At 39.3% G+C, this 72089-nt stretch overlaps 1 protein-coding gene across 1 annotated transcript; it reads left to right on the top strand.

Annotated features, from left to right (window-relative positions):
* Window positions 1-24876: 24876 nt before the first annotated feature.
* LOC128740456 (probable G-protein coupled receptor CG31760) lies at window positions 24877-67307 on the top strand. The gene is made up of 11 exons (XM_053835997.1): window positions 24877-25116; window positions 44891-45077; window positions 46389-46587; window positions 46655-46819; window positions 46888-47137; window positions 47246-47481; window positions 53273-53681; window positions 54350-54558; window positions 55635-55884; window positions 56031-56296; window positions 67229-67307. The coding sequence occupies exons 1-11, from the start codon at window positions 24877-24879 to the stop codon at window positions 67305-67307; spliced, it is 2490 nt and encodes an 829-aa protein (XP_053691972.1).
* Window positions 67308-72089: the final 4782 nt, after the last annotated feature.

Below are 72089 nucleotides of genomic sequence, written 5' to 3'. Positions count from 1 at the left end.
TCTTGATATTTTTCTTCGTTCCTTCTTGACTTCGTTTTGATTGCTTCTTAACGTTTTCTTCACTTTCTCTTGATTTAGAACCTGACTCCTTTTTGATTGCTGGACTTCTTCTAAACTTCGTCTTGACTTCTTATAGCCTTCTTTATTAACCTTGCCCTATTGACTTCTTCTTCATTTTTCCTAGATTATCTGCTGACTTCTTGAGTGCTAGTGAGTCTTGACTGCTTGACTTCTTAGCAGCCGGACTACTTCCTGACAACTTTTTAATGTTTCTATTACGCCTTCTTGATTTTTTTTTATTACTTCTTGACAACTTCTTGACTTTTGCTTTACTTCTTATTGACTTCTTGACTATTTCTTGATAATTTCTTGAGCTTCGTGTTACTTCTTCTTGACTTCTTAATATCTTCTTGACTACTTGACTTCTTTATAGCTAGACTTCGACAACCTTTTAACTTTTTTTCATAATTCTCGACTGCTTTTTGACTGTTGCTTGCCTTCTTTTTGACTTCCTCTCGATATCTTCTTGACTTCTACATGATATTTCTTTTGACTTCTTCTTAACTTTTACTTGGCTTCTTTTTGATTTTCTCCTCACTTTTTTTGGCTTCTTGACTACTTCTTGATAATTTCTTCAGTTTCACTTTACTTCTTCTTGAACTCTTTACTTCTTTTTGGTTTCTTCTTAACATCTTCTTGACTTCACCTTGATTTTCGCTTAACCTCTTCTTGATATATTCTAAACTTCTTCTTGGCTGCTTGACTTCTTGACAGCTGCACTTTGTCTTGACAGCTTTTTGAATTTTTGTTCACGACTTCTTTGTGACTTCCTCTCGCTATCTTCTTGACTTCCTCTTGACTTCTTTTTGCCTTCTTGACTTTTCCTGACTTCTTTTTGACTTCTTGTTGGTCTCCTGACTTCTTAACTTCTTTATCTTTTTTATTTCTACTTGACTTCTTCGTGATTTTCTTCCGACTTTTTCGTGACTTCTTCTTGATTTTTTCTTAACTTCGTCTCGCATTCTTTTATAGACATCTTTTTGACTTCTTTTTGGCTTCTTTCTGGTGTTATTTGACTTTTCTTGACTTCTTCTTGGCATCTTCTTGATTTTTTTCGACTTTTTGGTAACTTTTAGACTTCTTAATTTTTTCTTAACTTCTTTTTGAATTCTTCATGAGTTCTTCTTGAATTTTTCATCGCTTCTCATTAACTTCTTTTTGACTTTGTCTTGACTTCTTGATTTCCTCTTGAATTCTTCCTGACTTTCCATTGACTTCTTCTCGATTTTTTACTGACTTCAGGACTTTTTTTTATTTCTACCTGACTACTTTTTGACTTCTTTGTGATTTGCTTATGACATCTTCCTAACCACTTCTTAACGTCGTCTTAAATTCTTCCTTCTGACCTTATTGGACTTATATACAAGGAAAGAAATTTGATTCCGATGCCATGAATGAAATCATGAAATCATGAAATATGAATTCTTGTCTAATCATGACTGAACTGCCATATCAGACAGCGCAAAATCATGAATAATAGTTCATAATTTTGCGTTGTGTTGTACTGCAAGAAGCTCGTGATATCATCATTATAATTGATGGTATATTTTCATAAATCATAAGCTATAAACCTGGAATCATGAGTCATTTTGCTCGTTTTGGAGATCAAATTTCTATCCGTGTATGATTTCTCCCAACTTTTTCTTAACTCCTTGACTGCTTCTTAACATCTTGATTTTCTCTTGACATCTTCTTAGTATCTTCTTGACTACTTGACTGCTTGACTTATTGACAGCGAGTCTTATTCTTGCCAATTCTTTGAGTTATTTTCACTTCTTCTCGGCTTCTTTTTCTATTCTTTGTTCTTCTTACTATTTCTTGAATTCCTCTTGATATCTTCCTAGCTTCCTCTTGGTTTCTTTTTGGCTTTTTGTTGACTTTTTCTGATTTATTCTTGATTTTATCTTGACTTCCTCTTGTGTCCGTCTACAAATTCCGTTACGTGTTAATGTAAGAACCGACAAATCTACCTTTAGTGTACAGGACACAACACTTATAGTGCTTACAGACGTTCGACTTGACTTATGCAGGATTTTAACCTAACTTTTTTTAGACTGTTAAGCTTTTTGACAGCTTGACTGCTTTAACTTTAAGCAGTTTTTCATTTGTTTATGAAGTCTTCTTATCTTTTTCATTGGTTCTTGGCTACTTTTTAACAACTTTTTGACTTTCATTTGCTTCCTCTTGACATCCTTTTGACTTCTTCTTGACGTCTTCTTGACACCCACTTTAATTCTTCTCGACTTATAGACCGCTGCTTGACATTTTGTTGGTTTCTTATTTACTGCTTATTGATTTCGTAACTCCTGTTTCATTTGCTTTCGGCATTTTTATTAGCAAAAAGTGAAGTTCCGGTGATACATTCCGAATCGAAATTTAACGTTCTGATTTGTAGTTCCACAGGCTTTACAGCTTTATCTATTATCTAAAACATCAGAAACTATCCATCTGTGATTTTTGATATTTTATTTATTTACTTTTTTAACTGAGCTTTGAACCGGTAGTTGATTCGCCCCAAATTTTTGACATTTTCTGTAGAACAAATCACAGCTTTCAAGATAAAATATAAAACCTGCGGATGTGTTTTTGATGCGTAAACCTGAGAATCTCATTAAAATATCTTCCGTTTGCTTAGATAGATGTACAACATTGATCTAACCAATCGGTCATTGTATGTTTGCATTCTGACCCGACTCCCTGGAAACACTGTTAGAGTCAGCAGGCAGGTAGCACTATAGTGCTGCCAACTACCGGTTCACAGCGCCGTTAAAAAAATAAATAAATAAAATATCGAAAATCACAGATGTATAATTTCGGATTTTTGAGATACATTATTTTGAATAAAGTTGTGATAATACAATAGAGACACATTGTAAGTACTACGTAAGTTTGCATATATTTTCTGTAAAGAGAAACTGAAAACAACCGGTTCCTTGCATTATTTTTAGAAGAACTATAAGGTTATGACAGAAACGATAAAACCCCTTGAAAAAGACACCAATACGAAACGTCGAAACGTCGGGATTACATCAAATCTTCGTCAGGATAGTTTTTTGTGCACACTATCTGCCGAACATCACTAATTACAAACTATCCAATCGATTAAAAGTACAACCTAATCCAAAAACAGTAGAATCAATTGAAAAAATTTCTTCGTTACTCATATTTAAGATTCTACTAAGCTGCAGGAAAATACCCAGTAAACAATTTGGTTTGTATATTTCGGTTGCAACTGAGCGATACGAAATCATATCCGAAATCATAAAAGTTTTATTTCACACCACATAAGAACATATAAGTACCAAAGTGGGGGCAATATACGTGCAAAAATTTTGATAATTCTATCTTGCATTCTATACAACAATTTTTGGAACACGCAACTTAATAATGCTCAATATACGATTAAGATATAACTAAATGTTACAGTCACCTATACTGCTTTACAATTCACAGCAATAAGTTGTATATGACGACACGCACGACCGCAAAACAACTTATTGTACACTTCGTCTTGACATACTCTAATCATTATGCAATTCCAATGTAAAATTGACATGCATACGACTTAATGTGCACTTTCTATTACGATCTTGTGTTATCTGGGTAACCTTTCTGGAAATTTTGAAAAACCGCCTAAAACGCTAATTACAATCTGCCTATTTTGCATGTGACATGTTAGATATCACACAAACATACATTGACAAATGATGAGTGTCTCAAAGCGCTTTTACTTTTCGTAACGTGACATAGATTGGACAAATTTGTACAATCAGTGGAATAGTCATTTGCTGACTTGTAAGCTTTGTGTGGTTCATTTAGTCTGAAAATAGTTTTCACCATTATTTATCATCATGTTATTGATGTCACGAAAATAGTTTCATTATTCCCTGCTTGATGAAGACTCCAAACGTTGTACTTTGGGATTTATCGCGAGCAACGGAATACTAAAACAGCTAACCATATTGTATTCGAAGAACGTGACCATGCTTCTTGAAAGAAACTAAAATAGGTATGCTTAGAAAGATAAAGACAAATCATGACACCATGCAATTCGAGCAAATCAAATGCTATGGATATCATATTCCGATCCTTTTATCAATCCATAAAAGCAGTTGCACATCCGATTCCATTCGGTTGAAAGAGGGAATTAACTCGATTGAAACAATGGAATGCACCAAGCTGCCACCTGCAATATCTCTTCTAGGCAATTGACCAGTCTTATCACGTTCACAGAATTGTTTGCAATTTTCAACGGTCCGACGAATTCCCAAGGTTGAACGGCAAGAAGAGCACGTGTCGGATGATTGTCACCATTCGAATAGTGAACTGAAACGAAAAATAAAATCTTTCGTTTTCCATAGCCAAATTGAATCACTTTTTTTTCCTTTCTTTTGTCACAATCTATTAAGATCAGTAAACAATTTGGTGCAAATCTATCGATACCCTGATCAAAGACAGGTACAACATCTTTTATGTAAGCTGATATGCTGCTTATCTGGCGAAAATAGCATAAATGACCCTCAGATAATCTGCCAGATGATGGAAACTGCACGAGCTGATAGCCGATGTCAAAGTTAGACGAAGGAACATCGAAGATGAAAACTGAAACATGCTTTATCATATTCATCGTGTGAATCCCAACGGCATCTGTGTCAGACAAATAGAATAGAGCCAAATTCAAGATCAAATCTCTATTCAAGAAAAAAGAAACCAAGATTGGTCGATTCAGCTGCCCTATACGGTTATCTCAATCAAACGTTTATTTATTCTGACACCGTCATTCCACAATCTACGGCTTATCTCTTTGAGCAGAGCAGGACAAAAAACAGAATTCCATCAGTGAGCAAATCTATTCACTGTGCACATTTTCATGGTCCGACCTTAGTTATTGAATTCTGACGCTTGAAATGGGTCAGATGCTACAGTAGGGTAGAAACGTGCCAACATGAAACATTTGTTACAAACATGAAAGGTTCATTCGAAACGAATTTTGACCACTCAATTTACTAATTTTGTGCTAAAAGCCCAGTAGTATAGTCTCTCCAGAAAATCCAGATTTAATATAAATTGACTTACAACAAATCGTCACTCCTCACGCTGTCTGACTCCGTTGAAGACGTTAATAATTTATCCAATTTCCACTGACCGCCTTCATTTTGTGGACGCTCACTCTGAAAGGATCTAGTAAAGTGTGATAATTGAATTGCTGGTTCTGTTCTCCCCGCGTTAAGTACAAATGCAAAGAAAAAGCAGTCACAAATTAAATTCCTCACGCTAAGTAAATTTCCTTCCTTCAGCAGCAGCCATTCGAGACCAAATTACTTTCGCAGAACCGAGACACAGTATAGGATTTTCCTGCCTGAATGAATTCGGAGTGTTTTCCCCCGTTACTTACTTACACCATTATTCGAAGAAGAAAAAATTAGATTATTTACGTTTGACTGATTAAGGTGCATCCATTGTAAGTTCCTATTCGGCACATTTCACTTTTCATTCCGACCGATAGCGTTCAATCAGAAGCTGAAGTTAGCAAAAAAAAACTCATCAGCTTTCAAACGGGATTGCAAAAAGTAGTTTTAATCCACTTAGTGGCGCTTATTCAATTTACTTTTGCATATAACACTTATTTAGCATTTTTATGTTTACGTTTTAGTTGGACACCAGACAGGAAGATAAAATATATTGTCGAAATATCATCTACCCTCAAACAAATCATCATATAAACCTTCAAAAATAATTGAATTAACTAGTTTTAGAAAGAACTGATTTAGAGGTATTTATCAAATGGCAACACAATATCTTCTCGAACAGTTGGGATAGTCCAGCAAAATGTGTGCAGCTTATGGATTGTGCATTATTTAGTTTTGATTGACGTGCTTCGTGCCACAGGTTTTTAATCAATTCGTCGTCGTCGTCGTCGTCGGCTAAAAGCTAAATCACAACATCACAACGGTATTCGATGACATCGTTACCATCACCAGAGCTCTATCTGCCGTTCGAAGGATTCAGTTCGGTTGCACATATGGAACAGAGCAATTCAATTTATCGCTTTCCTGATGTTGTTGCTCCTCCTGTGCTACATCTGTTGCAGTGTGTACCGTTGCACTTTTCCGTGATGAACTTGCTTGACTTTTTCCGTGATGAGCTTTCATTCGCCCAACAGCAAACTTCAATATCCTATGTCACCATCTAGTACAACACCTATTCTAAAGCTATATATAGCGTATAGATTTGCTTGACACTTTCAGTGGATGGTGCACTCACTTCTTCATGGAAAGCAAGTGGAAATAAATAAAATAACAGTAACCATTCGATTAACATGTGACGTTTATTTTATTTGTTTGAATGAAGCCGTAGCGACTGATACATAGAATATATCCTGTACCAGCATTTTTTTTTCAATAAGTTCGTCTCTAGAAGTTGGACAGCAAATACAGCAGACTACAAAAGCTCAAATAATAAGTTGAAATCTAACCTAAAGTAAATAAAGGGTCGTGTCCACCATAAAATTGCATCACACTCAAATCGTTCTAACTTTTGAACCGTTGTAGAAAGCTCAAAGTGCATTGTTTATTCTGTGTGGGTCTTCTTTTTATCTGGTGCGCAAAGATATGAAAAATGGAGTCGAAAGAACAGCTCGTTTGCGAAAAAAAATTCGCACAAACCAAACCAAACTCCAAACCGTTCCAAACCAAACTCCTCCGTTCTAGAGGTAGCAAAAGCATCTGAATCTGAACAAAAGTTTCGTGCAGAAGGCCAAAACTAGAGCTGAATTAAGGGGTGTCCCATATCAAATTGCATCACGGAAGAAACGCTGTAGAAAATTACCTAATTGATCGATCCTTTTCAAACTTTCAGACAATAAAATATAACCCATTAGTAAGCATTTGGCATATTTATTTCATTCAACTTCAATACCATCCCCGTATGCTCGCACCTTACGCTTAACTCCACTCAAAAAGTTTTGTACAACATCTGGCTGCAGCTTTTTCTGTACGGAAACTTCCTTCTTCCTCAGATTTCACCTCCTTGGGATGCTTCCGTAGTGCCTGCTTCATAATAGGCCAGTATTTTTCATTGGGCCTTAGTTTCGGAGCGATGGGGGGTTCATGTTTTAGGGTACGAAAGTAACCCTGTTGGCTTCGTACCACTCCAGGACATCCTTTGAATAGTGGCACGAAGCTAGATCCGGGCAGAAGATCGAAGGACCCTCGTGTTGCTTCAACAGAGGAAGCAGACGCTTCTGTAGACACTCCTTGAGATAGATCTGCCCGTTTCCAGAAGTGCGAAAGATAGATTCAGCTATTTCTTGAGTTACAACATCATTTCTTTGGATGGAACTCAAAGTTAGAGATAAAAAAATTTGTCAGATTTCTTCTATTATAAATAACGTAGTTGCAAATACATTTAACAATATTTTGCTGGTTTACAACAGCTAAACTTAATTATGTTACTATAGTTAGATATAATTAGCGCATCTCAAATCATCATCGTTGACTGCTTACAACCAGGCAGGCGACATTCAGTCCTGGGTTAGTCGTTACTAGTTCCTTGAGCGTCTCGACACTCGCAAGTCAACTTCAATCTACCCGAGCCATCTTTCACGTCAGGCTTCTCTATTCCGAGCGTCGGTCAATCTTCGAGGAGAACAGATTTCGTCGAATCGTTGTACGGCATCCTCGAGACGTGACCAGCTCACGGCAACCTCCCGACTTTCGCCAGCTATATGATGGATATTTCACCAAGGAGTGCGTGTAATCATTTATGCGCCTGCGCAACTCTACCGTTGCCATTTGTACTTACTTACTTACTTAATTGGCCTAACGTCTTATGACAAGGCCTGCGCAGTATAATTTCTCCATCTGTTTCGGTCCATGGCAACTGATCTCCAGTTCCGCGGGCACCCAGTGCTCGCCAGATCTCGCTCCACCTGGTCTTGCCACCTCGCTCGCTGTGCCCCTCTTCGTCTTGTTCCTACCGGATTTGATGCGAAAACCATTTTTGCAGGATAGTTGTCCGGCATTCTAGCAACGTGTCCTGCCCAACGTATCCGTCCAGCTTTAACCACTTTCTGAATACTTGGTTCGCCGTAGAGACGCGCGAGCTCGTGGTTCATTCTTCGCCTCCATACACCGTTCTCTTGCACTCCGCCAAAGATGGTTCTTAGCACCCGCCGTTCGAAAACTCCGAGTGCTCGTAGGTCCTCTTCTAGCAATGTCCACGTTTCGTGCCCGTAGAGGACAACCGGTCTAATTAGCGTTTTGTACAGTGTGCACTTTGTACGGGGGCTCAGATTGTTCGACCGCAAGTGTTTGTGGAGTCCGTAGTAGGCCCGACTTCCGCTGATAATACGTCTTTTAATCTCACGGCTGGTATTGTTGTCCTCTGTTGCCAGCGAGCCAAGGTATACGAACTCGTTGACTACCTCGAACTCATCCCCGTCGATTACCACGGTGCTGCCCAAGCGAGCCCTGTCGCGCTCGGTCCCGCCCGCCAGCATATACTTCGTTTTAGACGTATTTATCTGCAATCCAATCTTCTCTGCTTCGCGTTTCAGTCTGGTGTACTGATCTTCCACCGCCTCAAATGTTCTGCCGACAGCGTCCACGTCGTCAGCAAAGCAGATAAATTGACTGGATTTATTGAAAATCGTGCCCCGCATTTCGATCGCCGCTCGCCTTATAACACCTTCAAGCGCAATGTTGAATAGCAGGCAGGAAAGACCATCTCCTTGTCGAAGTCCCCTGCGAGATTCGAATGGGTCCGACAATCCACCCGAGATTCTCACACAGCACTGGATCCCATCCATCGTAGCCATGATAAGTCTAGTAAGCTTACCCGGAAAGCCGTTTTCGTCCAAAATTTTCCATAGCTCTTGTCGGTTTACGCTATCATATGCGGCTTTGAAATCGATGAACAGGTGGTGCGTGGGGACTCGGAATTCGCGGCACTTCTGGAGGATCTGCCGCAGGGTGAAGATTTGGTCTGTTGTAGACCGACCCTCCATGAAGCCGGCCTGGTAACTTCCCACAAATCTATTGGCTATTGGCGATAGTCGATGAAAGAGGACTTGGGACAGCACTTTGTAGGCGGCATTCAGGATAGTGATGGCTCGGTAGTTCTCACAATCCAGCTTATCACCTTTCTTGTAGATAGGGCAGATAACCCCGTCTTTCCACTCCTCCGGTAGTCGTTCCGTATCCCAAATCTTGACAATCAATTGATGCAGACAGCCGGCCAACTTGTCCGGGCCCATTTTAATAAGTTCCGCTCCAATGCCATCCTTTCCCGCTGCTTTGTTGTTCTTCAGCCGCTGGATGGCTTCTTTAACTTCCCTTATCGATGGGGGTGGCACATCTTCGTCGCTTGCTGCACCAATGTGGTCACTTCCTCCGCTATCATGGTCTTCCGCCTGCACGCCATTCAGGTGTTCATCGTAGTGCTGCTTCCACCTTTCGATCACCGCACGGTCATCAGTCAAGATACCTCCATCTTTATCTCTGCACATTTCGGCCCGCGGCACGAAGCCTTTGCGAGATCCGTTGAGTTTCTGATAGAACTTCCGTGTGTCGTGAAAGCGGTACAGCTGTTCGAGTTCTTCGCACTCCTTCTCCTCTTGGTGGCGCTTCTTTTCCTTGAAGAGTCGGGTTTGCTGCCTCCGCTTCTGTTTGTATCGCTCCACATTCTGACGGGTGGCTCTACGCAGCATTTGTACCCGCGCTGCGTTCTTCTCATCCAATATCTGCTGGCATTCCTCGTCAAACCATTCGTTACGTCGATTCGGTGCCACACTGCCTAGGACGTTCTCCGCTACGCTGTTAATGGCTGTTTTCACGGCATTCCAACAGTCTTCAAGAGGGGCTTCATCCAGCTCACCCTCTTCCGGCAGCGCGGTTTCGAGAGATAACGCGTAGTTTTCGGCGACCTCCGGTTGCTTCAGTCGCGCTAGATTATACCGTGGCGGGCGGCGGTATCGTATGTTGTTCACAACAGATAGTTTTTGACGTATCCTTACCATCACTAGGTAGTGATCCGAATCAATGTTAGCGCCCGGATTGGTTCTGACGTCGATAATGTCTGAAAAGTGCCGACCATCTATCAGAACGTGGTCGATTTGTGATTCTGTCTGGTTGGGTGATCTCCAGGTGTACCGATGGTAGAGGTTATGCTGGAAGAAGGTACTACGTATGGCCATGTTCTTGGAGGCGGCGAAGTCGACAAGTCTTAGGCCGTTTTCGTTCGTTTGCGGGTGAGCGCTGAACCGTCCAATCACCGGTTTGAATTCCTCCTCCTGACCAACCTGAGCATTACAGTCCCCGATGATAATTTTGACATCATGTCTTGGGCAGCGGTCGTATTCACGCTCCAACTGCGCGTAGAATTCGTCTTTGTCATCATCGGTACTTCCGAGGTGAGGGCTGTGCACGTTAATTATGCTTATATTGAAGAATCGGCCCTTGATTCTTAATCTGCACATTCGGGGGTTGATCGGCCACCACCCGATCACCCGCTTCTGCATCTCGCCCATCACTATAAAAGCTGTGCCCAGCTCGTGTGTATTGCCGCAGCTCTGGTAGATGGTATGACCATCTCTATACGTACATACCATCGTTCCTTTCCAGCATACCTCCTGCAGCGCTACGATGTCGAACTTGCGGCTCTTCACTTCTTTAGAAAGCACGTGGGTACTTCCGAGGAAATTTAGAGACCGACAGTTCCACGTTCCTAATTTCCAATCGTTAGTCCGTTTTCGTCGCCTGGGTCTTTGCCGATTGTTCCGATTAGAGTTATTATTATTACTTACGGAGTCCATTGCTTTGGTTTTTTTAGTGGTTCAGGCTTGCAAAGCCCGCAACCAACCCCACAGTATCGCCGGAGGGCCAACGTAGCTCGAAGGAGCCCTCCCCCCCTGTCAGCATACGACCTTGGTTTCCACCGGGGTTGGTTACCCGATCTCCACCCGAGGTTGCTCGTATCCCGGCTGGTACCACGAGGAGGTTGGGGTGGGAGTTGCTAGGTAAGAGGCTGTGAACCACTGTGGGGTCTATTTTATGCCCAGTGCACAAAGCACCGATGGTACGCATTACCAAGCCATTTACCAGCCAACCATGCCATTTGTACTCCACTAAAATTAGTCCGTCATACCTTTCGTTAGAATATGGTAAGTCCTCCGCAAGCAAAGTTACAATCTAAAGTCCCTAAAGCACTGCCGATCTAATTAACGTTTTGAACATCGTCAGTGCGACAGCGCAGTATCCTTGATCGGAACGCCTTGCTGAGCAAAAGTTATTCCTATTATTAACTTGAATTCGTCGTAGAATCTTCTTATATGAGTTAAATATTCGTGTACTTTTCGGACTTAAAAAAAAAATAAACTTCTCTTTCGACTGTCTAATTCGAACTGATTTACTAAGAATTAAATATGTTATCGTACACCCATACCTACACCTACACCTATTGTTGACTCTGTATCGTTCGAAGGTGGCGGCGATCGTCGTTCGTGTCGTTGTATCCATGGCCCGGCTGGTGTTGATTGAGCGTCAGTGAATTCCTTAGGTGGCTCCATAGATAACTCTTGTGAGGTTGTCGACTGCGACCAGAAATCCTGAATACATAAACTCATTTAGTAGCAGTGAAAAAGGAACGTTGTTTTCTTTTGAACCTCTTCCTGTAAAATATTTGGTTTTCGGAACATTGATTTTTATATGTCCAATGCTCCTAACCTCCGTTTTCAATCTGTCAATCGCACGTTCAATCACACCTTCAATTCAGATATTAGATATTAGAAGCGACTCGAGAGCATCCCCAGAAACATGCACGTAGCACATTACTCGCTCTAGGGTAGTTTTGATCACCGCGTCAGTTTGTCCGGACAACCGGTCTCGTGCACAGATCTTCGCGCTCGACTGTATCGTATGCCGCCCTGAAATCCATGAGAATATAATAATATGATTGTCGGAGTGTGAAAATTTGTTCCATAGTAGTATGGGTCCCTTAAAGGCAGCCTTATACTATCCTACCAAATCTATTGCTATTGGGCGTAATGCCGTGGTAATTACAGCAATCGAGCCGGTCACATTTTTGTAGATGGGACAAACAACACCTTCCATTCCTTCGGTAGTTTGTTCTCATTCCAAATCTTAGAAATTAGCCTGTGAAGTACTTCTTACTTCAACCAGTAGAGAACCAGGGTGACTTTTGCCGTATCAAGAACACCATTTTTATATACTCGGTCCTGCGCTACTCGTCACCAATTCGTTTAGCGCGTCTCGACACACGTAAATTGGCTTCAACCTGATCGAACCATTTAAGGAGCCACTTAAGAGAACAGATTTCACTCCACAGTCCAGAATCCTTGCAATGTGGCCGTCCCACCGTAGTCTCACAACTTGCGTTAGGTGTACGAAGGGAAACTCTCCAGCTAATGCCTGCAACTCGTAGTTCATGTGCATACACCGCTCTCCGCTATTCGTTTGTACTCCGTCAAAAAAATCCACAAAATCTTTCTTCCAAATACGGCAAGTGCACGTATGTCTTCCGTAAGCAAAGTTACTGTCTCAAATCCGTAGACGACTACCGGTATGATTAACGTTTTGTACATCATCCGCTTTGTTCGGTGGCTTATGCTCCTTGATCGCAGCGTTTTGCGTAGGGAAAAGTAGGCTCAACTTCCAGCTTAAATGCGTCGTTGAATCTCTTTACTCATATGATCGTAGGCGGTGACCAGAGATCCCAAGTATACAAACTCATCAACAACTTCCAGTTCATCGCAGTCAATAGTCACTGTCCGTGGGAGGCAAACGTTGCTTTCTCTGGAGCCTCTTCCTATCATATATTTGGTTTTTGACGCATTGATTTTTAACCCAATCCTCCTAACTTCCGTTTTTAGTCTGTAAATTGCCTCGGCCGTCCCAGGGTTTTGAGTAATGATGTCGATATCATCTACGAAGGCTAGGAGTTGGCTACTCTTGCTGAAGATAGTACCTCTCGTTTCGATACCCGTTCGCCGGATCATACCTTCAATAGCAATATTGAACAACATGCAGGACATTCCTTCCCCTTACCGCAATCTTCTGCGCGATTCGAAAAGACTCGAGAGTATCCCTGAAACCCGCACGTAGCACATCACTCGCTTCAAGGTAGCTTTGATCAGTCGCGTTAGTTTGTTATGAAAACCGCGCTCGTGCATTATCTGCCATTGCTGTATTCTATGCTGGCCTGAAATCCACGAAAACATGATGCGTGGGCACGTTGAACTCCCGGTATATCTACAGGATTTGACGGAGAGTAAAAATTTGATCCATATTAGCACGGGCTCTCATAAAGCCCGCCTGATAGTGCCCTACGAATTCTCTTGAGGGTGGACGACGTTACAAAATCTGGAAGAACACCTCGTAGGCTACGTTGACCAGCATAATACCGCGGCTATTACAGCAATCTAGCCAGCAATCTTTCTGTAGATAAGACAAAGCACACCTTCCATCCACTTTTCCGACAGTTTCTCCTCCTCCTGAATCCTTGAAATTATCCAGTGAAGTGCCGTTACTAGCGGTTCATGGCCATTTTTGTAGAGTTCTGTCAGGAGACGGTCTTTTCCGATGGCACTATCATTCTTCAGATGATCGATTTCTCGCCAGATTCTTCGGGATCGGGAGCCGGTACGCTGTTTTCATTTGTTGGCACTCTCAGGTTAGTTTCCGTTGCGTCTCCTTCCGCCTCCTTACCCAAGTAACACACAAAACAAGTTAGAAAATAATATTCGTGGAAATTAGTCGCTTAAGCGTACTATAAACGTACTTTGAAAACATATGTCGTTATTATTAAGGTTTTGAGATGTTTTGGGATAACATGAATTTATTTGACAGCTCATATCTAATGTATAATGTTTGTTTTGTCAACATGTCAACATGAAGTTTTTATTACGTCACCATTACTAAATTTAAACTACTGGAAGAACAAGTTGTAGCTTATGCTATAATAACGTTTTAAATTGGTATGAAATAACCTGATACATACTTCTTTCAATTCTTGTTTCATTAGACTTAAGTTTTTTGCGCTTTTCAGGTAATAGAGAAGTTCTGATATATGTAATATTATACTATTCGACAACAAGCTGTGTTGCTTGGGTAGCCAGTGAAGTGCAGGTAGCTTTTTGTAATCGACGGAGGGAACGGTAGAAGAAAGTAATCAACCAAAGGTGTTGATAGTGTCTCTAGGGCGACACAAGACGTGAAGCGACGAGAACGGAAAATTAGGTACGGAAAGGTCATAGCAGCAACGCTTATTAAGTTTGTATAACGTTCCTCTTTATCCAAGCTGAGGTATCCACGGATCTAACCAAGCTATGATGGGAGCCAATTATCACCGGATTCGAACCCAGTTACAATTGACTCCCATTATAGCTTGGACAGGTTGCCAAACGGCTGGATAATACGTACAGTGATTCATATATAGCCTCCAATGGCCGGGATACCAGTAATTTTGGTTAAGGTCGAGTAATCAACCCCGATGGAAACCAAGGTCATGTGCTGATAGGAAAAGGGGTTTTTTTCAAGCTACGTTGGTTCTCTGGCGATACAGTGGGGTTGGTCGCGGACCTTGCATACTAGCACCACAAAAAAAAACAATCAACGAACGACATAAATAGTAATTCGGATCGGAACAATCTACAAATACCCAGGTGACGAAAACGGACTAACGATTGAAAATTTGGAACATGGAAATGGCGGTCTCTAAATTTCCTCGGAAGTACTTATGTGCTTTCTGAAGAAGTGAATGAAGTTCAATATCGTAGCGCTGCAGCAGGTATGCTGCAAAGAAACGATGTCATGTACGTATGGAATGAAGATGCTCATACAATCTACCAGAGCTGCGACTACTCATGAGCTGGGCACAGCTTTTGTGATGGGTGAGATACAGAAACGGGAGGTCGGGTGTTGGCCGATCAACCTTCGAATATGCATATTAAGAATTAAGGGCCGATTCTTTAATATGAGCATAATATATTTACGACAAACAGTGTTTAGAAATCTCATATTCAATTTGTGCTATTGATGCAATATACTGCACATTATTTGCTGTTTCTAGTTCAGATGAAATGAACCCAGCATTGCCAACCTGAAACCAACGATTCAAGCGAATCACTTGCATTTTTGTTCGTGTTGTTCTCTACATTAATTTATTCTCGACAATAATGAATGAAATCAAATGTGAATTATTCATTCATTTTAAATTACCGACAACGGCAAACAAAACTAGAATAAATGTTAGCATTGCTCCGCAGTTTTAATTAATTTTCTTCAACCAGAATTCGGTTGATTTTAAAAAGCAGGTAGTTCCAAATACATAGGCATAAAATATCAGTCAAGAGCAATTGACTGACAGATTAGACGAGCAATCTGCTGAATGAATGAATTGTATTGAAGGATAGAAAACTGAAAAAGATAAACACTGTCAGCAGCTCAGCAGTCATGCCCATGGGTTGGCAGATAAAAGACTACTCCCAGTGGTAAAACTGTGTTTCATACTCCGATTCGTGTAACGCTGTCAATCTTTTCGAGCACTGACGACAAAGTTTACGTGCAGTTCCAGCGCAAATACGACCGCTGCCTAAGATATGATGTCAAAATCATCATCACGGAACTATAACGCTCTGGTTGGTCGGAAGGAGGACTTTAAACCGATGATTGAACGGTTCAGCGTACACCCGTCTAAGGCTTGTCGACTTCGCCTCCTCCAAGAACATGACCATACGTTGTACCTTTTCCAGCATAACCTCCACTATTGGTACACCTGGAGATCTCCCAAGCAGACGAAATCACAAATCGGCCACGTTCTGATTCTGTTAGATGGTCAGCACTTTCCAGACATTAACGACGTCAGAACCTACCGGGGTGCCAACATTGATTCGGACCACTACCTAGTGATGATTAAGATAGGTCAAAAACCTTCTATTGTGAACATAAGATAGTGGCGCCCGCCACGGTATAATTTAATACGACTGAAACAACCAGATGTCGCCGAAAGCTACGCGTTATCGCTCGAAGTCGAGCTGCCGGAAGAGTGTGAGCTGGATTAAACCCTCTTAAAAACTGAAAGGAAAGTAGGAAACCCGAGTCTTCCAGGAAAAAATGCGCCATCTGAAGGGGAAGGAGTGCGAGGAACTCTAACAGCTCTGTACCGATAGTGGAAGTTCTATCAAAGACTCAACGAATCTCGCAAGGGCTTTGTGCCGCGGCCCGACATGTGCAGAAATAAGGATTGAGGTATTTTAAGACGACCGGTGATCGAAAGGTGGAAGCTGAACTATTATAAACACCTGAATGGCGGGCAGGCGGACGACTGCGATAGTGATGGAAATGGTTTCATTGGTGTAGCAAGCAACGTAGATGTGCCACCCCATCGTTTAGCGAAGTTAAAGAAGTCATCCAGCAGCTGAAGAACAACAAAGTAGCAGAAAAGCATGGTAGTGGAACGAAAGATACGAAAATTGGTTTGAACAAGTTGGCCAGCCGTTTGCATCAATGGATGGTCAAGCTTTGGGATATGGAACGACTAGTGGAAAAGTGAAAAGCTATTTGCCTTATCTTCAAGAAAGGCTATCAGGCGGATTGTGAGACCAACCGAGCGATCACTATCTACAAAGTGCTTTCCCTAGTCATCTTCCATCGACTGTCACCAACAGCCAATAGATTCTTGGAAAGTTATTAGGCCAACTTCTGGGAAAATCAGTCTACAATGGGGTAAATCTTCACCCTGCGGTAGATCCTCCAGAAGTAGCCCGAATTCCAAGTCTTCACGCATTATCTGTTCATTAATTTCAAAGCCGCATTTGATAGTGTAAATCGACAAGAGATGTGGAATATTCTGGACGAAAACGGATTTCCGGGGAAGCGTACTAGACTTGTAACGGCTTAAGACTTTTGGATGGATTGTTGGACCCATGCAAATCTCGCAAGGGATTTCAACAAGCAGCTGAACTTTGCTGCCAGTTGTTCAACATTGCGCTTGAAGGTGTTATAAGCCGAGCGGTGACCGACGATTAGGATGAAGATAAATACGTCTAAAACGAAGTTCGTATACTTTGGCTCACTGGCAACAGGGGACAATAATACCAGCCGTGAGATTAAACGGGTGTATTATCAGTGGAAGTCGCTAGAGAAGGACCTGCGATCGTAGTTTTCGTAGAGCGGGTGCTAAGAATAAGAACCGTCTTTGGCGTCTTGCAAGTAAACGGTGTAGAAGACGAAGAATAAACTACGAACTCACGCGTCTCTAAGATGAAAAGTATTTAGAAAGTAGCTAAACCTGGACGGATACGATGAGCAGGACATGTTGCCAGAAGGTCGGACAACTATAGTACAAAAATGGTTTTCGCATCTAATTCGGAAGGAACGAGACGAAGTGGGACACAGCGAGTGAGGTGGCAAGACCAGATGGAACGAGATCTGACGAGTACTGGATGCCCACGGAACTGGAGATCGAGGTAGAGGGGAGAATCACGTTATATAGGCCTTGACGGAAGGCTAACTAAGTAAATAAGTAAAAATCATAATAATTTAATTAAATGTCTCCTACATCCAGATTCACTAAAATTTCTGAAGGTTTGTCAGAAAACTCTATTTAAAGGCAGAACAGCACGGTTATGTATTTTTATACAGATGGATTAAAAATGAACCATCATCATGTCTCACAAATATAAAATTTCCTTCCAGTGAAAAAGAAGCTTTATTCATTCAGTAGGTACCGCTGTCAAATGCAAGATTCAGCAGCCGGAGAAGCAAATCTGGATTTTTTTTCTTCATTCAAACTTATTTCAAAGGAAATATTATGTATTAAAGCGTGCCTACCTTCGTCTTCGTTTGGTTGACACTTCAGAAGTTGTTCACGTTTTTTTGATAAAAAAAAAGCTGATATCAGAAATAAACCTAAAAGTGGTAACGAAGGAGGCTCGCGACGGAAAATCATTTGCTTTACACAATGACACGTGTACGAGTGGGGAATGACATAATAAACTTTTTTCTTTTGTGATAGTACAAATTGATGTGATGGTACATAAACATGGCTGATTTCAACAAGCCTAACTTGTTACAATATCCATGTGTCTATCACATGAGTTTCTGGTGATAATTTATGTATGTACCAATCCCAAGATGTTTATATTATATTTACTCTTATGATGTCCAAATACCAAATAATATAATAAATAATAATAGTCTTCACAGTTTGTGCTTAAAATTTAAATTGAGTAGAAAGGATTAGAATTTTCATACCAATGAACATGTGCAATAATTATTACGCCAAAGAATATTATAAGTGGTAGGTTGAAAGTTATCATTATAGTTATTATAAAGATATCTACCACAATATCATTGACGGAAAAATATAACTACCTAACCCCTATAATTTGGAGAATGTTGAGAAACGCTGGACTTATTAAAAAGGAGTCAATGAAGATTTTAAACTTTCCTAACAAATTATATCCTTTGAACAGCGTTGCGCCTCGTCGTTCGAGGTGCACGAAATCATAATTTTACTTTTCGCTACCATCACCACATGTCCTCAAAGCTTTCTATTCGCAGGCTTTTGCTTTAGCTTTTTTTTTGTCTAGAGGATGGAAAAACTCGAATCCCACATCCGCGAGGGGTGAAAACATCGAGCCAAAAACAAAATATCGCTGATGTCGCCAAAGAGCGAAGCAGGAGCAATGGTTAACGACCGGCATTTTTTGCGCGAGGACGTTACAACTGCTCAAACTTTCGGCACGCTGCATTACTTCGGGAAGAAGAATGACAAAAAAAATGGCGGTAGGACTTATGCTCAAAACAAGCGAATAAATTTGAATTTGGCGGTTGGTGCCGAATTGTACGTTTGGGCAAAAATTGAGCCACGGGACCTGATCCTGCCGGGAGTCGGCAAATCAGGTGCCCCTAAGTCAAGGTCTATCTCCGTGCCGATGACTGAATGGCTGGAGGGGTGAAAACATGCCAGTCGCGAACGGAGTGCTTTGGGCATCTTGCCCCTACTGTGCCATGCGGGGCTCTGGTACGGTCGATCTTTGTTGTCCCTTGCGTTTCGTGGGAACAGCATAGTAGTCCTGCCCAATTTCCCTTATGGGTTTTACGCCAAGTGCGTTCTGGCCAACTTAATTGGCTTCGCTTACAATTTGCTGTCTGATCTGTGTTGGAGATTGTTTGTGCATATACTCCGCTAGTCAAATAGTTAGAGTCGCACAAATAAATCTTCAACACAAACGGGCAGCAAATTTGTATTTATGCGAAAAACTTTTTAATGGCTCTGTCACCATCGCATTGGTCCAGGAGCCATATTTTCGCAAGGGGTACTTTCATTCGACGGATATTGGAAACCAGAACTTTGCTGTTTTCAGCAAAACTGGTATGACAAATCCTCGTTTGATGCCCAGGGCATGCATATTGTTGCATAGGTCAATTAGTGCATGCCTTATCTCTGAGTTGACTACTCGAGATATTTGTGCAGTCACAGTAGAACTCGTCGTGGATGATGTCCATAGGCGCTATGTCTACTGTTCTGCATACTTACCACACGATGAACCGTCTCCCAGCGACGATTTCAGAAATGTGGTGAGATACTGCCAATCTAGTGGGCTTCCGCTCATTGTAGGCAGTGATGCCAATGCCCATCACATCATTTGGGGCAGCTCGGATATCAATCTGAGAGGCTCTAATTTGATGGAATATTTGAGTAGTACCAACCTTGGAATACTCAACATTGGCAATTGTCCAACTTTCATACGAGCTGGTAGAGAGGAAGTGTTAGATATAATACTCTGCTCTAACAGGATCAGTCATGAGTTGGCACAATGGCATGTTTCAAATGAGACACCAATATCTGATCATTGCTTTATATATTTTGATCATTTGGGTGTCTCCTTGAACGCTGCAACATTTCGCAATCCGAGATTTTCTGACTGGGAACTCTTTGAGGAGGAACTGGCGACGAAATTTCAAGGATTCGAACCAACGATTGAGTCATCGATCGACTTGGATGTGGCTGTAGATGTCACAACATCTTTTATTGCGGAAGCTTTTGAAGTAGCTTGCCCACTAAAAACTATTAAAACGACTAGAGGAACACCATGGTGGAACTCTCATCTCGCGGAACTAAAGAAACGATGCAGGAGAGCCTGGAATAGACGTCGGAGGGATGGCGTGGAGCCTTTCAAGCAGGCCCGGAAAGCCTATGCAAAGGCTTTACGATCTTCAGCACGCACGAGCTGGCACAGGTTCTGTAGCAACGTTTCCAGTTTCGGCGAGGCAAGTCGACTTAATAAAATACTGTCAAAATCGAAAGATTATCAGGTTAATAACATTCGAAGTTCGAACGGTGAATACTGTTCGAATGACAATGAAATCCTGGAATGTCTCTTTTATAGTCACTTTCCGGGCTGTGTGGAACCTGAAGTTCGAAACGATCCAGAAATCGTTTTAGGTGGCTTAGACTCATGGGCTTTTGCTCGGAGACTTGTCACAACTGAAGCGATTGAGTGGGCCGTGAACAGCTTCTCTCCATACAAATCTCCTGGAACAGATGGAATATACCCTATTCTACTGCAAAAAGGATTCAAGTACTTCAAACACATTCTGAGAAGGATGTTTGTGTGTAGTATTGCTATTGGGTACATCCCAACTCAATGGCGTGAAATAACCATTAAGTTCATTCCTAAAGGTGGACGCGCGACATACGAGCAAGCAAAAAGTTTTAGACCAATCAGTCTAACGTCATTCTTGCTTAAATCACTTGAGCGGATTGTTGATCACCACATCCGCGAAACAAGCTTAGTAGAAGTTCCTCTTCATTCAGCACTGCATGCTTATCAAAGTGGCAAGTCTACAACCACTTTATTACATGATGTGGTGGATAAAATTGAGGTTGCTTTTTCACAAAAGGAATCTTGCTTAGGAACTTTTTTGGATATTGAAGGCGCGTTTGATAACGTATCTTTCGCTTCCATTTTGGAGGCTGCTCGTTATCATAATGTGCCTTCAATAATCATAAAGTGGATAGAACAAATGCTTAGTAACCGATTGCTTTTTTTCGTCCTTACGGCAAGCAAGCATTTGGAAGCAAAGTGTTTGTGGATGTCCACAAGGTGGCGTTCTCTCGCCTCTTTTATGGAACCTTGTGGCGGACGGCCTATTGAGGAAACTCAATGGTCTAGGCTATCCGTCATATGGTTTTGCGGATGACTATCTCATCCTAGTAGTTGGAAAGTGCATAAGCACATTATTTGACTTAATGCAGCAGGCACTACGTGTCGTAGAAACGTGGTGCCGAGAAACTGCACTTTCGGTAAATCCGAGCAAAACATCTATCGTCTTATTTTCAAGACGTAGAAATACCAATGGAGCTCGCGCTCTGCGCTTTTACGATTCGGATGTTGATGTTGTGAACGAAGTGAAGTACGTGGGGTTGATTCTCAACTCCAAGCTTGACTGGTCCACAAATATTGATTTCCGAATTAAAAAAGCGTGCATGGCCTTTGGGCAATGTAGACGAGCAATTGGCAACTCTTGGGGGCTTAAACCCAAATACATACACTGGTTATACACGGTCGTTGTCAGACCAATATTGGCGTATGGTTGTCTTGTATGGTGGCAGAGAGGGGAAGTTGTGACTGTCTAGACAAAGCTAAACCATCTTCAAAGGATGTGTTTAATGGCAATGTCTGGTGCATTTACTACAACTCCTACTGCCGCCCTAGAAGATATTTTCAATATTAAACCTCTACACTTCCACCTGAAGCAAGAGGCACTAATATGTGCTTATCGACTACACGCGATTGGCCTTTGGCAGTCTGTGGACGGTTCCACTGGTCATACTCGACTGTGGTCGCAAATTGTTGCTGAGGACAAGTTTGCCCTTGCTCCTAGCGATGTAACGCTCATGCGTACTTTCCCGTATAGGACTTTCTCAAGTGACTTTCCTCCTAGAGAGGATTGGATGTCAGGCTACATGGAAAGGAAAATTTCCGACTATGTGGTCTGTTATACCGATGGTTCCTTGTACGAAGGTCGCGCGGGTGCTGGTGTTTACTGCCGTGAGCTAGAATTGGAGGAATCCTATTCGTTGGGTAGTTACTGCACCGTTTTTCAAGCTGAAATCTTTGCAATTATGTGCGGAGCTCAGTTTGCACTTCAGAAAGAACTGATAGGCAAGATTATCTACTTCTGTTCTGACAGTCAAGCCGCTATAAAAGCCCTTTGTGCGGCTAATTCTAAATCTAAAACAGTCATCGCCTGCCACACCCAATTAGAAGAACTAAGCATTCTAAATGCCGTTCATCTGGTTTGGGTTCCTGGCCATTCTGGTATAACCGGAAATGAATAGGCTGATGAACTAGCAAGATCTGGAGCAGAAAAGTCGGTTTTCGGACCGGAACCTGCTTTACCAATTGCGGCATGTTGGATAAAACAAAAGATTCGATCTTGGTTTTCATCTGAACATGTACGTTATTGGGAAAATCTTGAAACTTGTCGTCAAACGAAAAGTTTCATTGTTAAGCCTTGTGAGAAGGTTGCGAAATTTCTTTTGCAACACTCAAAGGTAAATTGCAGTATTCTTGTCAGATCACTGACTGGTCACTGCAGACTAAATTATCATATGGCTACGATTCAGCGAGCTGAATCGTTTCATTGTAATTTATGTGAATGCGACTACGGTACACCATATCACGTAATTTGCAACTGTCCTGCAGTAGCACAATTGCGTCATAGGATCTTTGGATCCTACGTCTTAAATGAATCGGATTTTAGGAAACTAAAATTACGAGACATTTTGATGTTCCTTACCGAAAGCGGTATTGAGCTATAAGCTCTTATTTATCATGAGTATACCCCCCAGGGGGTGTACTTTTGATAAGTTAACTACCAAGGATTGCAGTATCCCCTCGGGGGTACAAAAATCTCTCGGTATATATATGTTTGTGTTTGTCCAAATTCCTCATCCACCCCTTCCTATTCCTCCTGTTTTCCTTCCCGTCCTCATCAGGTAAATGATGACACGGGCAAGATGGGCAAGGCACAAATCTTCCACATGATTGTGAGGAACGTGCTGCTCGAGCCAAAGATGCTGATACCTGATACCTATAGTTACTATATATATAGTTCGGCGGATAGAGAACCAGGCGAATTGGCATCCCTGATTTATGAAATTAAATTTGAAATTATGGTGAAATGTGCAGGTTTTTACGAAAAATAATCACTGGCGGGTGTTGAAAATGACTAGTTCTATGAAAATAAAGTGTATTTTTTTAACATTACTCCTGCATTTTGGATTTTGAAAAGCTTTTGGCTCCGCTTTTGACGTTTATTTGGCTCCCGATTTTCTATCCGCCGAACTATATATATAGTAACTATACTGATACCACAATATCATTGACGGAAAAATATAACTACCTAACCCCTATAATTTGGAGAATGTTGAGAAACGCTGGACTTATTAAAAAGGAGTCAATGAAGATTTTAAACTTTCCTAACAAATTATATCCTTTGAACAGCGTTGCGCCTCGTCGTTCGAGGTGCACGAAATCATAATTTTACTTTTCGCTACCATCACCACATGTCCTCAAAGCTTTCTATTCGCAGGCTTTTGCTTTAGCTTTTTTTTTGTCTAGAGGATGGAAAAACTCGAATCCCACATCCGCGAGGGGTGAAAACATCGAGCCAAAAACAAAATATCGCTGATGTCGCCAAAGAGCGAAGCAGGAGCAATGGTTAACGACCGGCATTTTTTGCGCGAGGACGTTACAACTGCTCAAACTTTCGGCACGCTGCATTACTTCGGGAAGAAGAATGACAAAAAAAATGGCGGTAGGACTTATGCTCAAAACAAGCGAATAAATTTGAATTTTTGCCGGATGGCGCCAAAGAGCGGCTAAAAGAGTGATTATGATCGGCACGAACTTTGGGTCTCTACATCGTTGCCATCAACCCTAAAAAGTTTTGGCTGCCAAGTTCGTCCAAGGAGACGAAATGCGGTAGAATGATTAACATCGGAATAAAAGACAGATTTATTGTTACTGGATGATGTATTATTCTTTAATGTTTACCATCAGGAATGGTTGTAAAATAAATTATTTCTCAGCACAGTATTGATATCAATTGTGCTAATGACAATGCAAGGGATATTCATCCCACATAACATAATTTTCTGTGATAATACTTTGGTTTCTTTTCAGTTTTTACAATGATGAGAACAATTTTAAGTTCAAATTCATGCGTAGCGGAATTGTTTTGTTTATTTCGAAGTGGGATAAATGATATACAATCTGAAAACTGTTCTGAAGTATCCAATTTTCTAGTTGCGTGCATTTAGCGCCGGTTAAAACGGATCTGGAACTGATACATAGATAATTGCTTAGTTGGAACGAAATTGGATTTATGTACATGAACGTATAGAATGAAAATTTTTCACACAGAAAATAATATAAGTCAATTTGAAATGGAAGATTAAACTTTGGACAGTCTTTCTGATGACAATTAGGTTTTTGTGTGAAGATTAATCTTTAAGAATACTTTCATCTCTTTTTACGGTTCCCCGGGGGGTCAAACATTCTTGGCAGTTTGTGTTTATCGAGAGCAAATGCTAACCCTAGCAAGGTGATATTAAAACGGAGCTAAAACTTTCCATAAATTGCTATTTATACGATTCTCTGAAAGTTTTGAAATTATTTTGTGCCGCTTCCAACTTTGACCAGCCGGTTCTTTCTCAGCACACTAACTTTTCCTGCCATATTGCTTTCCATTATTCTATTCACAGGTCACATGACTGGTAGCAATGTGTAAAATCTCATTATGGCCCTGGTTAGCCATAGCATGGAAATGGAGGCTGGTCCTGGCGTTGAGCTTGCTATTTCAGAACTGTTGCGTCAGTCCCGTACAGTTAAGTGGTTCAAGAGCAAGCGATGGAAGTGGCGGCGGCAGCAGCAGCAGCAGTGCTAGTTCTGGAGCGGCAGGAGGCTTGACAGTGGCAACCAGCAGGAACTCTTTTCTTCCAGGCAAAACACAACTGAACGAGGTAAGTTTAAATGTGAAATGGGTGCCAGAGCTAAGAATCAAAGAAGAGGAATGATGTGCATGAATAAAACTTTTTTGCGGTCATATGAAATAGATGCTAACCGTTTTGGGTCACCTAAGAAAAAATAATAGCCAACAAAATTTTCTAATTGGAACAAACAGCAAAATTTTAACCAACCTCAATTGTATTGAAAACGAGAGAAGACAAAACAAGAAAAAACAAACGAGAAATATTAATTTAAATATCATTGTGTTTATCATGAGATTGTAAGTAACACATGGATCAATAAGTTCCGAGACTGACATACAGATGGTGCTGTCAATACTTTATAAGTTAGTTGTTTCCGATTAAAAAAATAAATGAACAATTCATGAGATTCGGCTCAGCAGTTATCAAGATTGAAGGTTGAATGTTTGTATATTTGTTTTGGTCTAATGATGGTTAACAAGTTTCGTAAGTATTTTTAAACACGATTGTTCAGTGTGAAAAATTTGATTCAATCTCAACAATATAGTGCCATCATCAACCCTAGAAAAATATAGTGTCTTCATAAAAATTGTAGAACATACAAAAACAAGTAAGTTATAACTGGCTACCGACATTTGTAAAAAAGCACTTGAAAATCAACTTTGTCAATTACTTTCGCACGATATTTTCAGTGCTTTCAAGTTTTATAACGATAATCAGTATGCTTTAATAATCAGCTTTTCGGAAAACCTAGGATGCATGATTTTTGCTACTTTTTCCCTGTTCTCTTTTTCTATTTATCAAAAACTATCACCCGAGAGTAACCATTTGACTTCGCGACAAAACTTTGGGCTTCTGAATAGCAAAACGTGATACAACAGGGGGAAAACAATCTTTCTTTAAGTAGATATTACTCAAAGTCAACCGGGGGTGGCTATCCAAACACATAATAGAACCAATTAATCAAGTTGAATAATGTTTACCTTATGCATATCTTCACCTTCACATTTTCCAATATCATGGCAAAGCTCTAGACGTAAGCCGAGTACGTTGACATTTCTCTGCTAGCCAGCTTTCATCTTTCCTATTACTATTTTCCACACATTTGGCGAAAATCGGCACCACATGCACAGTGGAGCCCTTTTGGTGAGCATATTTGCAATGTATATGGAGCGACCGACCAGCAACCCTTTGCGCCTCTTTACACATATCTACGAAAACCCAAGCACATACCTACATAGCTATCAAAGTTTCATACAGACCAGACCTTGCAGACGGCCGATGCTATAAATGTTTAAAGTGAGAGCTTGTTAGGATTTCGAGATGGCGTGAAAAGCTGTTTCTGGGAAATGTGTTCCTCACCATATTCGAGAACGGCGAATAGCAGCACATAGGCAGTTGGTTGCCAACTGCAAAATCCCTTGGAGCACTTTCAATCATCCGAGCTGCGGGGAATAATGATAAATTTCTATTGAAAGGAAATGCTAAAAAATTCATTACCGATCTGACAGACGGGCTTTATCCTGCAACTGGAAGCAAACTAGCAGGCAATGTCCGCTTGTACACGACGGACGAGTTGGAATTGGGGCCTTCTCTAGGTGAAGGGTAGTTTACCGTGATGTTTGGTAAGGCAGCATGGAAATGCATGATTTAACTCTTGACTTGATTTTTAAAGGGCATTCAACCTCAAAATTCTATAATGGTTTTAGAAAAAGTCATTTACCTGAACTTTTAGATTCAGGGCATTCGCTGCGCATAATAGTTTAAATAATTTTAATATCCATCCGTACCCGTAATGCATTTTCAAAACTACTTAATAGGTGCACTATAAATATAATAATGTAGAAATTCACCAAACAAATATCAGCATAGCTAAATGACTACGAACCCGAAACAGATAGCAATGTTGCTAAATACAAAAGAAAAATAATTTGAAAAAAAATCTGATTATCAACGGAGCTTAATCCCCTGCTGTTTGAGTATCTCCTCAAATAACCAAAGTTCTTACCAGAAAATCTACATTAATTCTGTATTGGAGTTACATCACGATTATTGATATAATCCAGAAAGAAGGTGAAGTGCCAAACTTTTAATACTATGCGGAAAATCTAGGTCCCGAGGGAAGTAACACTGAAATAAAATTGAGTTGACTAAGTTTTCAGTTTCAGAACTGTGGGCGTCAACGTCGGCAGATGGGATGCAGTCTGGCCTAGGCTTGGGGGAATTATCATATTCCCCCATCGTCCAGACGGATTTTTGCCACGGCTTAAAATAACATAACATCCAGATGTTACAATGGTTGGAATTAGCCATTAAATCAAAATTCTACTTACTTTTGTTTTATTTTATGTCACGAGCCCAATTTATTTAGCCTTCCTTATGAGTTAAAAGAATGCGATGATCTGTCTACCTTAAAAACCTTAGAATGCTCGTTGTCTATCCTCCAGATCACATCTTACCCGCATTCTCCTCACTTCCACATAATGATAGAAAAATATTGCAATCGAAATTTTTCTTGCTCACTCATTTCGTGGTGATTAAGATATTTTTTTAGGATTGCAAAACACAAAAGCAGCAAGTGTGTAGCAACGATACTATCCCATTTCCCACTACATTTGCTCAACTCCTTAACTTTGATTTATTATTGTCCTGACTACTTTTCAGTTTTCTTTTGGTTTTCTTTAAACTTAGTGATTTGGCTGCATTTTCATTTTAGTTCCAAGGTCTAGTTTGCTTCAAATCGTTGAAAATATGAAAAAAAGCTATGTTTTAATCCATCCTCCCAGCGTTGCGAAAACGCAACGCACCCTTCTCTCGATTCTAGAGAAGACTAGGTTTAAGATATCAACTTGGACGTGGACCCTAAGAAAAAAAGAACAATTGGGAAAAAATCTAATCGACCTTTTCTTGCTCACAGCTTAGATGTTACAGATAACAAAATTACAGCCGTGTAAACGTAACAAGTCTTGCTTATTTTCATTCAGCTCAAACTGTGATGGCAAAGGCGAAACCGGTGAAAGCGGGAATGTCAATGACAGTATTTCTGGATTCGAATCTAATGTTCGAGCCTTTCCGGAATAAAAAAGCTAGATGTAAAAATTGCATACCACCCCCAAACCCCCCTGTAGGTCCCTGTGAAAAGATATTATTCACTGGGTATTTACACCTTCCAAACTGACTGTTTACAACTCAGCAGTTAGGAAACAATTTAACAAAACCCAGAAGAAATCTACTGCGGTCCTGTTACCTTACAGAAATCAAGGAAGGTTGTTATTGCCATCGCTTTCCCCGCGTTTAAGGCGTTTCATCAATTCAATCCTATTTTATCAGTAGCACATTGTTGCCAAAACACAATACATTCTCTTTTCGCTACTTTTCTAATAAAATGGCAAACGTGCACATTCATATAGAATTATGTTACAACCGAACACTACAGTACTGTAGTGCACATCCCCAAAAAATTGACCCAGGATTAATCGTCGTACGTAAAAAATTTTCGACCTGTTAGGACGAGGGGACTTATTTTTTTATGTACTTCTCAAGCAGACTTCGTCGTAAAGATTCTTCGAGCTGGGAGGGTGAGATTCTGTCACTTTTTTTTCAAAAATGTTAAAACTTTGATGTCATCTTTTCGGACCAATCCCCAATCGAGAATTCCCAGTGGGACAATGGTTCATTACTTTCACCTTTTCAATAGTGCAACCTCAAGAAGTTTCCTTCATTTAGGTCGACGCGCAGAAGACTTTCTGATCGATTGATGCAAGAATATTGAAAAACGATTAAGAAACCGCTTATTGGCGTTCAAAACCTTCCCGCTTTTTGAGATAGATTTTTTGGAATGACCCCCTATACCAGCTACCTTCCAAAAAGATATATCCTACGTCAAAATTGACCAACCAACCCCACAAGTAGGGCAAATTGATCAGAAAGAAACATAGATCGCAGTGGAACCACGGATAAAAATTGGGTTTGAATCCGGTTATAATTGGCTTCCATTGAAGCTTGGTTCGAACCGCGGATCCCCCAGTTGGGGTAAAGAAGAACGTTATAAAAACTTAACTTGCGTTCTATAACCCACTTTACCTAATGTTCGATTCATTTCCTTTCACGCCTTGCCTTCCCTGATATACTATCAACACCTTTGTTTCATTGTTTCATGATCATGACTTCATAATAAAGGCCAAGACAACAAAACACAAGCTTCGTCTATAAAAAATACACCTTGGCACAAATTATATTTTCGATAGACTCAACCTAACGCTTTTTTGTCTTGACTTATTACGAGGACACCACTTGAACTGCCATACTATCTACTGTATAACGGGCTAATACCGAATGGCCGAATGACAAATAGCCGAATTTCAAATGGCCCAATTTCAACAACTGTCACAGAAGGTCGAAATTATATTCAGCCGAATCGCGAAAGGCCGAACCCCTATTTGAGTACCATAAACCGAGTTTTGAAATTCCTAAAACAATCCAATTTATACGATTCCATTTCAGCAATCATCTTAAAAATGAAAAGTTAAGTTGTTTAGGGTTAAGACTTGTATTGTAAAATGTAAAATTGTAAAAATCTTGCCATTAATGGCCTATATACCCTCAGATGCGCTGATGGCCGACCAATATAAATAAAATTTAAAAAAACACGAATTGGAAATTTGTGAGCATTTACACATTTGGAATAGAGTTTTGTCCCCCCTACTATACGGCTCCTTGAAGGTGATCATTCAAAAAAAAACATCAAATGGATTGGCGTTCAATGGTATATCCGAATTGAAAAACTCGACACTTAAACAAACAATTGGACATTCAAACAAACAAATCAGTTTTGTAGTTGAAAAAACTTCACACTTTCCTAAAATATACAAAAATTGCAATATCCAAAAAAGGATAGATCAAACACTAGGTTATTTTATTAGCATTAGCATTAGCATATGAGGTTGCACACATCGTAGATGGCTATGTCCGAACAACCGCGGGGAAAGTGGGTAGGAATGTTAGTGATAGCATCTACTTTTGAGGGCAGGGAACCCATACTACTTTCATAGATGTTGCAAGGTAAACAATAAGGATCATGAGGATTCAATAATAAAGTATGTATATATAGTATATATGGAGTATATATGGGCAAAAATAGAACAACCTCACCAGCAATCCATCGAGTGAAATATAAGTGTGTCATTTGAGTTTCCATCAGTGCATCTAATATTCAATAATTTAATTTTTCGTTCTGATATCCATGTGCATTATTTAAATTTGTTACGACAAAATTTTCATTGTACAGTAGGAGAGACTTGATGAACTAAAACGAAACAAATAATTAAAATAACATATTAGGCTTACTTGCTACCAGGTCCTTGTGGTTCCGCCGTCTGTCCAAAATCTCAGTTTTGAGATCAGGCATCTGGGAACCACGCGGCATCGCACCTCCTAGCTTAGTTACTCAATAGAGTATTATCAGGTATCGCGTGGAGGCGCTAGGTAGGAGTTTGGGCTGGCAAAAGGTATGTTGATCGCTTTCTCGTTTGCGTTCCTCCATTTCATACCCTCAAACACTAGATTATTTTATAAACTTTTAAACAAAAAAATAATCAAGATAATTGCTTGAGTCGGCATTAAAGTTTTTATTCGCTGTGTAATCGTTCCAGACAAGCGCGGTAGAAATAGTTGTAACTTTGTCAATTTTTGGAATTCATTCAAACAGCTTCAAACGCATATGCTCAAAACGTTAATCTTTCGAAATCTATACCTATAAAAATGGAATTCTGTCTGTCTGCCTGTCTGTCTGTCCGTATGTTCCGTATAGACTCGAAAACTACTGAACCGATCGGCGCGAAAATTTGCATGCAAGGGTTTCAGGGGCCAGGGAAGGTTCTTATGATAGTTAGAGACCCCTCCCATCCCTAAGAGAAGGGGCTCCCATACAAATGAAACACAAATTTCTGCATAATCAAAGAACTAATCAAGCAAATGGAACCAAATTTAGCATGTGGGTGTTGATGGAAGCAAGATTTTTTTCTATGGTGAATTGAGACCCCACCCATCTTCAGGGGGGCTCCAATAGAAATGAAATACAAATTTCCTCTTATCTCGAGAACTAATCAAGCAAATGAAAACAAATTTGGCATGTGGGGGTTTTAAGAGGCAGAATTTTTTTTTCTATGGTGAATTATGACCCCTTTCCCTTTAAGAGGCGGGGTTCTCATACAAATGAAATACAAATTTTCTCTTAACTCGTAAACTAATCAAGCAAATGGAACCAAATTTGGCATGCGGGGGATTAGGGGGATAAGGACTCTCATACAAATAAAACAGATATTTTTGCGTAACTCAAAAACTAATCGAGTTCGAGAAATTTTGGACTCTTCCATAAAATATAACAGTCACTAACAAAACCACCAAAACTACCTGCAGCCCCCCCTTCCCTCCACCCCACTTGCAAATCTCGAGATTGCGACAAAGATCATGCGAGATTCATGATTTATGTACAACACAGTTTAATTTGTGGCAATGCGAAGTTTGTCGGATCAGCGAGTAATCAATAAAAAAAAATTCGGTTTTAAAAAATTGAAAAGGTACTATGCCTCCTTAACCTTTTCATAATGAGGTCAGGCATTTACAGTCAGTCCACAATCATGGGTCACACACAATTGTGGGCCATTTAAACTTTAACTGCCGATTAACGCATGTATGTTATACTAATTGATTGGAGTAATTCTCACTGAAACGGGACCACTACTGACACGAGGTCTTCAAATATTAGAACTTTTGCGCTTAATGGTTAAAAATGGTTAAAAAATAAGAATTACACTTTTGATATCTCGAAATAGTAAACCCCTCGTGCGCCAAGGGGTCTAATAGGTTCAAAAAAAGTTGAATTTTGAGCAAACCTTGAGATCTATGTCATGTGATATTTCATAAATTTGGCATGGAACAACTAACAAATGGCCCGGTTCTGTGAAGAAGAACTGGAGTTTCAAATGGAGTAAAAAAATTTGGCGGCCATCTTGGATTTGGTCGGCATATTGGATTTTATTAAACAATCGCCGTTTTCACGATGAGCCCCCAACCGATTTTCATTTTGAGACCACCGTTGGAAAACTGAGAAAAAATACTATTTGCTATGAAACAAACTACAAACGACACGGTTATGTAAAGAGAAGAGATTGGGATTATAAACAAAGTGAAAAAAAATTGGCGGCTATCTTGGATTTGGCCGCCATGTTGGATTTTATCAACAATCATGGCTCATGGTGAAAACGGCGATTTTTTTATAAAATCCAATATGGCGACCAAATCCAAGATGGCCAAGCGAATTTTGAAGGGCGCGGGACAAAAACTTCAAAAATAATTTGCAATGGCCTTATTATACTTGAGACGAAAATGATATTTTTTACGGAACAATTTGATTATTTACTGTACGAAAAATTGACAACTGTCCACAAAGTTTATAGAGTTCTTGGCACCCCCATTTAAAGATTTATCAATAATAAACGATATGGTCCTTAGTTGAGGAGATAAATATTTAAAACCAGTTTTAATTTAATTTCTGCCAACAACAGGCGTTAAATTTATCATGCAACGGCTGTGTGTGTTAAATATGCGCAAAAAGATTGGATGTCAGCTTCGGGTGTACAGTGGTAACAGCTGAAAGTGGCTCCAATTTATATGCTGGCATTAACAGTAACCGCACGTTTGAACCGCAAGCGAAAACATAGGCGGTTTGCTGTCAATATTTCACATATTAAATTTCATGTCTAGCAGCCAACCAACCGGTGGCTCTCTATCCACCTATGTCAGAATTATTTAATCAATATGCAGTAAGATTCAAGTTGAACGTTTTGGTATTTACTGTGATGAGAATAATACGTAAGTATGTACTGTTTTGCCTTTCTACTATATAAATATATAGTATAAAGGTATAGAAATCACTTGGAAAACCGAAAATGGAAAGAAGGTCCTGCGGGCCGAATGTTATATACCATTCGACTCAGTTTCGAAAACTGAGCATTTTCTGTGTGTGTGTGTGTGTATGTATGTGTGTGTGTGTGTGTGTATGTAACGCTTTTAATCTCACTCACTTTTCTCGGAGATGGCTAGACCGATTTTAATGTTCTTAGTGTCAAATGAAAGGTCTAGGTGTCCCATTGGTCGCTATTGAATTTCATACTGATCGGACTTTTAGTTCAAAAGTTATGTATAAAAATACGAAAAATATGGGACTTCATTATCTCATAGATCTCTTAACCGATTTGAACAAAATTGATTGCATATGAAAGAGGGGCGTTGCAAACCCTTAACTTTCAAATTTCATGACGATTGGACTTGTAGTTTGAAAGTTACATAAAGAAATGTGAAAAAATAGTATTTAAAACATATTTTTGTAACATGTAAGAATTAATTCAATGAAAACCCGAATTAATCCACCTAGCGGCGTGACCTAGCCTTTCTACTGCCACAATAATCATTATTTAATTTCTCAGGAACATCTATAATTAACTTGACTATATTTTTAAATATCCGTTCCGTATTCCTCAAAATCCTTATTTGCCAGTAAAATTCACAACGTATTGCGTAGAATAATTATATTTTCTTTCCTTGGGTGCGTAAATACTTGTAAGCGTCATTTATGTTATTTGATGAACACCTTATTTAGTTTTATAATCGGTCGGCCTTAACTTTCGGGTTTCAGAGCCACATACGAAACTTGTTTTGAACTGACAATATGAAATATGTGTTCATAGCAGATTTTTTGATATTTTTTTTTTGAGTGGTTTTAGCCCAAAAAGTAGATTTTTTTGATATTTTGATATTAATACCATGCATTCAAAAGTTAGCATCTTTGAGTTCAGAAAAATTATTATTAAACATCGCTTTTGAAGAAAAAGGATATCTACAACAAAATGATTAATCTCAAAATTTTACTATTAGTTTGCTTGGCTTCAATTTTGCAATATATCTGAATTAGAAAAAATAACTGAATAGAGTATTAGATATGAATAAGAGAAATTGAACTTTTTCTTAGCTGGCGCTCCTTCAGATAATTATTTTTGCATGAAAATCAAAACTTGAGCTTCTTTTGAATGTACTTTCATGAAAAGATAGTCATTAGCTTGATCGCATCGTTTTTACAATGTATCCCGTTAGAGGGTTAGGAAAACAAGATGAGGTCGAAAAATAGTGCAAAAACTGCGCCATAAACATGCTTGAGAATGAGAAATATGATCGATATGATTTTCAGTGCTTGTCATTTTTGATTTATTTATTAAAACATGATGCATGACATGCGATATCTGTCCTTTAAAATGTCACTAACGAAAACAAATCTTACAAAGTTACTACCGTGCAACGTTTACTTCCTATTTTTCATATAACATTTCTAAGCTCTAGTATCTATGGATTGAAAAGAACATATATTGATGCGCAAAATTTGTTTGAAATTTGTATACAATTTGAAATTTATTTGGAAAAATCAACTCACTAGTATTTTGATCCTATACACCACTATACGTGTACAATTTCGTGTACAATTGTGAGTAACAGCAAGTGAAGAAAATGACAATTGAAATCTAAAATCAAAGAAAAGAAAAAACTTTGCAATTGAATCCCGCTATTTAATATTTATTTGCGACAGATACGTAATTCGCCTACGACGTGCAGGTTTCATCAGTGTCTTATTTCAAAGCGTATACGTATCTGTCGCGAATAAATATTAAATAGTGGAATTTAGTCGGTAAAAGTTTTTTTTATTTTCTTTTATTTCAGAGTTCGTATTCCACTAAGAGGCTTCAAAAACTTCTGACTATTGACATGTTTCTCACTTTTCTTGAATTTCATTGCAAATTGTCATCACATACACATACATACATACATACATACATACATACATACATACATACATACATACATACATACATACATACATACATACATACATACATACATACATACATACATACATACATACATACATACATACATACATACATACATACATACATACATACATACATTCATACATACATACATACATACATACATACATACATACATACATACATACATACATACATACATACATACATACATACATACATACATACATACATACATACATACATACATACACACATACATCACACACATCTCATACATTGAATACAATCAACATTTGATTGATATGTTTTGATTTCACACGTTTTAACGGTTTAATATACGGTGCTTAAGTGTTAAAGTTTGAATAACTTTTGAATGAACCGTCCAATTTTAAATAACTCGGTTTCGTTTGATAGATCTCAGCAGTAATTTTCAAATAATAATAAAATGTGTGATGTTTTTCATTGAATTAATTCTTAAATGTTACAAAAATATGTTTTAAATACTATTTTTTCACATTTCTTTATGTAACTTTCAAACTACAAGTCCAATCATCATGAAATTTGGAAGTTAAGGGTTTGTAAGGCTCCCCTTTCATATGCAATCAATATGGTTCAAATCGGTTAAGGGATCTATGAGATAATGAAGTCTCATATTTTTCGTATTTTTATACATAACTTTTGAACTAAAAGTCCGATCAGTATGAAATTCAATAGCGACCAATGGGACACCTAGACCTTTCATTTGACACTAAGAACATTAAAATCGGTCCAGCCATCTCCGAGAAAAGTGAGTGAGATTAAAAGCGTTACATACACACACACACACACACACACACACACATACATACACACACACAGAAAATGCTCAGTTTTCGAAACTGAGTCGAATGGTATATAACATTCGGCCCGCAGGACCTTATTTCCATTTCCGGTTTTCCAAGTGATTTCTATACCTTTATACTATATATTTATATAGTAGAAAGGCAAAACATCACACATTTGATTATTGTTTGAAAATTACTGCTGAGATCTATTATACGAAACCGAGTTATTTAAAATCGGACGGTTTATTCAAAAGTTATTCAAACTTTAACACTTAAGCACCGTATATTAAACCGTTAAAACGTGTGAAATCAAAACGTATCAATCAAATGTTGATTGTATTCAATGTGTACGATGTATGTATGTATGTATGTATGTATGTATGTATGTATGTATGTATGTATGTATGTATGTATGTATGTATGTATGTATGTATGTATGTATGTATGTATGTATGTATGTATGTATGTATGTATGTATGTATGTATGTATGTATGTATGTATGTATGTATGTATGTATGTATGTATGTATGTATGTATGTATGTATGTATGTATGTATGTATGTATGTATGTATGTATGTATGTATGTATGTAAGTATGTATGTATAAATGTATGTATGTATGTATGTATGTATGTATGTATGTATGTATGTATGTATGTATGTATGTATGTATGTATGTATGTATGTATGTGTATGTGATGACAATTTGCAATGAAATTCAAGAAAAGTGAGAAACATGTCAATAGTCAAAAGTTTTTGAAGCCTCTTAGTGGAATACGAACTCTGAAATAAAAGAAAAGAAAAAAACTTTTACCGACTAAATTCCACTATTTAATATTTATGCGCGACAGATACGTATACGCTTTGAAATAAGACACTGATGAAGCCTGCACGTCGTAGGCGAACTACGTATCTGTCGCAAATAAATATTAAATAGCGAGATTCAATTGCAAAGTTTTTTCTTTTCTTTGATTTTAGATATCAATTGTCATTTTCTTCACTTGCTGTTACTCACAATTGTACACGAAAAGCAAAACGCGGAGAAAAGCAGTTAATTTAAGTATATAAGTATAGTGGTGTATAGGATCAAAATACTAGTGAGTTGATTTTTCCAAATAAATTTATACAAATTTCAAACAAATTTTGCGCATCAATATATGCTCTTTTCAATCCATAGATACTAGAGCTTAGAAATGTTATATGAAAAATAGGAAGTAAACGTTGCACGGTAGTAACTTTGTAAGAATTGTTTTCGTTAGTGACATTTTAAAGGACAGATGTCTTATGTCATGTATCATGTTTTAATAAATAAATCAAAAATGACAAGCACTGGAAATCATATCGATCATATTTCTCATTCTCAAGCATGTTTATGGCTCAGTTTTTGCAATATTTTTCGACCTCATCTTGTTTTCCTAACCCTCTAACATTGTAAAAACGATGCGATCAAGCTAATGACTATCTTTTCATGAAAGTACCTTCAAAAGAAGCTCAAGTTTTGATTTCCATGCAAAAATAATTATCTGAAGGAGCGCCAGCTAAGAAAAAGTTCAATTTCTCTTTTTCATATCTAATGCTCTATTCAGTTATTTTTTCTAATTCAGATATATTGCAAAATTGAAGCCACGCAAACTAATAGTAAAATTTTGAGATTAATCATTTTGTTGTAGATATCCTTTTTCTTCAAAAGCGAAGTATAATAATAATTTTTCTGAACTCTTGTTTTTCAAAAATGCTAACTTTTGAACGCATGGTATTAATATCAAAATATCAAAAAAAAATCTACCCTTTGGGCTAAAACCACTCAAAAAAATATCAAAAAATCTGCTATGAACATATATTTCATATTGCCAGTTCAAAACAAGTTTCGTATGTGGCTCTGAAACCCAAAAGTTAAGGCCGACCGATTTTAAAACTAAATAAGGTGTTCATCAAATAACATAAATGACGCTTACAAGTATTTAGGCACCCAAGGAAAGAAAATATAATTATTCTACGCAATACGTTGTGAATTTTACTGGCAAATAAGGATTTTGAGGAATACGGAACGGATATTTAAAAATATAGTCAAGTTAATTATAGATGTTCCGGAGAAATTAAATAATGATTATTGTGGCAGTAGAAAGGCTAGGTCACGCCGCTAGGTGGATTAATTCGGGTTTTTTACTAGCTCATCACAATTTGCTAACTAAGCAAGAATAATCGAAACAGTAATACCGTTGTTTTCAATAGCCTAGCACCGGCTCTCGAAATAGCATTTTTACGCTGCCTTTGGCGAGAGTTAATGTTTAGTAAAAACATCTATCCAAAATGAGCCACGAATTTGAATTTTTTTTCTTAACAACACCATAGCATCAACCTCGCCATAAAGTGGCAATCAAGAAAATGATTAGAGCCGATCGCAGCCGCACACTCCGAAGCGGGATAGGAAAACACGATGGAAGCGTACCTAATTGTATTAAAAGTGTTCATAAGATTTTCACTTCACTGCGAATTAAAATCAACACAAAATGGGTGTGAAAATAGAAGCGAGCTTACGCGAAATATGCAGCGAAAGGTTTCATTGCCCAACACGTGGATTAGAGCGCTTATCAACGATAAGCTTGTTAAGAATTAGTTCCGCACCATTACAGCTCAATACGTCAAGCGCGCTGTAGTCTGTACACCTAAAATTGTACCACAGCACAGTATTTCTCTTGTACCTCGAAAACGAATCGATAATTGGAGTTCGGAGAATTTTTGATTCGTTTTGAAAATAAGCATTCAAAAAACTATAGGAAGGACCATGTTTAGGTTTAATATCTACTGTAGAATACATTTTCGCGGATATGAGCAATGTCACTGCAAGTCCATCTAATGAAAAATCCAATATATATCGAACAAAATATGATACTTTCCTCAGCCAAGCTAAATTTTCCACGTGGCGTTCCGCACCAAAATCTAAAATGACAGAAGGTGTGGTACACTGTCACGAATTATGTAAATTCTATTATATCCAATACCGTCGCAGCAACTCATATTACAGCAACAAAAAACAAAGATTGTCCCATCCCTCTTTACTCTTATTATGAGGAACGCCGAACAATTCGTTTTCCCACTACCCTCATTTATGGCTAATTTCTAGATTCCAACAATTTCCCGCCTTCCTCGCTGTTTGCTAACGGAACGCGAAAAACGGTCAAAGTGTAAATCAAAAGAAAATTAGGGCACCCTCACGGCTGATTCCCTTTTGTCCCTTAAGGTTGGAATTTCCGGAAAAACAACTTTAATTTGCTTTTACCTTTCTCGGGTTTGGCAGGAGAAGATGCAACTGACAACGGTACTAATGGAATAAATTAGGTATTCTTCTAACGCGCGAACGGAATCTTATACTTGTATATGTAATGCTGAACATTTCATTTTTCATCTACAGCGAGATTGTGCTGCTGTTCGATTGAATTTGCAACCAAGTCAATCTAGCTAACAACAATCAGAAATGAAGGTATGCTGGTGCAAATCAGGGAATCATTCAAGTGAAGTAATTTTACTTTCATCAATATCACTGCAAAACTTTCATTCGTGAAATATATCACACTTGAGGCCCTTAAGTTAAGGGTTCATAGAAGTTTGATTTTCACATTTTTGGCTGATTTTAAATATTTCTGAACATCACATTTTTGAATAACATTAAAAATTATGTTTTTGTAATCCGTCAAACTGATCTTTTAAAAAAATACGGTACTACGGATTGGCACTCAGGGGTTCATCTGAAACGACAAATTCCAAAATAATGTCAAAATATATTGAACTTATTATCTGTTTGAACGAGACAACAGAAAACGGCGGACGTTCAAATTCAGAAACAGTCTTTCAATCAAGGATTTCAAGGTGTCGTTTGATGCCGTTAGTATTAATAGCATCTTGGAGGCAACTGAATGTTGGTACTCCAGACTAGTTGTATGTACAACAGATTCAAATCATACCTCGAACACAGAGGATAATTTGTGAAAATGCGCGGTAACTTGTTCGTTTACTGCTGCGCAGTACCACTCAGTCACTCAGGACCATTGCTGTTCGTGCTTCTGCTGAATAAATTGCCTGAAGTTAGCTCCCGTGCAAATGACCTGATCTACGCAGACGATGTGAAAATGTGCACTTCAACAATGTGATTAATGAGAGTTTGAAACTATTTTCACTAGTCAGAAGATTTGGTCATGACCTCGACGATCCTTATGCGACAGTAGCGATCGACAAAGGTGTCATCAGAAGCAAACTAGACTTCGCTAGCATTATTTGGCGTCATCAGTACATAACGTATATTCAACGTATCAAAGGAATTCTGCAACAAAAATTGTTAGATTTGCTCTAAGAAACCTAGGATGGACCAGAGAACTTCTCCCAAGTGGCGCTTTTTTGTCATTTCGGGTTGCTGCAAGCTATTTATGACTGAAATTTGTCATTAATCAGTTACCTCAACTAGTTTATAACAACTGTGCTAGTAGGGCTAATATCTCACCACGATCTGTACTCTTCGGTGGACCATTATATAGTCCATTTGAAGTACAAAACAGAAGATATTGTGTTCTTCGCAAAAATTTTTGGTTGGTGAACGAATAAACTACGCATTGTTTATTCGTTCACCAACCAAAAATTTTTGCGAAGAACACAATATCTTCTTAGTGGTCCTTGGCCTCTTACCCAGCAACTACTTCTTCGTGGTACCAGCATAAAAGGAATACGAGCAACCATTACTCAGATCGGGTAACCAACCACGATAAAAACTAAGGTATACCGTCCAGGAACGAGGCAGTCGTGCGGATGCTAGGTGTAACAACGTGTCAGCCTTGAGCGTCTGATCCCATATTAGTTACTGTTCTTGATGGCTGGACTAACCTCCAACCAAGTACGCGGTTCTACTCCAGGTTAGGAGCGGCTAATGGTAGCGTCTTATCCGGAGCGGGCGGCTGAATTAAGGAATGTGTTGCCTCGGTGCTCAACCTAAGATTAAACTCTATTATAAGACTCGGTAGCGTGGTTCTAATAAAGCAACCTATTTAACCTACCTTACTACAAAAAATAAAAGAAATTCGACTCGGAACATTAGAAAAAGGTGACGATCTTATAGCCATGGAATGGATGTTTGGTACTACAACTACAGGTCGTTAAATTTCGTGGGTGGCGACAGGGTGCTGCTGGAACAGCTAGAGCTCCGAAAGGTCGGCATAGTAGCACCGCAGGAGATCTGTCGCAAGGGCGAAAAGGTGTGGAGGTTCCTTGGTTTTAAGACCAAATTTTTCCAGAGCGTTGGAGCAACCAACGAGCCAAGAACGGGTTTTATAGTAATGGGCAGAATGCAGAATCGCATGACAGACTAGAAGATGATCAAGAATAAAAGGCCTCTTTAACTACACCATCATAAACGAGCACTGTCCACACGAAGGTAGACCCGACGACGAGCAGAAAGCGATCTATGCGCAGCTAAAAGCGACGTACGATAGTCTCGTCGACGGCCGGTTTTTCTCGAACATCACCAACGTATGCTCTTTACGGGATCTGCGGGTGCGAATGTTGACATGGATCATTGTACTTGGCAGCAGTACATATGCGCTTAAAACTATCTCGCGACAAAGTTGCCCTCCTCGGTTAAACATTTGCAATTGGGCAACCCGCGAGTTGTCGAGAACTGCGACGCTCGAAGACAGATTGAGTAGGACACGCTCGGTCGTCCATGAGGCCGCAACTGCAGTACTAGATAAAGAAACCTCGAGTGCATGAAATGCCTGGTTTGACGAGGAATGATCACAAACGATGGACAGAGGAAAACGAGCTTGGAAAATCTATATCAGCATTGCCGCGAGGGAGAAATTGGCCAAGCATCGACGAGCGCGGAATAAGTTGACCACGATGCTGAGGAGGAAAAAGCGCCTGAAGGAGGACAGATATCATGACGAACTAGAACAACTATTCCGGGCTAATGAGACGCACAAGTTATATAAGAAGGTGAACCAATCTCGTAAAGGATACACCCGTATGTGTAGAGACGACGAGGACAACCTGGTCACTAACGAGCGTGAGGTGTTGACAGGTGGAAGCAGTTCTTCGAAGGGTGTTTCAATGGTGATATAAAAGACGGGCGGAAGTTAACCTCGGAGTTCCTACAAACGATAACAGCGTGCCAGCTCTCAATCTCGAAGAGATCCGGCGAGAAATCGGTCAGCTGAAGAACAATAGAACCGTCGGAAAGGGCGGACTCCCTGCAGTACTCTACAAAAATAGTAACGAACCACTAGCACCGACAATTATCTGGATGATTTCAAAGATTTGGAAGGAGGAGAAACTACCGGAGAAGTGATTGGAAGGTGTGGTTCGTCCCATCTTTAAAAAGAGCGATCGACTCGATTGCTGTAATTACCGCGGTATTACGCTGATCAACACCGCCTGCAAGGTACTCTCCCAGATTTTGTTACGTCTCCTCCAATCCCCAATAGCAAAAGACTTCGTAAGACAGTATCAGACGGGGTTTATAGCGGCCGTAATACTACAGATCAAATTTTTTCTAACCGACAAATCCTTCAGAAATGTCAGGGGTACAACATGCCCACACTACAATACAATCGAGCATGAATAGCTATGGCAAATAATGCACGAGAACGGTTTTCCGGACAAATTGACGCGGCTGCTCAAAGCTAGCCTGGAGCGAGTGATGTGTTACGTGTGTGTTTCGGGGCACTCTTGAGTCCCGTCGAATCACGCAGAGAGTTGTGGCAAGTGCATGGACTCTTCTGTATGTTGTTCAACATCTCTATTAAGGTGTGATCCGGTGAGCGGGCATCGAAACGAGAGGAATGATCTTCGGCAAAAGTAGCCAACTCCTAGCCTTCGCAGATGATTTCGAAGTACAATCGGACCAATCTAAAAACAGAGGCTAAAAGGATTGATTGTAAAGACCAAATATATGATCGGAAGAAGCTCTAGAGAAACCAACGTTCGCCTCCTACGGATGGCAATAAACTGGAAACGGATGTTTAGTAATATATTTGGGATCTTTGGTCACCGCCGACATAAATACGAGTAAAAAAATTCAGCGACGCATTCAAGCTGGGAGTCGAACCTACTTATCCTACAAGACGCTTCGGTCAAGAACCATATGCCGCCGCACAAAGCTGACGAAGTTCAAAACGCTAATCAGACCGGTGCGGTCTACGGACCTGAAATTGAAACTTTGCTTACGAAAAATATACGTGCACTTAACGCATTTGAGCGAAAGGTTTTGCGGACTATTTTTGGCGGAGTACAAATGGTAAGCGAAGAGTGGCGCAGGTGTATGAATCACGAGCTGTACTACTTGGACAGATTTCTATCGTACATCTGACGAAAGTTGGGAGACTGCGATGGTCGATTCACTGATTTCTGAGTTCCATCTGATTTGTCCAAAAAAAGATAAAACGTACCGGCCTTCAAGGCCCCGAAGGAATCGAACCAGAACAAGAAACAAAACACAGAGGACAAATCCGTGCTAAGAAGCTGTACCGAGAGTGACTGACGAAATCGAAATGCATCGACGTGACTTACATCAAGGCAGGCACAAGCAGATGATGGGGCACATCACAGTTGTTTCTGAGCAGGTAAGGAAGAAGATGGACAAATTTGGCGCGAATTACTTGGTTTTGCAGACCACCTGTGGGAGCGGCATGATGAGTCAACCATCGACCTCATTACGGATATAATCAAGAAGCACCGGAAAGCGGGTCTTCGTAAAATATTTAAGGGAGAGCAAGCTGGCTTTGAAGAATCAATGTAAAAGCTTCTAAAGAATTTGGTCCCGCCGTTTCTCAATACCTCATGAATGGTGTCAAGGGCAAGGCTCGGGCATTTGGTTATTTATTTATTTATTGGTAATTCATCTGACACATAAAATAGTCTACATGACTAAAAATCTGAAAGTAAGCTTGATCTTTTTAATCTTCTTGCAAAAACGCGCGATGGTTCGCCGAAGTGGAACAACTCTTCCACTTTTGTTAACGTTCTTATACATTCTGTCATTGGCTCGCAAGATCCGAATACCGTCCAATGGAACTGTGTCTGCAGCAGTCCCGTTGAGCGTAAAGTTCGTTGCGATGCCCGGAAGTTGGGCATGGATAACAGTTGTGGACAGTCAATTTCCCCGTTAAGCCTTTTAGCTGCAAATATCACCGGTTGCACTTCTGTGTTCCAGTGTGTCGAGATCAAGTAGACGACATCTATCTCCATAAGGTGGCAAATTTTCTGGATTTCGCCAAGGGAGATGACGCAAAGCAAGTCTCATAAATCTTCTTTGTACGCGTTCAATTCGTATGGACCAAGTAAGCTGCCTCGGAAACCAAACCAGTTTACAGTTCTCCAGAAGCGGTCGAACTAGGGTGGAATATAACGATTTAAAGCAGTGGGCGTCCTTAAAGTTTCTCCCAATATTGGAGACAAATCCAAGTTGCCGGGATGCTTTAGAGATAATTGATACACGGTGCAAATTAAGTGTCAATTTAGTATCCAGTAAGACACCGAGGTCATTAACTTGTTCGACTTTGCGCAGCTCAGTATCATCGATAATATAATTAAAGTTTATCGGGTTTTTGATGCGATAAAAGCTCATCACTTCGCATTTTGCAACGCTGACTGTAAGCCAGTTCAGTTTGCACCCAGCCAACAAACGCATCAAGCATATCTTGCAAGCGGCAGCAGTTGTCTTTATTACTTATCGTTAAATCGTTAAACAGTAGGAAAAGCAAAGGTCCCATATTACTGCCTTGAGGGACTCTAGATATATTGGTAAATTCCGATGAAATACTGGGTCCAAGTTTGACTCGTAGCACTCTACCGCTGAGATAGGATTTTAGCCATTCGACCATTTGTTGGGAAGCACCAAGTCGGTTATGGAGAAGAGATCCAATAAAGCAATGAAGTAATAATTTAACCGCAATATTGTAATTTATTCCCTGTTTGAAGAAAATCCGACATAAAATGAATTTCTAGCAACTATTTTTGTATGTCTCGCTTTTTGTATTTTTAACGCTCTACAAAAATAAAACACAGAGCCGCAATATAAAACAATATCTCAAAATTCATAATCGTTTTTCTTTCTCCAGGAGGCAATCGAGGATTCTCTACAAACTATTCACGACATAGCGACCGAGAATTTGGGCACGCTATGTCTCACCAAGCTGTTTCGACCACTGCGGATAACGCTAAATCCGGAACGTTACTCCGGTGCTCGCCAGAAGGCAGATCTGGCAGCGGTAGTTTTGCAAGACGTAGGAGTTGCCCGACACAACGGTAAGTTTCCCAAGGCAAACAAACAAACAAACTGTAGTATACGCGCGAATACTGTAGTGTGAAATAAAAACAACACGCTTCTTTACCTTCTGACCCATTGGCAGGATTAATTTATTTTGAGAATTAAACTTCATCATTTGAAGTATTTTTGCTACGAATTTCAAGCTAATTATTTCCGGAAATAGGTTTTAATTTTTAGAAAGTGCTAAAGAACCAATTAGAAATTAATTGACCATGGTTTCTTGTAAAATCACCGCGATTTTCGCAAACCAATATATAAATTTAAAATATTTCACTATAAGACAAACTTTTATTTGTTCACCTCGGGTCAGCCGATGTCAATTTTTTTTCCTTCGATAACCCAAATCACGAGGGCCCGAAAAAAATCAATGAATACAAGACGACAAACGCTTTAATTTACCTACTTACCCACATTCTACGCACTAGTGACCCAACTCACAACTTGAGTACTTTCCTGGTAATTTGCTTTTCTAGAATAATTATCTTAGCCCCACGCAACGGGCCATATTTCGCCAAAATTACAACACCCACAAGTCAGCTCGCAGAGCTCGTTATATTTACGAACACAGTGCTAAACGCCCATTCTAGAAAACATTCGCCATTCAGTTCATATCTTATCACCAGACAGCCAAAATTAAACGACCAGCACACACACACACACCCACCAATCCTCGGTCGTATTTTCTCAATCCACTTCACTGGGTTCTGTCAAGAATGGAAGCTTCTCGTAAAAAGCAGATTATTGTCCGGACCCCCCGTTCTTGTGCAACATTCAACGCATCGCGTCAACAACGCCAATTTGCGTTAACGGAATCTTAAACAACGCTACCCGGTTCACATGTGGGTGTTTTCCTAGTTCTGTGTCCTGATCCTTGCTGGCATACAGGGACACTGTCAGGCAACGCACGGAACGTAGGTGAACGTAAATTGATTGAGGAAAAATATCGATCCAACGCAGCGGTCCGTCCCATCGAACTCGAACTGCGGGCGTTAGAGGCGTAAGGATGATTTTGTGGCTGGCAGTTTGAAGTCCACTACAAACAAGTTCCTCGTCGGCAGACTAACTCAGCTCAGGATAGCTTTAATAATACTTTCAAGCGAAATTTACTGTTGGGTGGGTTGAATTGCAAATTGAGTGATTTCGCGGAACAAATTAGTTTATTAATGATGCAAATTATTTAATACTTGTCATACCTTTAAAGAAGGTTGAAGCAATTTGCTATATAGTAGAAAACGGTAAAATGCTAATGTTTTGAATTTTGCTGGAATCCATTCAACGAAATTTTTCAGGTCTCTTGGACGCACTAGCAAAAGGTTTACTATCGGATCCGCATGTAACGAGTGCCAGAATCCTTTCGATCAACATCTCCGACGGAATCATAACGAACTCCGTTTGGTGGGACAAACCCACGTCTGGTATGACGGGTCCTCTCCGGATAGACGAAGAAGGGATTGCTGTTGGAAAATCTCCCGATCATAGTTACCCTTGGTAAATTATATACACGAAAAATTTCAATCTAAGACACATCGGTAATCGAACTGAATTCTGTGAACAGGTTCGAAGACGAATCTTCTTCTCCGGGACTACGGTCGCCAAAGTTTGCTCCTTCACCCCTGAACATATCGTATCGAGGCTGGTGGACCTATCCTTACTATTCGTGTAACCACAAACGATGGATTCTGTCCTACAGCGTTGCAATACCACCGATGGGAAGGCATGGGTAAGACAAACTCAACAATAGATAATCTTAATTTTTTCTCAGTACCATAATAAGAACATTTTGAGCAGGTTGCGTGGTTTCCTCAGCATCGACATTGACATCTCCGACCTGCACGTAAACCAGTGCGAAAATCCAAACAAGTTGGAAATCATGAGCTACAACCACCATCTAAGACAATACTATCCGTTTGTACGGAACATCAAACTGAGCGACGAGGATCAACTCAATCAGATAGAAGTTTTCCACGGGTCGCACAAATGCCATGCCCACAGCATGCGCTGCGTGTACCGGCCGGTGCTAGTCAATGTTCCAACGGCAGTCAATTTAAATTATAATCACTACAGCAACACTAGCAATTTTAGTGATTTCAGTAGTAATAACAGTAACGGGGCGAGTAGCTTGGCAGCTATGATCAAACGAAACCAGAAAGTCGTCCAGGGCTGGACTCGCGGAGCCTACGAGTGTAAGTGCAAGGATGGTTTTTACTCCGCCCCTCACCCGAGGGGATTCAATGGCAGCATCATGGAGGTTGCCTTCCAGGAGTACAGGGACAACATCAGCACCTACTATATGGATGTTTTCATATGCGTTCGGTGTGCTCCCGGTTGTGGAACGTGCACTGGTCCCGAGGCGTGTCTAGCGGTTTACAATTGGGTATTTAGGTAAGTTGGACATCGATTGTGACTTATCATGTAGATATTAGTTCAAAGCTTTGCGAACAAAACAACGCTCAGAGGTACAGAGCTAAAGAATAAATTATCAATATGGCGTTTTCAATCAATCCAAGTACAATTCTTCAATATTCTGATGCTTCAGCTCTGCGATTTGTTTTTTTGACAATCTGATATCTTAGTGAAATATTTCTTGATTCGCAGGATGTTTGATTTTAAAATATGGTTGATTTCTGATTGAGTGATTGTCTTTTTCGACTGTGGTCTTATGTTTCATTTTCCTGATTTGTTTTTATCGACTTCCTGAGATCTGGTTTCATCCCAGTAATTAAATTTTCCACTTTTTTTTAATTTTTTCTAACTTTGACCTGCTTGTGTACTTCTCTGAATTTCTGCTCGTTGAATCAAACTGGTACCCTGATTTACTCAATTTGTAGAATATTCGAGTAATCAAATTTTTATTCTTTTTTTTCGTTTTTCCGCTTTACTGATCTTCTGATTTCTAATTTTTGATTTCCTGGTTTACTGACTCCCTGATTTTCCGAATTGTTGGATTTCTGCATTGCAGATTTTCTGAATATTTCTAATTGACTCATTTTCTGAATTTTTAATTTTCTGATTTTCCGATATTCTAATGTTTAACTTTTCAATTAATTTTTTTTATATTTTATATTTCTCTAATATTCATACTTCACCATTTTCTGACTGCCTCATTAACAGACCTGAAATTAAATAAAAGTAAACTTTTTTTCAAATTAAATTCTACTATTTATATTTATTCGTCACAGATACGTATTTTGCCTACGACTTGTAGGCTTCATCAGTTTCTGTTTTCGAACTAGGCGATCTTCTGCGTATCTTTTGCGAATAAATATAAATAGTAGAATTTAATTTGGAAAGTTTTCTTTTATTTAATTTCAAGTCATTAAGGCCATTGCGAATAATTTCAAAAGTTTTTGTCACCCCCCTTGGAAATTGGCTTGAAAACTCGAGGGGCAAAAAAATAATTTGTAGAATATGAGCTAATTTTTATTCATAAAATCAATTGTCTGTGGGTTCTTCAGCTTGAAAAACACGAAAAATGAGTGTACGAGTTGAGTTAATACTTCTATCACGAAACAGAAATGGGAATTCGAACAACATTTCCGAAAAATTTTTCTTTCGTTTTTGTCTTTTTTTTTCGTAGATTTTTGCATGGAAAATAATAACGTATATATTAAAAGCAAGAATAGATTTGGTTTTCACGTTTAAACTTTAAGTAAAAATGCCTCAAATCAATATTTTTTTTGCTCAATTAAAAGAATCTCATTGTTTTTTTTTCGCCCCCCCCCCCCTTCAGGGGCCCAACACCGGAAGGACAAAAACTTTATAAAATATTTGTAACGACCTAACTAAGTTTTCGAATTTTTTATTTTTTCATTTCCATATTTCTTAACTTTTTGATTTTCTGAATGTCAGTTTTTTTATCCCATTATATCTAATTTTTTAGCATAGCGATTTTTTGATATTCTGATTTTCTGATTATGTTATTTTTTAATGTTTTGTTTCCCTGATTGTCGATTGATTGATATGTTCTCGTTTTATAATTTTCAACGTTTCTCTGTTTTCCTGGCCTTATTTTCTAATGTTCTTATTGTCTAATTTTCTGTTTTTCAATTTTTATAATGTTCTGATGTTTGATTCTCTTCTAATTTTTAATTTCGTGATTCTCCTTTTTTCTTTTCATTATCTGCTTTTTAAAATTTTCAGACGGTTTACTTTTCTAATTTTCTAAATTTCTAATTTTCTGAATTTCAAATTGTCTAATTTTCTGCAACTTTTTTCATCTTGATATCGATTTATGTTGGTCAAGTCATTTTGTACTTCATGTGAGGGAATAAATATGTTTTTGTGAGAAGAAACATTAGAAGAGCTATGAAAATTTTTTTCATCAACCAAATATGGTTCCATTTGATTAATTGGTTCTCGAGTTATGAGGAAATTTGTATTTCATTTGTATAGGAGCCCCCGCTCCAAAAGTAGGGAGAAGTTTCAATTCACCATAGAAAAAATTCTTGTCTCCGAAAACATCCACATGTCAAATTTGGTTCCATTTGCTTGATTAGTTCTCGAGTTATGAGGAAATTTGTATTTCATTTGTATGGAAGCCCCCCCTCTTAAAAGGGAGAGGAGTCATTATTCCCTTCCTATGGAGGGGAGGGGTCCCAATTCACCATAGAAAAAAAATTGCCTCCTAAAACACCCACATGCCAAATTTGGTTCCAGTTGTTTGATTAGTTCTGGAGTTATGAGGAAATTTGCATTTCATTCGTATGGGAGCCTCCCCCCTCCTAAAAAGGTAAGGGGTCCTAATTCATCATAGAAAAAAATCATGCTTCCAAAAACACCTACATGCCGAATATGGTTCCATTTAATTAATTGGTTCTCGAGTTATGAGGAAATTTGTATTTCATTTGTATAGGAGCCCCCCCCCCCCTCCTAAAGTGGGGATAGGTTTCAATTCACCATAGAAAAAATTCTTGCCTCCAAAAACCTCCACATGTCAAATTTGGTTCCATTTGCTTGATTAGTTCTTGAGTTATAAGGAAAATTGCCTTTCATTTGTATGGGAGTCCCCTCCCATCTTGAAGGAGGGAGGGGTCATAATTTCCCTCCTAAAGAGGGGAGGAGTGTCAATTCACCATAGAAAAAATTCTTGTCTCCTAAAACAGCCACATGCCAAATTTTGTTCTATTTACTTGACTCGCTCTCGAGTTATGCAGAAATTTGTATTTCATTTGTATGGGAGCCCCCCCCTCTTAGTGGTGGGAGGGGTCTCTAACCATCATAAGAACCTTCTCCGGCCCCAAAAACCCTTACAAGCAAATTTTCACGCCTATCGGTTCAGCAGTTTTCGATTCTATAAGGAACATACGGGCAGACAGACAGAAATCCAGTTTTAAAAGTATAGATTTGCATGGGAGCCCCCCACCCCGCTTAATGGGGGGAGAAGTCTCTAATCATCATAAGAACCTTCCTCGGCCCCAGTAGTTTTCGATTCTGTAAGGAACCTACGGGCAGACAGACAGACAGACAGGACACATTCCAGCGTTAGGGGACACAATTAGCAACCATTTTTACTGTGTAAATTGAGCCTTGTTTTGCCAAATTTTTAGCAAAAAGCTTGTAAAATTGTCGACTAAAAGGGGACTTTAGTTTCCAGTTGTAATGCCAGGGATGTGGTTCGAAAGGAACTGATCGGCGGGATGGGCATGGTGTCCCGTAAAGCTGAAATATGTCACAGACAGACAGACAGAAATCCATTTTTACGGGTATAGATTTGTATGGGAGCCCCCCCCCCTCTTAGTGGGGGGAGAGGTCTCTAACCATCATAAGTACCTTCCCTGGCCCCAAATTTTCACGCCGATCGGTTCAGTTGTTTTAGATTCTATAAGGAACATAACGGATAGACAGACAGACAGAAATCCATTTTTATAGGTATAGATTTTTCTGGCTTTCTATTTTATACCTTACATCATCTTATTTTATGCATTTAATATTTTAATAAATTCTGATATTCAAATTTTCTGATTTCAAGATTTTCAGAATTTATGATTTGTTGATAAGTTTATTTTTTAATTTGTAATTTTTTGATTTTCTGACGCTCCGATTTTATAATTCGTTTATTTTCTGATTTTTATATTTCCTAATGTTTTATTTTCTGATTGTTTTAGCTTTCTGATAGTAACGTTGAAATTTAAGAAAGCATCGATTGTCGATTCGATACTAATAACAGAAAAAATCGATATTTCGATGATATCATTCTCTTAGCATATTTTAAGCCCCGGACATGTCAGATCATCACTGATGGTCCGCGCCGTTGAAGGTCCAGGAACTTTATTGATGATGGCAGGTTGTTAATCGGCATTTAATCGGACCATTCCACTTGATCAACACTAGCGACTAACTAAATACTCTTCGATTCTGTCCAAATACGTCGATACTTGAAAAATATCGAATAGTTCACATCGATTCAAAATTATTAAGTGTCGCGAAAAAAGGTCCATTTCGATTCATTATCGATAGTATCGTAACTTCACTACTGTCTGATTTACCGCTTTCTTTCGACCTTCTGATTTTCAAATGGTTAAATTTTCAATATTTCAGATTTTTAGATTTTTTGATTCATTATCTGTTTTTCGATTTTCTGGTTTATTAAATTTATGGTATGCTGATTTACTGATTTTTGATTTTCTTTTTTTTTCTGATTCTTTGACCTTCTAAATTTACAATTTTTTGTCCGTTTGTTTTGCTAATTGTCTGATTTACTGATTTTCCGCTTTTCTGAATTCCTCGATTCTTGGTTTTTTGTTTTGTTCTTTTTCGATTTTTTACAAGTTTAGTTTTTAATTATTTGATTCTCTGATTTCCAGTTTTCTGCCAATTTTCAAATTGTTAGATTTCAGTATTTCAAAATTTTAGATTTTTTGATTTTCTCGTTTTATTTTTCGTTTTTAGTTTAATATTTACAAATTTTCTGATCCCCGATTCCTTACTTGCTGGTTTTTCGTTTCCCCAAATTGTTCATTGGTAATTCTTATCTTTATTTTCAGATTTTTTGATTTTGTATAAGGCCATTAAAAATATTTTATAAAGTTTTTGTCCTTCCGGTGTTCGGCCACTGAAGGGGGGAGGGCGAAAAAAAAACAAAGTGAATTTTTTAATCGAACAAAAAAAATGGAAATGGAAAACATGGATTTTAATAATTTTTATTTAAGGTTTAAACGTGAAAAACGTTCTTGCTTATAATATATACGTTATTATTTTCTATGCAAAAATATACGAAAAAAGACAAAAACGAAGGAAAATTTTTTTGGACGATTTTCGGAAATTCCATTGTTCGAATTTCCATTTCTGTTTCGTGCTAGAAGCGTTAATTCAACACGGAGACTCATTTTTCGAGTTTTTCAGACTGTAGAGCCCCCAGACAATTGATTTTATAAAAAGAAATTTAACTCATATCCTACAAATTATTTTTTTGCCCCCCGATTTTTCAAGCCAATTTCCATGGGGAGGGTGACAAAAACTTTAAATATGATTTGCAATGGCCTAATTTTGATCTTCTAATTTTTTCGTGTTCATAATTTTTTGGAAATGCAGATTTTGATTTTGAGATTTATAGTCTATTTTTTGATTCTCTTAATTTCTATTGTCATTATTCCAATGATTTATAATTTTTCCTTTGTTAATTTGGAAATTCCTTGATTCTTTTTCGTTTTTAGCAACGTTTTTTCAACTTTCCTTTTTTTCTGGTGTTTCTGTTTTGTGACTTCTAAATTTTTTGATCGTATTTTTTTTTAATGTTATAGTTTTTCAGTTTATTTTATTTTTTTCATTTTCGTAATCCTAGATCTTTGATTCTTGGTATGTTTGAGTCTTCCATTCTCTTGTTCATCCGCTGATTTTTTGATCATTTTTTGTATTCAGAATTTTGGGGTTTAGATTTTATGATGTACAAATGTCTTGAGGTATATTATAACTCACTGACATTTTTAGTATTCCACAATAAAGATTTTCTTAACAAAGATATAAAATTTAAAAAAATTAAAAATACAAAATGAAAAATGTAAAATGTAGAACGAAAAATGAAAATGAAAAAGGAAAAATGGCATGTGAAAAATGAAGAATGAGAGACGTAAAATGAAAAATGAAGAATGCAAAATAAAAAAATTAAATGTGAACCTTTTGATTAAAAAAACGTTGATATGCAACACCAAAAATAATTTATTTTCGATTACCACAGGACTACGCTGCTAACATTCTCGGTGATGTGCGCCGGTTTTACCGTAGTTCTCGCACTCTACATGTACCAGTACCGTAAGGTCAAGGTATTCAAAGTGGCCAGTCCAATTTTCCTGACCATCACCCTGCTGGGTTGTGCCTTCATGTATTTAGAGATGGCTGCCATCTTTCCAATTCTGGACACTTACTCGTGCATTGCCACAAAGTGGACACGTCATATGGGCTTCTGCGTAACTTACACCGCCCTGCTAATGAAGACCTGGAGGGTTTCGTTGACCTATCGCGTTAAATCAGCACATAAAGTTAAACTTACGGATAAGCAACTGCTCCAGTGGATGGTTCCAATACTTTTGGTGATGCTAATTTTCCTGGGTACCTGGACCCTGTCGGCGCCACCATTCGCAGAGAAGGTGAGTACTAAGAAATGTTCAATTCTCAAATGTGAAAATTTACTGCAGAAAAAAATCGTGCTTATCGAGCAATTGATTTGATCTCTTACTGACGTTGTAAAATTGATTTAAATTGTATTTTTTCAGTACACCTACTTAGTCTAAATGGCGTGTTCTACGCTTCAATCTTCCAAGACAGAAGCTCTGAAGCAACAGTATCTTTTCTTCGCAAAAAAACATAGACGTATATATCGTTTTATTTGATGGCTCTCCAGAGACAAATTGTTTGAATGTTGCGACAATTTTATTGTTGCGCAGTTAATACGTTTGGTTCCCTCAAGTGTTTCAATGATGTAGTCTGAAATTTGATTTAATTTACTGTTACAAGCGAAGTCATGTATATAAATACAAGTCTGTAATTAGTCATGCAGATAATACAGTAGCAGAATTTCCCATTATTCCTTGCATTACTGACACCTCATCGGTCCGAAACTAGATTATCTATAATCCATTGTGGTAAGCACGATTTCATTCGTAAAACAACAGCATATGCGAATGTAGATTATGCTAAACTGGACTGCTGAATCTCTGGTATTTATCTTAACTAGTCAATTAATCTTGGTATAACTTTCTATCTCTCCCTCTCTCTCTCCATGAAACAAACCACATCATACGCCCACAACACATAGATTGTCGACAAGAACGGGCTAATATTCAAACAATGCTCGTACAACTGGTGGGACCACAGTCTGGCCATCGGGGAGGTGCTGTTCCTAGCCTGGGGCATCCGGGTGTGCTACAACGTACGCAATGCTGAATCACTGTACAACGAGGCGCGGCTCATTTCGTATGCCATCTACAATATCGCGCTGGTAAACACCACCATGGTCGCATTTCAGTAAGTATCCTGCGGGCTTACCATTGTCTATAATAATAGTGTACTTTTAAATCCTTGTCACTTCGCTGCCTGATGCATCTATTCATGCTTTTAATGTAAATCAGGGCGAAACCACAGAAGCTGGTTCATAATTTATAGTTTATTATGGTCGTTTTTTTTTTCAAGTTAAGAAATAACAAACATAGACTTTGAATAAATCAAAACTACTTAATTCAAATCTATTTTCAATGCCAACTGCTGGTGTTATAAACAAATGTACCACACTGCAAACATGATCACCAGAGAAGCTATCTTGCAAACGTTTATATGTCACCTTTGACGTCAAGTTTGTCTCACGTTTAAGTGAAAGCTTGTTGAGCTGTTAAAACTTTTTATTTTGCTTTCAAGATTCTGGCGGAGGTGAAAAGAATTGTGTGGCACATGGCACGTGCTAACAAGTCTCTGAATGCTTTTCACTGAAGTTGTTCTTCTGGCCAAGAAAGCGGAGCATTGTTGTACGTCTCTCTCAAGAGATTTGTCCTTCACCATAGATTCAACAGACATTGCAACCCACTATTATTATGCATACAGAACAATTGCGTGACTATTGAATTTAATAGTACAAGCTTGCCATTTAAGGAGAAGGACAGGGCGTTATAACAAAGATTTAATTGGTATCAAGCTGTTGCTTGACTAGACTGAAAATGCTTCAAACCACCAAACTAATCAATGTTTCAAACCTTTTTAATGATGATTTGAAATTGAAGTCAACAAAATATTCAGCAAAAACTGGTGCAACTAATTGCATAATTATAAACTGATTATTCTTTACTCAGTAGTTAAGTAAATGACAGATTCATTGAACTTGGGACTATGTTCAGAGAAATCAAATACCAGTATGATAGCTGCACCGTAATCCTCCAAATAGATTCAAATCGTCAGCTGACGATTTTCCACTTGCATAATTACAACCATTTTCACCCACACCCATACGAGACGGTGAAACATTCACCAGATCGACATAAGCGGCGACCGCATTCCGCTTCAGAAGTTTTCCCTTTAATCTTCTCTCAATGTGTGTGTTTGTACACTTACAGCTTATTTATCTTTCCCCAAGCGGGGCCAGATATTAAATACCTGTTGGGTTTCATTCGAACTCAGCTTAGCACATCCGTAACGATAGCACTGGTATTTGGCCCGAAAGTCCTACGGATACTGCGAGGACAGGGAGATCAGTGGGATCAGCGGGCCCGGAAACGGGGCATAACCGCATCGTTTTCGCTCAACGGCATCGGACTGGTCCCCGAGGAAACCGCAGATTTGTACCAGGAGAACGAAGAACTGAAGGTAGTTAGCACGCTCCAATTCCGTTGTCACGACAAGCGGTGCAATACAAAGAACATTTCCTACGTTTCTCATTCTTTGTTTTTTTTTTCTGCATTTTTTTTTCTTGTCTCGTTCACTGTTTGATCCTGATAAACTTTTCTCCCAAGGAAGAAATTCAGAAACTCGCTGCTCAAATTGAATTCATGAAGATTGTTCATATGGAAATGAACAATCGCCACCTCAAGCCGAAACCGGGTGGCTACTTTACACTGAAGAGCCCCCTCGGGAAAAGCATCGGTGGCAGTGGACTGCACTCGTCCTACAAGCATAAACATCCGCCGAAGGAGGATTCGCTCAAGGAAAACAGTGGGATCACCGAGGACGGACACAGCGGCAGCAACAGCTGCTACTCCGGGACGGCCAATTCGATAGGGTGAGTATTGTAGATTTAGTTTGTATAACACATTCGAATAATATTCAAAACCACTAGTGTAGTTGGTATGCCAAGTGCATTGAATGTGAATTTTGATGCATTTCAATGTACAAACCAATTGTTTTTACTGGTTCCTATGAGAATGCTATTCTATGAGAGTACTATCTAATATTGCGCTTGACGACGATCGGTATCGTTTGGAAATACTTGGTCTTGGTAAAAGACACGCTCGAAATCAGCCGCAAGTTTATAGACTGGCTGCCACCACTTCCAAATTGCAATCACTCATCCAACTTAATTTGGTTTGTTTCCGCTGTTAAAATGAATTTCCTACATTTTTTCATCCAACCTACTACCTTCACGCCCTTTAAGCTCCTCCCCAGCCCCTTTGCATTGCATTGCGCCGGCTGAAAACCTAATAGCAGCTTCCGTTTTGTACAAGAAGTGACGTTAAAAACTTGTGCATCTAGGGCGCGACGTGGATTTTGATATATTTCGCTTGCTTTCCATCTCTCCCATTAAACTACGAGAACGAAAATACTAGAATCTAACTAAAACTAACTGTACTCGTACCTGTTTCCACTTCTACTCCGTCTTTTTAGCACACGTTCAGCGTTACAAGTTTACAAATTGACAGAGAACATGGCGTTCGCTTTTCGATGCAAATTATGGAGGCGCATTATTATTAATTAATTACGGTTGCAACCGTCGTCGATGCAAGCGACAGTTTTACCATTTAACCAAAATGATAAAGTGAGCGATTGATTGATTAAATCGATACGTTACGAACTTCACCGAAAAATTTACCAATTTTCAAATCTTATGACTTTCGTTTTCGGACTCACATGGTTGGTTACGTTTTCGCTACAATATTGCTGATAAATGAGGCAAAATCCATAGGAAAAAGAGATGTATTCGGTTTTAACTTGCTAGACCAGATCCTTAAAATATTATGGAGGAAAAAGATAAATTGATGCCTGCTAATAAATGCCAGAATAAGGAAAAGGCCCATGCCCACAACAAATCAACAAGTCTAATGTCAAAAGAACGAAACTATCTATATCTTTTTAATATGCTTGCTTTTAAGAGCTTATTTAGTTGAATTATTTTATCGCTCTTCAATTACAATTTGCAATGAAGCCATAAGCATTTTTGAAAATAAAACAAGAAGTAAGAGACCAGATTTTTTTTTGAATTTGTTTCTCGATAGTAACGAACTTCCACTTCGTACAATCGCTCTTTGTATTTACTTTTATTCGTGGTTTCCGTCTTTCATTTGCATCGCCGACGATCCTCATCCTCAATATACACCATCTTCATGATTAAAAACCGTGGACATGAATCTCGCTTGGAAGCTTTAATTCGAAAAATGAAAGAAATCTTTCATGTTTTCGAAAAGACTACCAGAATCAACCAGGTTGAAACGAATTTTCCGGACATTTTCAGGTTAACTTCGATTTTACAGGTATTAACCAACCTTTCGTGTCCGCAAACAAGGCAAGAGAATACTTGTTTCTGCTCTCCGGTTCGATAAATAAGTATTGTTTGAATGGAACAGGATAAAATGCAAATGCACATGAAACAGGTCATAATTACACAAGTATATTTTCTTTTACGTACAATCTTCACAACACGATCTCGTCGATAACCAAACCAGACAATAACCGTGCATCAAATGCGTTATGATGCAGAGTGCACTGCGAATGTGTTGTCGTACCAAAGACGAACCATTCGTAATAACAACATGTGCTATAGAAAATAAACCTGCGAATGTTTTTAAAAGATAGGGTTTTTTTATAAACTATGAATGTAGTTTTACGAATATTTAAAAAAAAAATACGAAATTATGTTCTCAGAGTATAAAAGTATTTAAAAAGTTTTCTTGATTATTCTCAAGTACTTAAACTAACAAATTGATCTGATAGAGCAGTCCAGCAGGAAATAACTTTCACTCGATTTGTTTACATTTTCGTCCTTTTGAAAAGTTGGTGCCTATTCTAAAGAAAATTTGGACCTCTCCTCTTGTATCTTCTTATTTTGACCTCTTACCCCCTTGACAGTGTTATCCACTTTTTGTCAATTTTTCTATGAGCATCCCATCATGCCAAGCTTGGTTTGCTTGAGTTTGATTGAGAAAAATCCAGGTGTTGCGGAGGTATGGCGGAATATACATACAGAACGGGCTCCCAGCACTCTTGTATCACAATCAGATACGCATCTGTGTTCCTACGTATATGCATCTGTATAATGGAAAAGAAACAAAATCGTTTTTCGTTATTTTGACCGCCCCCTGTAGCGCCTCTCCCCTCTTTTCGGAACCTTCCCACCCTTGTCACCCAACCACATATACAACTGCACTCGGTCCAAATGCAAAAGGGACGCAACCCTTTTACTTATTTCGAGACATTTTTGTTCATATACACTTTGCGTTACCATTGTTTCAGTGATAATTTAGTTCCAAGTTTCATTGTGTTTATGTCCAGGGATACCACATATAATTCTGTGTTTTTTGTTGGAAAAACCTTTCCATCTGTACAGCGAGGAAAAATATCTATGCAAATATCTGCCAAATGCAAACCAATGAGAATGAAAGAGACGGAGAGTCATTTGCTGACTATTTCCGTCTCTTTCACTCTCATGTAAAAGTTCTGTGAAATTTTCAAAAAATCTGTATTCTATGCATACAGATTCTGTACGGGCGATTTCTTTCAAATATCTGTTAAACCCAGAATAATCTGTGCATGTGACAACCCTGTTTATGTCATGTGTTAACAGCTGTTAAATATACTTTAATTACCTAAATATGAATTTTTAATGAAATAAGTTTACGTCTCTGTCTCAGTCTTACTTCCAGTGTCCCAGTGGCCCAATCTCAGTGTCCCAGCTCCAGAGTTTTAATACCAATCCTCAATTCGAACGTCCCATTTCCAGCCCCAGTTACAGTCCCACAGTCCCAGTCCCAGTCCCAGTCCCAGTCCCAGTCCCAGTCCCAGTCCCAGTCCCAGTCCCAGTCCCAGTCCCAGTCCCAGTCCCAGTCCCAGTCCCAGTCCCAGTCCCAGTCCCAGTCCCAGTCCCAGTCCCAGTCCCAGTCCCAGTCCCAGTCCCAGTCCCAGTCCCAGTCCCAGTCCCAGTCCCAGTCCCAGTCCCAGTCCCAGTCCCAGTCCCAGTCCCAGTCCCAGTCCCAGTCCCAGTCCCAGTCCCAGTCCCAGTCCCAGTCCCAGTCCCAGTCCCAGTCCCAGTCCCAGTCCCAGTCCCAGTCCCAGTCCCAGTCCCAGTCCCAGTCCCAGTCCCAGTCCCAGTCCCAGTCCCAGTCCCAGTCCCAGTCCCAGTCCCAGTCCCAGTCCCAGTCCCAGTCCCAGTCCCAGTCCCAGTCCCAGTCCCAGTCCCAGTCCCAGTCCCAGTCCCAGTCCCAGTCCCAGTCCCAGTCCCAGTCCCAGTCCCAGTCCCAGTCCCAGTCCCAGTCCCAGTCCCAGTCCCAGTCCCAGTCCCAGTCCCAGTCCCAGTCCCAGTCCCAGTCCCAGTCCCAGTCCCAGTCCCAGTCCCAGTCCCAGTCCCAGTCCCAGTCCCAGTCCCAGTCCCAGTCCCAGTCCCAGTCCCAGTCCCAGTCCCAGTCCCAGTCCCAGTCCCAGTCCCAGTCCCAGTCCCAGTCCCAGTCCCAGTCCCAGTCCCAGTCCCAGTCCCAGTCCCAGTCCCAGTCCCAGTCCCAGTCCCAGTCCCAGTCCCAGTCCCAGTCCCAGTCCCAGTCCCAGTCCCAGTCCCAGTCCCAGTCCCAGTCCCAGTCCCAGTCCCAGTCCCAGTCCCAGTCCCAGTCCCAGTCCCAGTCCCAGTCCCAGTCCCAGTCCCAGTCCCAGTCCCAGTCCCAGTCCCAGTCCCAGTCCCAGTCCCAGTCCCAGTCCCAGTCCCAGTCCCAGTCCCAGTCCCAGTCCCAGTCCCAGTCCCAGTCCCAGTCCCAGTCCCAGTCCCAGTCCCAGTCCCAGTCCCAGTCCCAGTCCCAGTCCCAGTCCCAGTCCCAGTCCCAGTCCCAGTCCCAGTCCTAATCCCAGTCCCAGCGTCTCAGTTTCATTTTTATTCCCACAGCCATTGCCATTCCCAAACCCAGTCCCTTTCCCAGTAAATGGTGTCCCACATCAAATTGCTTCACGGAAAAACGCTGTACAAAATTATCCGTTGAGTATTTTCTCTTATTGGGTATAAGTAGTTTAGAGTATATTGTTTACACTATATTCTTATTACTATCAGTTTTCGAAAATCGGAAAAAATGGCGTCACCCGAAAAGTAACGTCGCGAATTGATTTTGCGCAAGCACCTGGAAAATCTTACAACTTTCTCATCGCGACATCAGAAAACAACTCGGATTCGTGCAATCAACAGTGAGTTGTGTTATTAAACGTTACTACGAAACCATCGAACGGAAAGAGAAATGCGGTCATAATGGTTGTTCTATTAGTGATAAAGATCACAAGCGCGTCATGAACGCGTTTAAGCGTAATCTCCAGTCAGGGATGTGACCAAAAAGTTGAATCTGTCCAAGTCTTTCCTTCAGAGAGTCGAGGACCGGGAGAGACTATCATACATACAAACTGCAGAAAGCTCCAATTAGTGACGAACGTCAAAATACGATGGGAAAGTCACAGGCCCGGAAACTGTAACACAGATACTGACCAAGCCTCATTGTCTCATAATGGATGATGAGAGTTACGTCAATGCAGACTTCCGGCAGTTTCCGGGGCTGTTCTTTACCGCCCAGCACAAGTTTGATGTTCCGGAGGAAGTAAGGAAGCAGAAACTTTCAAAGTTTGCCAAGAAATATATTATTTGGCAAGCGAACTGCTCATATAGCAAACGGAGTGCGCCGTTCGTGACTACCGGGACTGTAAACGGGCAGATCTACCTCAAGGAGTGTCTACAAAAGCGTCTGCTTACGCTGCCCTACTATCTTCTGACCGGAGCTAAGCTTCGTTCCACTATTTGAAGGATGTCCTGGAGTGGTACGAAGCCAACGGGGTCACTTTCGTACCCTACGACATGAGCCTCCCTAACGCACCAGAAGTAAGGCCCATCGAAAAATACTGGGCTATTATGAAGTAGGTACTATGGAAGCATCCCAAGGAGGTCAAATCTGAGGAAGACATGAAACATGAAAGAAAAGGTGGGTTTTCGTGCAGAAGACACTGCAGCAGATGTTGTGCAGAACCTTATGAGTCAAGCGGAAGGTGCGAGCATACGGTTATGGTATTAAAGTTGAATGAAATAAATATACCAAAAGCTTACTAATGGGCTACAGTTTATTGTCTGAAGGTTTGAAAAAGATCGGTCAATTAGGTAATTTTCTACAGCGTTTTTTCCCGTTATGCAATTTAATGTGGGACACCCTTCAGTCCCACTCCCAGGCTCAGTGTTCCAGTTCCAATGTCACAGTTCCATTTCCAGTGTCTCAATCCCAGTTCTAACGTCCCAGTCTTAGTCTCAGTCTCAGTCTAAGCCCCATTCCCATACCTAGTCCCAGTTACCGTTTTCAAGCCCCAGTGTCCCAGCTCTAGTGTCCCCGTTCCATTGTCACTGTCCCAGTGGCCCAGTATCAGTATCTCAGCCCTATTATTACAGTTCCGGTGTCCCAGTGTCCCAGTCTCAATGTCTCAGTCCAAGTCCTCTGTTCCAATGTCCCAGTATTAGTCCCAGTCGCAGTCCCACTCCCAGTTTCAGTCCCATATTTAGTGTAAAATTCCGGTGTCCTAAGTCCAGTGCACCAAGTCTAATGTACCATGTCCAGTGTCCCATACTTAGTCGAATGTAAACAAAAGTCTAATAGCTTACACCTCTTAATGGAACGCAATTTCAACTTAATGCGTTAATGTTCAAAATACTTTAACAACCTATTATTATAAAAAGCGTTTGAGTTCCTATCACATACCCAAGCAACAAAAGAACAGTTTCATGGAGATTTTTTATAATTTATAATAGTTTTAAAATGGCAACTTATACATTATTTTTGAATTCTTTTCCTTTTGACACTTTAACTGCAAATGTTAAATTGTTTTTAGCAACACCTTGACGATAAATAAAGTGTCACAAAACTTAACGGCTTTATGATCGGCAAATTGTTTCGCAATATAACAATCAGGGGTTGTTAAATCTACTGATCGGTGACATAAATTTGAATACATTTTACATTTTTTCTTGCGACATGTCATGCGACATATTTCTAGCATACACGCATCAAAAAAATTTTCATGATACCGATGACATTTTCAAACCTCGTTGGCATTTACCAGTCAAAAATGCATAAGTGGTAAATTCGGATCATTTCTATACTGCGACAAAAAGTCACGACGAAAAATTCAACCGTTTCGGTCTCTTATAATGATATAGCCCGCAAGCTATTTTTATAAATGCCAAATCAAAACTTTTGCTATTATAAGAGCCGTTCTAATAATGGCCAAGAAACTCAATGATAGGGTACGGGAGGGTATTTTCAGCCTATTAACCGATTGCTTCTAGTTTTTCAGCCTAGGCCTAGTTCTAGCAAAGGAACAGGTGGTTTGGACAAAAAAAAACAGGATATTACTTACATTCTTGAGAAAACAGTTATAACATGTTAAAGTTGTATATCGGTATAATATTTATTTAGCAAAAGAAAAGGAAAATGAGCTGAATTTAGATGTAGACTGTACCCTCCCGTACACAGACAAGCCATCACCATGTTATATTGTTCTCTTCACAATTAACGCTATTTTATATTCATAATTTCATAATTCATGAAAAAAGTTTTTGCTTTTATTTTAGTATTTGTGTTGCTTTAAATGCTTTTGTGATATGACTATTTCATTTTAATTTATTCTTTGAAGTACTTTACAATAACCTTTTTTTATAACCTTTGCAAGGGAAAGTCTATTAGACAATTTCTGCTCTTCATGAGCTTTTGGCGAAAACATTGGAAACAATAATGCTTTATGTTTAAGGTCAGACATAATCCATTACACTTAAAAGTGGTCTGAGATAGGACGAAATTCGGCAATCCCAGGAGAATTACGTGAGCGTATGATGCTATAAGTTAAAAGCAAACTATTAGTACTTTTTTCTGGGTTCCAGTAAATCAGTAATGTTTTTGCATGAAAACGTGACTGTTAATTAAATTTTATAAGTGAACTTATCTGATAAGTTGGCAACCGGCGAATTCAAACAGTTACGAATAACATCAATTAAATTCGAAAAAATGGACCGCTATAGCTATAATTGATAATGCGCCTCCATCAATTGCAAGAAAAAGCGGTTTGAAAGATCAAAAATTATTTTCGAGAATCATGAAAGGCGGAATGGCCCTAAAGTTTCGAGTGGCACCAAATTTCACGAAATTAACCAAATACCAAACAGTTTATTTATCAATGTTTTGAAACGAAAGTTGGAAAACTTTCAGTAGCCTTTGAACAGCCCAGAAATGTTGAGGTAAAGTTTTCTGCGATATTCGAAGCATAATTAATAACATTACATTTGTCTCCCTTCTGAATCAAATGTGAAGAACATTAAAGAAAATTGGCTTAAGGGGTCTGTGAACCAGCACTTAACTACAGTCATCCCAGTATTATGGGCCAGTTAAGCATGATGCTGCTACAAAATTATCGGTAGAAACACAGATTTAAATAATTTACAGATTATTTATAACTTAATTGGTTATAAATATACCATAGTTTGATGTTCTGTAGGCAATCTTGCTCAAAAATTACACACTTTTTTGCAGAACAACAGAATGTGAGCATATTCCATTCCCAGTATTATGGGTCACTTTTAAACCTGGTCAGAATTACGGGTCAATGCTCCCAGTATTATGGGTCAGTAAAACAAAACTGGTTTTTTCCTAAAATTAAAAAAGAAGAAAACTTATCCAATTGAATTCTGCTACGTATATTTTATTCACGACAGGTACGTATTTCGCCTACGACTTGCAGGCTTCCTCAGTGTCTACTAAGACGCTCCAAAAACTTCAGTCAAAACTGGTTTTATTCAAAGAAAGGCGAGGCACATGTGTGTGTGTGGATGGGTTGCGGGTGTGTGGGTGCGTGGGTGTGTAGTTCTCGCGATTTAGTGTTCTTGTACTGTACTCAGCAACTGTCTGAGTGAGTTGAGATTAGAATCAATTTTAGCTTCTTCTTCAGGAAGCTCATCAAACTGATTCAATCTATGACGGATGGTACTCAGCGCTGTGTTCGGATTTCGAGTAGATTGTCAAGTTCATTCTAATCACGCAGAGGACTTCATCAAGGTGATGGTCTCCAGGATAGCACATGGCAAACCAAGTATACAAAAGGCGGCTAATGCTATCCGAATACGATAAGCAGGACAAGTTGCAAGAACGCCGAACAACTACCTGCAAAGTATTTGCCTCACATCCGGTAGGAATAAGACGACCAGGGGTGCAGCGAGCAAGATGGTTAGACTAGGTGGAGCGAGTCTGAGAAATTGGAGAGCGTTGGCCCACAACCGAGTGCATTGGAGAAACTTTGTTCATCAGGCTCTGTCTTAGAAAGGCAAGCCAACTAAGTAAAGTCAGTAAGTCCAAGAAGAAGGAAAGTATTTGGTCCTGGCTTATTAGTTTTGGGTGGTTTCCAAAAATAGCGCGGAACTGTACTGTACGGTAGATTATAATCCTTTGCAACTTCCCGAATTTTTTCGGTTTGTCGTGCTAGATCAAGAGCGTAATGCAAGATATCAAGATCATAGAGCTTCGATTTCTGTATATGTATTCAGCACGTTGCAGTTACCACTGCTAAAGCATATGCGTTACTAGGCTTCGTCAAAAGGAATACGCAGCAATTCGATGATGTTTATTGCCTGAAGTCTCTCTACTGCGCGATTGTACGTAGTATTTTGGAGTACGGAGCGATAGTGTGTCCATGCTGTCCAGATCAATCGGATTGAACGAATCCAGCGACAATTCATCCGGTATGCCTTGCGAAGGCTGCCCTGGGATGATTCAATTCATTTGCCTCCGTACGAACATCGATGCGCTCTTATACGTCTGCCCACGCTGGAAAACAGGAGAAGTTTGCTGCAACGTTTATTTGTCTTCGATCTTCTTGGAAACAATATTGACTGTCCGGAACTGCTGGAGCGGCTTCAAATCAATGTACCACCTAGGCTTACCCGTCGATCAGATTTCTTTCGGCTTCCAATGCATCGCACTCTATTTGGCCAGAACAATCCTATTGATGTGTGTTGTCGTGAATTCAATGTAGTGTCTGACTCTTATGATTTTAATATTAGTAGAATGACTTTTAAATTTAGAATAAGTATATATTAGCAACTGTCTGCGCGATACTATCGAAGACTAGTAATATATTTATTTTCCTTGCACGCTTTTTTCGTTTTTCTGAGAAAAAAAATTACAATTATAGTCAAAAACAGCGAATACTGTTGATCTATATGGCTGACCCATAATACTGGGAAAAGTCAATTTTGCTCCCAGTATTATGGGCCATTGTTTAATTTCATATATTAAAGTGGAAAATGCATTTTTCTAGGTGGTTTCACCGTAATTCTATGAATACATACCTATTCCCTCGATTGCCATCCATTTTACACCCAGACACACAAATTTACGCCGCTATTTAGCTTATAATTCACGACCGAATTTTTATAACAACCGCAAAAATAACAACAAATCGACAGTCGCTTGGAGCCAACTGACAACTATAGGAAAATTAAAAAAATTAACGCATCGGAACTGAGTGTATTGCTGTCAACCATGCAGCAGAATGTTGCTGCTATCTATTGAACTCATACTCGATAGATAAATATTAATTTGTTACGTATAAAACTAACGTAAAGTATAGACTGGCCCATAATACTGGGTGGCCCATAATACTGGGGTGACTGTATTTGAACAAAATCAATGAAGGCACCTGAATCGTAAAACCTAGTGAATATGATAGAGTTAAATTAATTCTTAAAGAAGTTATAATAATGAAGGCCATGTATGAATTCGACTGTCATTTAATCAAATGGTAACGAAACGAACGAAAAGAATCGTAAAAATCAATTCATTGCCTTATTCTTTCCCAAGCTGCTGCATCGTTAATCACAACAGTCGCTATAAAATAAATTTTATTGGGGCAATATGAACCAAGCACTATTTACAGCAGCCACGCAGACAGTGCATAATTTTATGAGCGAAACGCAAAGCTACGTAAAACTCAATACTTACCGGAATTCAACAAGATTAACCGACATTTTATAAAGATAAAAACAAAAATATTATTATCCGTATCGAAATTTTTATTTAGCTTCGCACACAACTCGGGAAAGCTAAAAAAATTAAATCTCGCTTTATTCAGTGTAGAGATGAATTTTTTTAAAAATCTTTTTATTGCACCATTAATTTTATTTATATTGCACCCAATCTTAATGGCACGGCAACTCTCCGTTCGACGACGCAATATCCAAAACACAACCTGCTCGGTAGTAATGTTTGATAAATCGGTTCACATTAGCAGCTGTAGTATGGGCGATAAACTTCGCAAAATGAAACAATTTCGACATTATTGAGCGAGCCTGTTCCTGTTACCGGCAAATTGGCAACCAACGAAAGATAACCGGAAAGCGACAAATTAACGTAATGAAACGATTTATTTCTCGTTTACTTCAGACTTATCCTGATAACAATTAGGATATTGTGCTTTACCTTAAGTTGTGATAGTAAAGCTTTATTAAAAATCCTAGTCCTTTCCAAAATAGAGATTACGGAGAAAATTTATTATGTAATGTAGTTTAAATCAACCACAAAATATCAAAGCTTTAAAGCTCTTATTAAACAATTTTCTCTGAATCCTTATGTGTATGCTGCGACCGTCATGCTAACAAACTCCTACACTCCATTACTAGTCCCAACCACTGAAATGTGTCGTTTTATTTCCATTCCACTTGTCACTCTATGTTTAGCTACCCATCATCACTGCAGCAGCAGCAGCAACAGCAGCAGCAGCAGCAGTCACAATCTAACGGAACCGAAAGGGTATGACATGGCTACCGAGGTGGACGAGATTGCTCATCAAGCCCCATCGCAGTAACCATGACCCCGCCTGTAACCCCGAATCCCGGACCTTCTGAACAGTCGAGCTTTTCCCCTTCATCGTCCGCTATCATTTGTCCATCGTCTTCGTCTCCAGCATGTACCGCCACCGACAGCACTAATCATAACAATAGAATAAACATGAATTACAACCTTTTCGAGCGCAACTGGGCGAAAGAGAGCAGTCCAGTTGGCTCCGGTGGTGACTGTAGTAGCAGTAAGAGCCGCTTCAACAACTATAATAATAACCCATCGGAAACGGACGATGGTGGACAGATAGATCCATCACGCAGCGAAGATCACGAGCATCGTTGTAATCGGATAAATAACAATTTTGTAGATCCGGAAGCCGAGAAAATCCCTACACCTGACGATCACATAACATCCTCCAGCTTGACTCTCAATCCAACAGCAACACCGACCAGTACCAGCACTGAATCACCCAGCAATGCCGTTGACAGTAGAATCCCAGTTTATGTCTAAATTATCGACCACGCGATTACGTTCCGTGGCCATTAAAAGAAACGATGTGTACCACGATGAGAAGCGTAAAAAATTCACTGAACCGCACGTCACGCCATCAGCCAGTGTATCCTTCTGTGTGGTGTGAACTGATCCCCCAAGCGAAAAATAGCATTGCTATCATTCCAACACTCTTCGAGAACTGAATCACCACCCACCACACCACCTCGGCATCGGCAGAAGAAAGCTCCGTTCGGGCGACAAAAAGGGACAGTCGCACTTGGAAAAAAGGCGCTTACAATAATAAAGAAAAATGACCGCAAAAGTAGTACACGGTCGTCGACTTGAATGGTGAGACAATACAGGGAAAATTGCTGGTCCTATTTTGAAGGGAATTTCCCACTGCCCAACAATCTTACAACAGAAGGTAAGTCAAAGATTGTGCGTTAAGTTAAACTGTAAAATATTAGGACAAAATTTTGCCTATATTTCACATTATAATTAATCTTCGAACATTTCAAATCGCTGAACATACCTTCTATAATTGGTTTAAATGCTACAACATGATAGTACAATTTTCAAGTACTTTTCCAATTAGGCGTCGGTGCAAGGTGTTTCTTCCCAAGCTTTCGCTCGTTTATTTCACGTCCATTCGAAAATGTACTCGAGTATTATTCTACCCTTCCTGGAATACGCAGATAGTAAAGTCGTCCGGAAGCGCAAAATAACAGCCAACCCCGTTTTGTCCTTTCATATCAAAATAGGTCTGATGTTGATAATGACGATGGCAGCAACGACGACAATAGTGATTATATTTATATAAAATTCAGGCCGTTTGGGTCACTGAAACGGAAGCGAAGCACTTTAGCGACAAAAATGATGTTCTTTAATTTTACAATCACTATTACTATAGACTGCCTAAACAAGTACATTTGAAAACTATTCTGTTGCGTCTTTCATAGAAATAAACATTGGGAACAATTTCTAACATTTATTGAATAACTAGGTCGAGCCCGAATCTTACGATCCGGAAAGTATAAATGCCTGCTAAGAAAACTGCTGATACATTCCCGTGTCTGTGTTTTCAATCTTGTTTGTATATTTTCAATGCTTTGTAGTTCTTTGAGCTTGTTCGTTGTTTGAACTTTAAATGAATTTTATTTACATCACGGCATGCGAAGATCTTTCGATTACAATAACATAGCTCTAAGATGTTGTTGTACATAGAAAAACGGCCTGAGAACGTAATTTCTATTTAGTTTTTATGCTCGTATTGGGTTTTATTTAACTAAATTAAAACATCCCTGCCACTGACGCACTGACATCCCAAGTAACAATTTGGGTTTTATTACACTCTTAGGATGGCATTTAAGACCAAAATTGGTCATTGAAACCGCCATTAGAGTATAATAAAACTCACATTGTTGCTTGGGATAACACATAGAAGAAATTCTTTGAAAAACATCTTCCTACACATTAGAGATGGTCGGGTAGCGGAAAATTTGTCCGAAACCCGCACCCGTACCCGTACCCGCCGGGTTCGGGTCGGGTTCGGGTATTGAAAAAAAATAATTTGCGGGTTCGGGTCGGGTACGGGTTCCTAATTTTTGTTTTTGAAACCGGGTACGGGTTGGGTCGGATATTTCTATTGACCACATTTAACACTAAAGATGGTCGGGTACCCGGGCCCGTCCCGTACCCGTCGGGTTGCGGTCGGGTTCGGGTATCAAAAATAACAAACTTGCGGGTTCGGGTCGGGTACGGGTTTTTAATTTTTTCGTTGATCGGGTACGGGTCGGGTTCGGGTATTCAAATTTTCATACCCGACCATCTCTACTACACATCCCGCTTGGACACTAACACCACTGACGAACTGACATGACACATAGCAGAAAATTCTTCAAAAACCATCGTCTTACACATTTTTCTTGCACACTAGCGCCCTCTGTTTTGCATGTTGCGGAGTAGCTTGCATTTGCAGGGTTTTACACTGTAGGTTTTTTTTACATTTGCAGGGTATAATACTACAGGTTTTTCACATTTGTATGGTTTTATACTGGAAACCCGAAGCAACACTCACGCGCCGCGGTGTGGACATGTTGCGAAACATGCTTTTTTGAAAAATAAGTTGTTTTTGAATGGACGATGGAATTAACGCGAGTGTCTCGTCTGATTGTCTGTGCTAACACCCTTTGTAACACACGCTACGAAGCAACTTATATTTGTAGGGTCTTCACATCTGACAGTTTTATACTCAACAGTCGAAGCAATACGTGTTACGGCTTTTTGTTTGTGATTTTAATTCATCGTGTAAATCTACGTAAATAAACCACCGAACTTGAAACGTGAGCGACAAAGTTAACTTCGCCTATGCAACACCCTATAACAGCAATATAGAAATTGTTAACAGTTACCGGTCGCATACGCATACTTCGCCGCGTATACGTACGTCACGGTGCTCCAAATAGCGTTATTATCAAAAAAAATTCTCCATGAAATCTGAGTACACCAGCCGATTTGTAGCACTTACCACTATATTTGGGTGAAATTTTAAAAAAATCGTAGGCACGGTTTTGGAGATAAGCCCTTTTAAAATGAAAAGAGCATAAATCATAAGCAAATTGACGCAATAGCTATACAAATACGCTTGTTTAGTGCGCACAAGAGTACCAAATATCGGTAGAAGTATTTTAATATTTTTGAGATATGCTGCATGCAATATAATGGAAATATAAATGATTTAATGAGTTTTGAATAATAATAATAAATTATTATGTAAAGTCGCTTGCCACTCATTAAAGAAGGCTACAAGCCGTTTTGGCTCGGACTCTAGTGAGTGGCAAGCTTTAGACATAAAATATTGTAGTATTAAAAGGAGTTTTTCAATTTTTTCTCGTATATTAATGAATTTTGCTTTAATTAACTGCATATTTGTGAATATGTGTAGAGTAAAGAGGGGCAAAAGTGTGATTCAATGGTTTATCAGTGCAGATTGTCCGTAATTTGACCACATTTATATGAATAGTCGAATACTGAGATAGCTTAAATCTATCGTAAACATTTGTTGTTTATAAAGCATAATTGCTGAATTAAGTGTAAATGTTACTTTGGAGCGGTTTTGATGTAATATTTCGTTATATGGCAAATACGGCTCCTATTGATATAGAGGCTATTGCTTGTTGAAACATTGCAGCAGCGTTTCGCATCACTCAAATACCTTTTTTAAAAATTCGGTGAAAGAAATTCTCAAAATATATTTCTATTTCCATAATTTGATCAAACCCCTTAAAACGTCTTGTAGGGCAAAAATGCGATTCACGGGCGGAGCAAAAGTGCGATTCATGGACAAGTTTTTTTTTTGTTAGATTATAGTCACTTTAACCAGCTTGGGTCATTCGTGATTTCTGCGGGGTTGGGATTTGAACCCAGGTCCTCAGCGTGAGAGGCGTGAATGCTAACCACTACGCCGGGATTGACCCCTCATGGACAAGTAAATAATGCGTTAGTAATTATGAATTGGATTCAAACGAACTTTTGCCACGCTAGTGGGCATTTTTATTTTTTGTAAAACTTTCCTACGATTTCCTTCGTGATTATCCGTTAAAGTAAGGTGGCGCATAAGTGCGACATTTAAAGTTGTCTTCAATTTTCATGAAATAAAGCACAGTAAACTATATTTAATATTGCTGTAACAACTCAACATCTTTACATTCAGCTATAAATCCTCTGGAGCAATAGTATTAAAAATCATCATTTTTCTGATCAGGTGCCGAATCGCACTTTTGCCAAATTAGCACGGAAAAAGTGCGTTGACCGCGAGGCAAAAGTTCGAAGTTTGAATTTATTAAATTAGTGCACTTGCTAATACACTAATTGAATTGCACTTTTGTGCCATTTAGAGCTTGGCGAGATTTCATTAAATTATATAAAATAGAAATATATTTTTGTAAATTTTTCTCACCGCATTTTCAAAACAGATGCTTGAGTAATGTGAGATGCTGCTTCAACTATGTTTATATTGCGTTTCCCGTATTACGAAATAAAACATCCAAACCGCACTAATTGAGCATTTCCATTTAACTCTGCAATTATGATTCGTAAATAGTAAATGTATACGATGGACTTTAAGCTATCAAAGTATGTCAAGTCCATATCAATGTTGTCAAATTATGCGGAATCGGCACTGATAAATCCTTGAATCGGACGTTTGCCCCACCTTACTCTATCTCAAAAAAATTAATCTTACATTAACTTTTGTTGTAGTCAGAA

Source organism: Sabethes cyaneus, chromosome 3 (genome assembly GCF_943734655.1).
Source record: "Sabethes cyaneus chromosome 3, idSabCyanKW18_F2, whole genome shotgun sequence".
In the NCBI taxonomy this organism is placed as follows: Eukaryota; Metazoa; Arthropoda; class Insecta; order Diptera; family Culicidae; genus Sabethes; species Sabethes cyaneus.
Note: the sequence above shows the minus strand (reverse complement) of the source record. Positions and strands in the feature narration are given on the sequence as shown.

Excerpts from the sequence above, each read along its gene's own strand:
- LOC128740456 (XM_053835997.1), top strand. The coding sequence starts at position 24,877 with ATGTGTAAAATCTCATTATGGCCCTGGTTAGCCATAGCATGGAAATGG. Across the intron at positions 46,588-46,654 it reads CCCGATCATAGTTACCCTTG|GTTCGAAGACGAATCTTCTT; the intron begins GTAAATTATATA and ends TTCTGTGAACAG. Across the intron at positions 56,297-67,228 it reads GGGACGGCCAATTCGATAGG|CTACCCATCATCACTGCAGC; the intron begins GTGAGTATTGTA and ends CTCTATGTTTAG.